The sequence below is a fragment of the Columba livia genome, unplaced genomic scaffold (genome assembly GCF_036013475.1).
Source record: "Columba livia isolate bColLiv1 breed racing homer unplaced genomic scaffold, bColLiv1.pat.W.v2 Scaffold_95, whole genome shotgun sequence".
Classification (NCBI taxonomy): domain Eukaryota; kingdom Metazoa; phylum Chordata; class Aves; order Columbiformes; family Columbidae; genus Columba; species Columba livia.
The window spans coordinates 148810-218925 of record NW_027043818.1 but is presented as its reverse complement, the minus strand read 5'-3'; the positions used below and the strand labels follow the sequence as shown (position 1 = coordinate 218925).

Genomic DNA, 70116 nt, shown 5'->3' with positions numbered 1-70116 from the left:
GTAAAAACATAAGCATAACCTCTCCCCCAGGTTATCAATTGGTGTGGCCTTTTCCATTGAACGTTAACTAGTGATTTGACCATAACTAATGCAGGTTCTTTCTGATTTAGCATGGTTTTGGGTCATAGTTACAAAGTGTTTCATAGACAAATCTGTAAGTCCAATCAAATGCAGTCATCCTGTAAAGTTGTCATAAATTCATCCCTCAAAGTTTCTAACTCCATTTTGGCTGTCATATTTATTGGATATTGTTTTCCCTTACCGGATCGAAGTCCTGTTTCAGATTTCTCAGTGTAGTATTTGCTTTATCAAAAACATTGGCTGTTAATACTAGTGGAAATACAGCATTCAAAAGTTCCTTGAAGATTTCTCACTTGCACAAGCAGATCTGCACCATCCAAGCACTTTCTTGTAGGATATGCAACTAAACAGAATTCTCAGAAAACGTTATTTGAGCTTACAATTTACTTAACAAATCCTGACCCAAGAGAGGTATAGGACTTTTGGGCAAATACAAGAATTCATGTATTAAAACTTTGTTCCAAATCTGGCATTCCGTTTGTCTCAAAAGACGGCCTTTCTTTCGTTGTCTCCCATGGTGAATTTACTAAGAAGTCTCGTACAATTAATTACCATAGGATAAGTCCATCAACAAATTTTTGGTTTAATTGTCCAGTTTAATTAAAACTATGGGTCTGCTCAGGATGCCTTTAAACTTCACCCTCGGACGGCTCCATTCTATTACATCGCTGCAGTGGGGGGAGAGAAAACCCCCCCTTTCACTGCTTTAAAAGCAGGCAGCCAGGTTTTTCCAGTTGTTTTTTCTTTCTGTGCAGTGTAGATATAACCAGGGTCACGCAGCTGGCACACTGGCTGGTACGAAGTAGGAAGCTCTGGGAAACTTCTCAGTTACAATGAGCTGCACATAGGCCTGGGATATTTTGCTCTTTTGTTTTCCCATTTCATTCCAGCGATAATACACTTTATATGCAATTTCAAGTAGCTCAGCAATAGTCACATTCCTTAGCTCCATTTACCTTTTACAATTTAGAGATGTCAAAAAACAGTATAAACCAGTATAATAAACATAAATCCATTATTCTATTGTCCTAGATCCAAATCAGTTCACATTCCAGCAACCTTTAAATACAACTTCATAACTTCATACAATACCCCAAGTTCACATCTATCATAGTATTTTAACAATTTAAATGCTTTTCTAACAATATAAGCGATTACTTTAATGTGTAAGGATGCATCCTAAGGGGGAGCAAGGTGGAATTTTAGCAGTGGAACCGGTTCCCATTGTAATTATCTCCCCAAACAAGATTCTTTTGGTACCGAATATGAATATGCAAGCTAAAATACTGAGCTCAGATACGAAAACCATATACCAAGTTCAAATAAGCAGATGGATCACACTTACACCAATTTAAGACAATATTTCAATTTTTTGCATTGCACCTTGAACCGCTTACTGCTCAGCCAGGTGGAGATACCTCTGGGTCTCCCTGACAAAATGGGTCAGTGCGCGCTGGAGCCCCATTTGGCATCCGCCCCCCCCCCGCAGCAAGCTGGACTGGGCAAGGCCTTTTTTTTTAATAGTGTCTCATCTGGTGGGCTACAACTGTTATTCTAAAACCAGGATTCTTTACTTGATGTGCATACAAAAAGGCCAAATTTAGCGCACCGAGATGAGAGACAGCCTGTCACAGAGTTGCGCAAGTCTGGATATTGGAATAAAGCTAGTACGCTAGAAAAAAAAAATATAACAGCTACTACACATAAAATCTTAACATCATGTTCATGCAGTAAGGAACTAAATTACTCATGATCTTTTATACTATCACAAAATGCACCTTTTGAGTCAACTGATTCTCATGATTTAACAGTCTGTGAACTTACTGTACCATATAACAAAGACCTACCAAAATTGCAACATGCTTAAACAGATACCCAAAAAGAAAACAGGCTAATAAGGAAAACATTGTGCAGACTTCGGCAAGTTTACTGTGACCTGCATGTTATCAGTTAACTCTCTCTCAGCTGTCTGAAATGATTTAATGATCTCTGGTAAGGATTTATTTTGTCTTACTCTTCTCGCCCTAAAAACAACATTAATTGCAATAAGGTGTTATACTTCAAGATTCTATTCCCCGGACACTTTTCCCAATCATTTAACTTATACAGCAGCCACCATTAATTACAATATTTTACAAGATCTTCTTTCCTCATATTTCCAAGTGCTTCCCTATGTTTTGAAACACCTCCCAATACCGATTTTTTATGAACACGACTGAAAACAGTAATTTCTGACCCCACGGAAAAGCACAGGGCTGCTTGCAGCGTGAGTGGGAAAAGTGGAGAGAAAGTTTTACGGTGCACTTATACCACAAAGAAACAATTCTAACAACAACCAGTAAAACAATTAACTCACATTCCTGACAAGCTGCTTGACTTTCAGAGAGGCAATAAACAGCAGCACATAATATGCACTGTAAAACTCGCAAATAACATGTTGATAGCAAACTTTAGCATTCTCTACTGCCATTTTCAACACCAGCACTTCCCCAACCTCTAAGTTTTATACCCTGAGTCCCCAGGAGCACCCCCTTTTCCCGTCACGATTATCATGACCACATTGCCGACTGTCAGATTCACTTGCTGTTAACTGATCTAATCTGTCACACAGTTCTGTTGTCCAGTTCTATTTTCAGTGACTTCTTCTGTTCTCTCGTGGAAGTTAGAGGGTTAAAATGCATCAGGCTGCAACGCTGCAAAAATTCCGGCAGCAGCAGACCGTTCAAGCTTCCATGTAGTTACTAATGATTTAGCTTCTGTATCTCCATTGCTGACTTTATCCCATAATTTCTGCTCTATACTGTCCCAAAGTTCAAGTTTTGAGTCACTAATGCTCGTAACAGTCTTTTCAGGTTTTAATTGCTTCACTGTAGTATTTATCAGTTTCCAGATGGTTACAAGGCCGAGAATATATCTTTCGCGGTGACTAATTGCCTTCCACAACACAGTTCCCATCTTTTTCCAAGTCTCTATTTGAAAAACTCCTGACAGGTCAGCAGGATACCTATTGCCTCTGCACCAAGTTAATAGTCTTTTAAGGTTCTTCGCTGATAACGCAGATATGCCCGTTTCCATCGGCGGAGCGGAAGGCTCCATTTTGCCGAGTTTCTGTGAAGCTACCGCGGCTAAATTCTTTTTCACTTTATGACGCTTAATATTATTAATTACTTCCCTCCACGGTTTCATCAGTTTCTTAGCTGTTTTATCCTCGTCTATGACCATATCCCACAACACGTCCCCCAATTTACTCCACTCTCCTTCATCAAACAATAAATCAGGATCCTGAAAACACCCCTTAGTTTTCCCCGTTGCTACTAGACCAGCTAGCTGTTTAACGCAACTATAATCAACCCCCCGCTTTTCTAAAAAGCTTTGTAATAAATCTAGGGCTACTTCTAAATCCATTTCTCTGTTATTCATCATTTTAACCCGTTTCTCCGTTATTCATCACTTTTAATCCGTTTCTCCGTTATTTATCATTTTTAATCCGTTTCTCTGTTATCTATATCTCTTTTAACCCGTTTCTCTGTTATCTATCACTTTTAATCCGTTTCTCTATTATCTATCACTTTTAATCCGTTTCTCTGTTATCTATCTCTTCGTTATTCATCATTTTTAATCTATTTCCCCGTTATTCATCATTATAGTACGGTACCTCTTGCTAAATTAAGAGACCTCTTGCAGCCCTTGTTTCCTGTAGCCCAGCACTGGCGAACTTCAGTCGGTTCAGGCTTCGGAGTCGACACACCGCAGCACAGTGTTCGGTCGCTCTTACCCGCCGGTCGCTGCTCTCCCGGCGCCTTTTGCTTCTATCCGCCGCTTCGGATCGCCGGTTCGGGCGCCAATTGCAGAGAAAAGTCCCATCAGAGTTCCAGACCCGAGCGGACGGAGGAAGAAATGCGGCCGACCCAATATGAGTGATAAAGCATACTTCAACTTTATTGCCCGAGATAGCGTGCATTTATACCAAATACCATAATTATGCATACTTGTCTCTATCTAATAGGCTAAGCACATTTACTTACTCCACCTACTTGGGTTTAGCTAGCTATGCGCATCCCACATTCTTCTGACTCTTATCTCTTCAAAAATATCCTAACCCTGCCTTAGTTAGTACTTTTCCGTTCCCCCCTTTCCCACGGCCTAATAGACAAGCTAACTAAGGCCTACTTATGTCAACTAAAATGGGCTCTGCTCGTACAGTTGCTTGGTGGACTCATGTCTGTGCTCCTTGAGCCAATCCCCGACAAGTTTTGTTTAAAACGCATCTTGAGATGGCTGGATGAAGTGTCCTTTAGCTGAACGTTGGTCACTAAATGCTGAAATGATTATGTAACCAATATGCAAATGTGTGACCAATTAGGTCTGCAGGACTCCCTGAGGATGGTAACATTTTGTACATAGTGGCTGCTACTTTTCTTCCTGGTGTGCTGGCTTTATTCCAGACCCAGACCTGCACGACTCTGTGACAAATAACATCTCATCTCTGTGTGCTACAATTGGGCAAATTGTGAACTGGGCAGCAAACCTTGTTTTGGAGACAACAGTTGCCCTTGACCCCCAGGCCCCACAGCCCTTGGGCAGGGGGCGTTTCTGGCTGCTCGGCCTCCACACAGGTCTGCCCTGCAGAACCCGCTTTGTCACACAGCTGTAGAGGGTTTGTGTGTCTGGAGCGTGAGGGGAGGCCGTGGGAGCCGGGATTGTCCCCATACGAACGGCAGGGAATGAAGAGGCAGCCAGACTCTCACCGGTAGCGCCGACTGGCAGTGCAGGATGTCGTGGGCACAAATTAAAACATATGGAATTCCATCTCAAAGGCAGCAAACACTTTCTTACCCGGAGGCATGTGGGTGTCGTACAGTGGAGCAGATTGCCCAGAGAGGTTGTGCATCTCCAGCCTTGGAGATGCTCAAAACCCAAGTAGACTGTGTCCTACACAACCGGCTCAAGGTGACCCTGCTGGAGCAGTTGGCTTGGACTAAAGGATGTCAGCAGGTCCCTTGCAACCCCAGTGATTCTGAGATTCTGAGAACAGAGAAGACCAATGCCTCCCATTCAAAAAAAATAAAAAACCTTATTTGAAATGTGTTCTGTGACAGAAAGTGTCTTACGTGTATTCTCTTTCTCGTTTCCGTGGCTGGTTGAGCCTCACTGATGGCGAGGTGAACAGCATTGACTGCTCTTCTCTGCTCCACCACGCCGGTCACCTCACTGCAGACGGCTACCAGCGCTTCAGCATGACTGCAGCTTTATGTTTTACTACTCCAACCACCTTCCTGTGCTGCCTGTGTTTGGAAAGTCCTTGCAGGATGTTTCAGTGTCTCTCTTCCCAGGGGCTGAGGAGAGGCTGACAGTCCTGTGAGTTCCCTGGATCTTCCTTTTCCATTCCTCTTGCTCGTGCGGAGGTGAGTCCTGAGCCACCTGCAAGGTCTTTTCCGGCAACTCTCGTCTTAAAACAAAGGCTCACTGGGGGCACACATCAGGCTGCTCACGCTCAGGAACTCTGACCACTGCCAGGTGCCCGATGAGGATGGGATTCGAACCCACGCGTGCAGAGCACAATGGATTAGCAGTCCATCGCCTTCACCACTCGGCCACCTCACCAGCACACTGCTGCTGCTCCTGAGGCTGCTGGCACTGCCGCTGCTCCTGATCTCGCGCTGCCTGCTCCTGCTGCTCTGGCTCCGGCTCCAGCTGCAGCTCCAGCTGCTCCGGCGGTGGCGGCTCCTGATGCCTGCACCTTCTTATCCTGCTGGACATGGGAGGGGAGGAAACAGCCTCCAGCTTTTGCCTTTTGGGGCCTGGCCCACTCCCACAGTAGCTGGGCTGCCCTCTGAGGACCTTTGGGAAACAGGTCTCAGCATTCACATCAGGAAATGACTGAACAGCACAGCCCCACACACCTTCCCAGGAAGGAACACAGGAGAGTGACCCTGGGGCAGTTCAGTGCCTCCAAGGGAATTTACAGCCTCTCCAGGGAGGTGCCAGAGTCCCCATGACTTCGGCTTTTCAATATGCGATTGGACAGGCGCTAGATAATCTCATCTAGGCTCCCTTCCCCACAAAGCCTTGGAACAGATCATCCTCCAGGGAACCCTTCCACTCAGGGAGGTTCTGTGAGTTTTCAGACTTACATCATACTTTGTTTCGTGGCTTTTGAGCTGTGCCAAGTAGTAATGGGGCTCCTTCCCCAAGAGCTCTCACTCCACCTGGCCTTGCCTCCAGCGCTATGAGATGTCAGGGTCAAAAGATGAGGCTCTCTCAAGGCCAGGAACCATGGGTAAACCTGTCATTTACCAAGGAACTGTTTTGGGTTCTCATCTGGCTGGCACTGGAGAAGAGGGGAGGATGAAATAGGAGTGTCCTGCAGAGCTGATGCCAACTGTCTTTAATGAGAAAAACTGCTTAAGCAACGCAGTTTGGAGGCTGAGGAAAGCTCAGAGAAATGCTGCCGTCTGAAGGAAAACCTCCCTGACAGGCATGCTGCTTTTCCAGCTCCCCTGCAAGGCTCTGGCAATCACATATTACCCACTGGGAAGGGAGGAGGGAGGAAGGGAGGAAGGGAGGAAGGGAGGAAGGGAGGAAGGGAGGAAGGGAGGAAGGGAGGAAGGGAGGGAGGAAGGAAGGAAGGAAGGAAGGAAGGAAGGAAGGAAGGAAGGAAGGAAGGAAGGAAGGAAGGAAGGAAGGAAGGAAGGAAGGAAGGAAGGAAGGAGGGAAAGAAGGACAGGCAGCTGGCAGGCGTGGGCTGTAGCAGGACATGTCTTGCGGAGGGAGAGAACCCTGCAAAAGTGGGAGGGAGAATCCCCTGACTCATCGAGTCCAACCGTAACCTAATGCAACTCTCGCACTAAAGCATGTCCCTAAGAGCCTCGTCTAAACGGCTTTTAAACCCCTCCAGGGATGGTGACTCCACCACTGCCCTGGGCAGCCTGTTCCAGTGCCCGACAGCCCTTTCTGTGAAGAATTTTTTCCTAATATCCAATGCAAACTGAGGTCATTTCCTCTCGTCCTATCACTTGCTACTTGGGAGAACAGACCAACACCGTCCATGTTACAACCTCCTTTCAGGCAGTTGTAGACAGTGATAAGGTCTCCCCTCAGCTCCTGTTCTCCAGGCCGAACAGCCCCAGTTCCCTCAACCGCCCCTCGTCACACTTGTGCTCCAGACCCTTCACCAGCTTTGTCGCCTCCTCTGCGCTCTCTCTGGTGGTTCAATGTCCTTTGTACGACGAGGGGCCCAAAACTGGAAAGAAGATTCAAGGTTTGACCTCACCAGTGCCGAGTACAGCGGAACAATCACCTCTCTAGTCCTGCTGGCCACACTATTCCTGATAGAAGCCAGGATTCTGTTGGCCTTTTTGGCCACTTGGGCACACACTGGTTCATATTCAAGCAGCTGTCAGTCAGCACCCCCAGATCCTTCTCTGCCAGCCGACCCCATCAGCCCATCAGGGCCACCATGTCCTGGCCACCAGCCCCCTGCGGGCACCGGCGTCTGGGCCAGCACCACCGCTCCTGAGCCGGGAGCCCCAGGAGGTGACGGCGCCCCAGGGTTTGGCACTTGGGACTTTGAGGTGCGGGGAGAAACCTGGCAGCTCTGTTTTCAGTTTAAATAACCAAAGTGTCTCGTGATGTCCAGAGCCGGTCTGGTCCAAAGGACTGAAAAAGCCTCTGAAAAGAACTGCAGCACGTTCCCAGGAGACGCCATTAGATGCCCCATGATGGCTTCCTTGGCCAATTGCGCTGTGTGAGAAGGCCCATCAGCAAACCCCCAGTTTTCCAGTCAAGATGTATTTCAGTCACATCCTGCAGCTCCTCACGTGCAGAACCATTGAGGGCTGAGAGGGAAACGAAGCCCCATCCAGCAGGAAGCCGGTGTTGCCAAGCGCTGAGCAATGGTGCCTGCTCGGGGCCAGGACACACCTCACAAGCCATGCGGCCCCACCCGCTTTGTGTGCCGGGGCCAGGACCCGGGGCTGAGGCCACGCTCGCCCAGCCCGGCCGGATGCAGACGCTGTGTCCGCTCTGCGCGGTCAAGGGCGGCAGCAGCTGCTGGGAGGGAGCGACGCGCAGCCTCGGCGGCTGTTGGTGGCGGCGTGTGGTTGGCATGGCCGCAGCCGGGAGCCAGCAGGGCGTGGGCCGGGGGCCCGGGGTGCTCAGCCGCCCCTCGCCCCGCCGGGGCCTGATGCTGAAGGACGAGCGGCAGCGGCAGCTGGAGAGGGTGCGGGCTGAGCTGGAGGCCGAGCGACTCCGCGCCCGAGAGCCGCGCTGCCACTTCACCGCTGCAACGCGGGAGCTGAAGGAGGCGGCCGAGTGGGACCGGCGGCTCCTGGCCACATGGCTGCACTCCGCATGGGCGCAGCGGCAGGCGCGGGAGCTGCAGCGGCTGCGGGAGCTCATCCGGTGGCAGCGGGCGATGCAGATCCGCCAGCTGCTGCGCTCCAAGGAGGCCGAGCTGCGCCAGGTGCAGGGGACGCTGCAGCAGTAGCGCGGCAACGCCGTCCGTGAGGCACGGGACCTGCAGCGGCAGCTGGCCAAGGAGCTGGTGAGAGGAGCCGGGAGCAGCAGCCGGGCCTGCGCTGAGCTGCAGGACGTCCTCAGCAAGCTGCGCTGGGAGAGCCATGGCGAGCAGGCCGCCCGCATCCTCCGCCTGGAAGACCAACTGCTGCAGCAGAGGAGACTCTTCCTGAAGTACATCTCGGAGCGGTTCGAGGGCGAGCAGCCCGCTTCCTGCACCCAGGCCAGGGTCTGGCGCCGCCTGCACACCGGGGCCACCGGGCCCTGCTCTTTGGAGAGCCTCATGGCATCTTACTCCAGCCATGGAGAAGGGCAGCAGAAAACTGGCAAGACCTTCACAGAGGCTCGTCTGCGGGAGGAAGGGAACAGCGCGCAGGTTTGGCCAGAGACTGCGGGGCAAGACTCGGCGCTGCGCTGCTTGGAGTCCCCGCCGCAAGGAAGGAGCGGCCGCGGGCGCTCGGCGGCACAGGTGGCTGTTGCGGCCGTAGAGCAGCAGCAGGACGGGCTGCCTGGGAGCACTTACGTCAGGCTGCTGGAGCAGAACGCCCACCTCCAGAGCGCCCTGAAGGACCTCGAGCGGCGATGCAGTGTCCTTCAAGGGAACTGTCTGCTGGGGAAGGCAAGCTGTCCTCCAGTGCGGGAGGAAGCGGACCGGCTCAAGCACAAGGCTGCTAAGCTGGCTCTCATTAGCAAGCAGCTGGAAGAAAGAGCCAGGCAGCTTAGAGAAGCCATTGCACACCTGAGAACACCAGGTTGCAGACAGCCCTGACCGCCAGCGCGCCTCCGGAGCTCAGGGATTGCTGGCAGCAGGCAGGTGACCAAATGAGTTCTTGCAGCAGCACTGACAGCACACGCGCTTGACAAAGGACTCTGTGGCCGTGTGTTGGCTGACAGACTCAGGTCAGCCAGAAGTCTTGGCTCGATGCGTTCAAAACAACAAATAAAGGAACGATCTTTAGCCTCTTTACCTCTTCTTTGGGACAACGAGCCTCTTGGCTTTGGTATGATGCTCATGTCCTGAGACATGCGGGTTTTAATCCATTGCAGAGAGAAAGAGACCATAGCCCCAGAGGCCCCAGGAGAGTCCAGCAGGTCTTCTGGGGCGTTCGAGGTGACACTGATGTGCTGGCCAGGACCTCTGCTCACCACTGCTGTGTGTGTCCGAACCAGAGCTGTCAGCACCTTGATGCTGCGGACTACCTGGGTACAGCCTGCTGGTTTTTCTTCACCCCAGTGGGTGTCTCCAAGTCTTTCTGAGCCCGGGATCCAGTACAGAGGGCCAGACACAAGGGGTGGACATTGCCACGTGCAGAGGGAGGCGGCTGCAGGCTCAGCCCGTGTCCGGAAGGGCCATGTTTGTGGAAGGCCTTTGTTCGGCTGACAGGGACCAGGCTCTAAGTCCCTCGCCTGGCTGTGATGTGACTCGTGCCCGCAGCCGCCTGCCTCTTGCGCGGCCCAAGTCCCTGCTGCATTCTCAGCACCACAGTCACAAAGCCCACGCAAGTCAGTAAGAGCACAGGCGTTGCTGGACCCATCTCCATGGAAGGCCCAGTTCTTTCCCCTCAGAAGGCTGCTTCCCCTCCAAAAAGTGAGATGTCGTGGGTCAGTCTCCTCCTCACTCAGACACAGAAGAAGCAAAGACTAAAATCTGTCTCCTGGTCACGCCCAGGGCAGCCTGGTTCAACGGGCAGGCCCGAACTCCCGACTTCTCTGAGTGGCTCAGAATCATAGAGTCATTTTGGTTGGAAGAGACTCTCAAGATCGAGTCCAATAATTAACCCCAAACTGGCACTAAACCATGTCCCTAAGGACATAATCTGCACATCTTTTAAACACCTCAAGAGACTCCACCACTGCCCGTGCGGCCTGTTTCAGTGCCTGACAACCCTTTCTGGGAATACATTTTTCCTGATATCCAATCTGACCCTTTTGACCCTCAATGTCTTTTTCAGCGTGAGGGGCCCAAAACTGACCCAAGGTTTCGAGTGCCCAGGTCCCAGCACAGGGACAGTCGCTGCCCTGGGCCTGCTGGCCACACCAGTGCTGGTACCAGCCAGGATCCTGTGGCCTCTTGGCCACCTGGGCACACGCTGGCTCATGTTCAGCCGCTGGCACCAACACCCCAGGTCCTTTTGTGCCGGGCACTTTCCAGCCGCTCTTCTCCCCAGCCTGTAACGTCCATGGGGTTGTTGTGACCCAAGGGCCGGAGCCGGCACTTGATCTTGTTGTATCTCAGACAACTGGCCTCAGCCCATCGATCCAGCCTGCAGAGCCTTCCCACCCTCCAGCAGATCAACACGCCACCCAACTGGGTGTCATGTCTGAACTTACTGAGGGTGCCCTCGACCCCTCGCCCAGGTAATTGATAAGGATGTTAAACAGAACTGGCCCCAATGAGGCGCGGAAAGGACCTTACAACCCTTGATGTTGTGAGGAAGGTATGTATTTACAACTTCCGACACACAGGGAATAGATTCAACCAAGATGTGTGTGTTTTACAGTAGCTGTGAACTTGGGTAAATACAGTAAAGTGTTACATATTCATGAAAGTTTTAGGAACGCCTGTACATATTCATAACCTGTCCCCGAGAAGGCGCTTCTTATTACAATGAGTTCAGGAGACCCTTTCCAGAGTCTCCACCTCCGGCTGCTCCTGGTTGCAGCTGCACAGTGATCGTGAACCCGGGTCCTCTTCTCTGTACACGGTCACCTTTGCTCCGGTGTGATGAGTTGGTGAGGTCTCCGACTGCTGAGTTGGTTAAAACTGGTGTATCTCCTGTGCAGGATTTGGGGGTTCAGGGTTTGGGGGTGTAGGGTTTGGGGGTCAGGATTTGGGGGTACAAAATTTAGGGGGCAGGGTTTTGGGGTGCAGAGTCTTGGTGTGTATGAGTTGTGGGTGTGGGATTTGAAGGAAAATGATTTGGGGGTGCAAGGGTTTGGGGTGCAGGATTTGGGTGTGTAGGAATCAGGGTTGCAGAATTTGGTATTACAAGTTTTCAGGGTTCGTGGCTTGGGAGGAAGGATTTGGGGCTGCAGAATTTAGGGGAGCACGGTTTCAGGGTGCAGAGATTAGGGGGGAAGAATTGGGGATGCAGGTTTTTGGGGGCATTATCTGGGGTGGTCAGGATTTGGGGTGCAGGATTTTGGGGTGTAGGGTTTTAGGGTACAGGACTTGGTGGTGCAGGATTTGGGGGCACAGGGATCAGGTGTTCAGGAGCTGGGGCTGCAGAAAGTCAGGGTGCATTGTGTGGGAGGACAGGACTTGGGGTGCAGGATATGATAGTGGAGAGGTTTTGGGCTGCAGGATTTGGGGGTGCAGGTTTTCGGGTGGGAAATTTGAGGGTGCAGGGTGTTGAGGAATGATCTGGGGGTGCAATATTTGGGCTTTAAGGGTTTAGGGGTGCAGGATCTGCCAGTGCAGAGTTTGGGGACAGGAGCTGGGGATGCAGCATTTGGGGTTACTGGTTTTGGGGGTGCAGGGTTGAGGGAATTATTTGAGGTGCAGGGTTAGGAGAGTGCAGGATTTCTGGGTACAGAGTTTGGGGTGCTGGGTATGGGGCAGCAGGATCTGGGGGTGCAGGTTTTGGGGGTGCATTCGTTTGGGGGGAGGATCTGGGGGTACAGGGTTTGGAGGTGTAGAGTTTTGGGGAACGGGGTTTTGGGGGAGCAAGGTGTAGGTTGTGGAGTGCAGGAACTGGGGGTGCCTGATTGGGGGGTTCAGGGTTTGTGGGTGCAGGGTTTTTAAGTGCAGGGTTTGGAGGGGGGAGGCTTTGGGGTGCAAGATTTGGTGGTGCGTGATTTGGGGGTGCAGGCTGGGGGGGCAGGATTTTGGGGGGCCTGGTTTGGGGCTACAGTTTTAGGGTGCGGGTTCTGGGGGTTCAGGGTTTGGGGGTTCAGGGTTTAGGGCCGTAGGATCTTTGGGAGCAGGATTTGGGGTTGCAGGGTTTGGGGGCCAGGATTTGGGGTGCAGTGTTTTGTGGTGCAGTGTTTTGGGGTGCAGGGGTTGGGGAAGGAGGATATGGGGGTGCAGGGTTTAGGGCAGAAGGATCTTGGGCTGCAGGGGTTTGAGGTGGAGGGCTTGGTAGGGCAGGATTTGGGGGTGGAAAGTTTAGGGGGTAGGGGTTGGGGTTCAGGATTTGGGGGTGAATGGGTTTGAGGGTGCAGGGTTCTGGGGTGCAGGGTTTAGGGCAGCAGGATCTGGAGGTGCAGAGTTTTGGGGTGCAGGGTGTTGGGTGCAGGATCTGGGATTCCAGGATTTATGGGTGCAGGGTGTTGGGGGTTTAGGGTAGGAGGATGTTGGGGTGCAAGGCTGAAGGGTTTGGTAGGGCAGAATTTGGGGGTGCAGGCCTTTAGATGAGGCTTTGGGGGTGCAGGTTTCATGTCTTTAGGAACTGGGGGGGCAGGGTTTTGTGGCGCAGTGTCGAGAGTTTAGATTGCGGGGTGACAATAAAACCCTGGCAGATGTATTGCTAACCTCCTCTACTCCCTCACTTCCCCCTTTTGTCCCTCCCTCTCCCCCTTCCCACTCAGCACAGGTGATCGGGAGGGAAAGAAGGACAGAGAGAAGAGAGTTGGAAAATTAACAATGTTTTACTAATGCTGCTAATAAGAATAGAGAAAATAATACAAAATATACAAAACCAACCCCAGCAGCTGCAGAACTGGCACCCAAAGTCCTGGACTGGACTCTGCAGCCAACCGGAGCTGGATTCAGTCCGTCACTGGCCTCAGTTCGCAGGGACGACTAGCAAGGTCCTCTCCTAATTTCAGCCATAAGGAAAAGGGATGAAAAAGGAAAAGGGATGAAAAAGGGAAAGGGACAAGATCCTCGTGATCTCCCACTTTTAGATGAAGTATTCATGTGAATGGGATGTTACACTCCGTTGGTCAGTTTCTTGGTCACCTCTTTCTCGTTGCCCCTCTCACGAGATGTCCATCCGTGCTTATCAATAACTTCACATTCCATTGCTGTGTTTACCAAAACATGGATCTGGTTCTCCAGGAAAATGCAGCTGATATGAAGCTTTAGCTGACAGGCAAATTCACTGAAAGAGAAACTTGTTTTTTAACAAAACCAGGACATTCCACCCCTTATAATATGACTTAAACCTTATCTATGCAATCTATCAATACAATCTAATTAATCACTACTACTATATATATATATATATATACATATGTACATATTTACACAGGAGTAATTCATCTTAATCAGTGGATCATCCTTTGACAAAGTTCATTAAGTTCATTTTGTCACAACACTCTCCCAGGGCAGGAAAAATGGTACAAGTGCATCTCATGACCACTGTTTGTGGGTTAAAGACATCGACTTGGAAGGAGCTGTCAGGCGCCACTCGAAGAAGCGAGCGCTAGTTTCATCATCACTGTCTTGATCTGAAAGACACTTATTAAACACTGTTAGTGCGGCAATTCACATCCTGCAGTTCAGTATTGAATATTTTCACCTAGAATCAAATCCCCTTGAGGCACACACCGAACTTCTCCATCCTTAAGCATCACCCACCAGGTGCTGCCAGGTCCCTGGGCAAAACCAATCCCCTGAAATGGGCTTGCTTTGCCTGAGGCAGGAGGAACCCAGACTGCCTTTCCTGACATGTTTGTCATGTGTACTACAGGGACTTTATCTCCTTCCACAGTACGAAGAATTCCCGACTGAGCAGGCCCGGCTCGACTGGTTGATCCCCCAAGTGACCAACCAAGTGGCTTTTGCTAAATGTGAATCCCAGTGTTTAAAGGTTCCATCACCAAGTTTCTTTAGTGTAGTATTTAACAAACCATTGTACCTTTCAGTTTTCCCAGAGGCTGGTGCATGACATGGAATATGATATACCCACTCAATACCGTGTTCTTTGCCCCAATTGTCTATAATACTGTTTTTGAAATGAGTACCATTGTCTGATTCAATTCTTTCTGGCGTACCCTGTCACCAAAGGACTTGCTTTTCAAGGCCCAAGGTGGTATTTCGGGCTGTAGCATGAGGTACGGCATATGTTTCCAACCATCCAGTGGTTGCTTCCACCATTGTAAGTACATAACGCTTACCTTGACGTGTTTGTGGAAGTGTAATATAATCAATCTGCCAAGATTCTCCATACTTATACTTCAACCATCGCCCCCCATACCATACAGGCTTTAACCGTCTAGATTGTTTGATTTTGGCGCAAGTTTCACATTCATGAATAACCTGTGAAATAGTGTCCATAGTTAAATCCACCCCTCGATCACGAGCCCATTTATATGTTGCATCTCTACCTTGATGCCCTGAAGCATCACGGGCCCACCGAGCTAGGAACAGTTCACCTTTATGTTGCCAGTCCAAGTGCACCTCAGCTACTTTAATCTTAGCAGCTTGATCTGCTAGTTGGTTGTTTAGATGTTCCTCGGTGGCTCGACCTTTAGGCACATGAGCATCTACGTGCCGAACTTTCACAGGCAGGCTCTCTAGCCGAGCAGCAATGTCTTGCCACAGTGTGGCAGCCCAAATGGGTTTACCTCTGCGCTGCCAGTTGCTTTTCTTCCATTGCTGTAGCCACCCCCACAAGGCATTTGCTACCATCCATGAGTCAGTTTAGAGATAAAGTATTGGCCGCTTCTCTCGTTCAGCAATGTCCAAAGCCAGCTGGATGGCTTTCACTTCTGCAAATTGACTAGATTCACCTTGTCCTTCAGTGGCTTCTGAAACTTGTTGTGTGGGACTCCACACAGCAGCTTTCCACCTTCAGCGTTTTCCTACAAGACGACAGGATCCATCTGTGAACAGTGCATACTGCTTATCAGTCTCTGAAAGGGTATTATACGGTGGTGCTTCTTCAGCACGTGTTACCCCCTCCTCATCTGGAGACATCCCAAAGTCTTTGCTTTCTGGCCAGTCTGTAATCACTTCTAAGATCCCTGGGCGATTGGAATTTCCAGTTCGAGCTCGTTGTGTGATCAGTGCAATCCATTTACTCCACGTAACTTCGGTTGCATGATGTGGAGAGGGAACCGTCCCTTTGAACATCCAGCTCAGCACCGGCAGTCGAGGTGCCAGGAGGAGCTGTGCTTCAGTACCGATCACTGCTGAAGCAGCTCGAACTCCTTCGTATGCTGCTAGTATCTCTTTTTCAGTTGGAGTACAGTTGGCCTCAGATCCTTTGTATCCTCGACTCCAAAAACCTAACGGTCGACCTCGGGTTTCTCCTGGTGCTTTCTGAGGCTCCAGGTAAGTCCATTATCTCCGGCTGCGGTGTAGAGCACATTTTTAACACCTAGTCCAGTCCGAACTGGTCCAAGGGCCACCGCATGAGTTACCTCACGTTTCATTTGTTCAAAGGCTTGTCGTTGTTCAGGGCCCCACTCAGACTGGCTCTATTTACGAGTCACTCAATAGAGAGGGCTCACATTGTGGCTGTAGTCAGGAATATGCATTCTCCAAAAACCTACAATGCCCAAGAAAGTCTGTGTCTCCTTTTTATTAGTAGGTGGAGACACTGCTGCAGTTTTGTTGATCACATCCATTGGGATCTGACAACGGCCATCTTGCCATTTTATTCCTAAAACTGGATCTCTCATGCAGGTCCCTTGACCTTGCTTCGTTTTATGGCAAAACCAGCACCCAAAAGAATCTGAATTATTCTCTCACCTTTCTCAAAGACTTCTTTGGCTGTGTTGCCCCATACGATGATGTCATCAATATACTGCAAGTGTTCTGGAGCTTTACCTTGCTCCAGCGTGGTCTGGATCAGTCCATGGCAGATGGTAGGACTGTGTTTCCACCCCTGGGGCAAGCGATTCCACGTGTACTGGATGCCTCTCCAGGTGAAAGCAAACTGCGGCCTGCACTCTGCTGCTACAGGAATAGAGAAAAATGCATTAGCAATGTCAATTGTAGCATCACACTTCACTGCCTTTGACTCCAGTTCAAATTGCAGTTCTAGCATGTCAGGCAGAGCAGCACTCAGTGGTGGTGTAACTTCATTCAGGCCACGATAGTCCACAGTTAGTCTCCACTTGTCACTAGAATGATGCACTGGTCAAATTGGCCTGTTAAAAGGTGAGCGAGTCTTACTGATCACACCCTGGCTTTCCAATTGACAGATCAGCTTCTGGATAGGAATCAAAGAGTCTCGATTGGTGCGATATTGCCGGCGATGCACCCTCGTGGTAGAAATTGGCACCTGCTGATCGTCAGCCAGGGTCAGCCATTCAGAAGGGTCATCTGAGAGACCAGGCAAATCAGACAGCTGCTCAATGTCCTCAGTGTCCACAGCTGCTATACCAAACGCCCACCTGTACCCTTTTGAGTCCTTAAAATACCCTCTCCTAAGGCAGTCTATGCCCAGGATGCACGGAGCATCTGGACCAGTCACAATGGGATGCTTTTGCCAGTTCTTTCCAGTTAGGCTCATTTCAGCCTCTACAACAGTCAGTTCCTGGGATCCCCCAGTCACTCCAACAATATTGATGGATTGCGTTCCTTTATAATTAGAAGGAATTATCGTGCACTGAGCACCAGTGTCCACTAAAGCTTTGTACTCCTGGGGGTGTGTTGTACCAGGCCATCGCATTTGTACAGTCCAATAAACTCTGTTATCCCTTTCCTCCACCTGGTTGGGGGCAGGGCACCTCTAATTTCTGTTTTGCACAGTCTCTGGGTGTGAATTGGAGGTTCCTTCAAGAGCATCAGAATCTCTTCTGCTGCTTTTGTAAACTGGAGCAGCCACCTTCCTAGGAGTTTTTCCTTTTATCTCACGTACTCGTTCCTGAAGTTCTCAGTCTTCCATGCCACCTGTTCATGTTTTCTCCCTGCTCACGCAGGAAGAACCACAGTGAACCTCTTTGTGTGGGCTGCCTCTGTCCTCTCTCTGGAGATTGGAAACGCCTTCTCCTAACAGCTGAAACAGGGGTTCGTACAGGTCATGAATGGTACGTGTCTTTGAGTTCTTGGATTTCTTGCAACAGCTTTTCAAACCGGTCATCAGATTTTTCACACAGTTTCTCCACAGCAGAGACACAAGCCCGTAGAGAACCAGCAAGGCTGTCCTCAAAGTCCCAGAACTGCTCAGTCCCTTCAGTAATATTTTGTACACCTCCAGATGACCAGACCATTCCTGCCAATGACTTCGCATATGGAGGTGCTGCACTTTGTACACATCTGCACCACAGAGGTCGTGTACAATTGATTCTACCTGGGTCTGTCCCCTCTCGGCTGTTCGGTCCAAAACAGATGATCTCCCACACAGCTAAATCTCTCAGGAACTGGATACCTGTCTCCATAGTGTTCCATTTCCCTAACGTGCATATACAATCTTCCTTGTAGGGAAATCTCACCCTCATAGCTGCCAGGAGTCCGGTCCAGAGGGTGGTGGCGTTAGGCTCTCTTGAAATTGCTCTATCAATTCTGAGGGAGCTCTTATTCTTTTGCCTATGCTTCAGTTCTCCATATTCTTTGGCAACTCGGGTATTATCCAGCCCAGAGACCACTTATGAAAAGTAGGGCGCCTCCCCTGAACTAAGGAAACCCCCAAGAAGTCCAAAGAGTATCACATCGGGGTCACCAATTTGTTACATATTTCCAATCACTCACGGTTTAAGTGAACAAATCTTTTATTATATCCAATGGATTAACAGAAGCATAAGCAAAACAGTGCTGGGCGCACGGGGAGTCTGCGCTCTGCCAACAAGCACACCTGAGGTTTCTGATGAACCCCATTTATTGCCTCGGCCAGTCCTTCTTGAGCTCAGACCCCATGGCTGGTTGTCACCAGGGGTCTTCTCTCTTCCTCATTGGTGGTTGAAGAGTTCCTTCTTCCCCAGTGTCCCCCCTCACAACAGTTTGCCCAACGACCAACTGTAACAATCTTTCTAAATTAAACAGGTCCCATGCCTTATTTGGTGTCCTGGTTTTGTCAAAAAACAAGTTTCTCTTTCAGTGAATTTGCTTCATATCATCTGCATTTTCCCGGAGAACCAGATCCATGTTTTGGTAAACACAGCAATGGAATGCGAGGTTATTGATAAGCACGGATGGACATCTCGTGAGAGGGGCAATGAGAAAGAGGTGACCAAGAAACTGACCAACGGAGTATAACATCCCATTCACATTAATACTTCATATAAAAGTGGGAGATCACCAGGATCTCATCCCTTTTCCTTATGGCCGACATTAGGAGAGGACCTGGTGAGTCGTCCCTGCAGACTGTGGCCTAGTGACAGACTGAATCCAGCTCCGATTGGCTGCAGAGTCCAGTCCAGGACTTTGGGTGCCAGTTCTGCAGCTGCTGAGACTTTCAAGATTGGTTTTGTATATTTTGTATTATTTTCTCTATTCTTATTAGTAGCTTTAGTAAAACATTTTTAGTTTTCCAACTCTATTCTCTCTGTCCTTCTTTCCCTCCCGATCGCCTGCGCTGAGTGGGAAGGGGGAGAGGGAGGGGCAAAAGGGGAAGGAGGAGGGAAGAGGGAGGTTAACAATACATTTGCCAATGTTTTATTGTCACCCCGTAATCTAAACGCTCGACTTTTGGTCAATAAGGGTTGTTTCTGCAGCTTAACAGAATTTTCCACTTAACCATCTTCCTGGCACGAATCATTATCATATTTCTCACAGAATGGAGTTGAATCCAGTGGTTGGCTGGTCATGATGCTGTTCCACAGGGCCCAGTATTGGGGCCAGTTCTGTTTAACATCTTTATCAATTATGTGGATGAGGGGTCGAGGGCACCCTCAGTAAGTTTAGAGATGACACCCAGTTGGGTGGAGTGTTGATCTGCTGGAGGGTGGGAAGGCTCTGCAGGCTGGATCGATGGGCTGAGGCCAGTTGTCTGAGATCCAACAAGATCAAGTGCTGGCTCCCACCCTTGGGTCACAACAACCCCATGGACGTTACAGGCTCGGGAGAAGAGCGGCTGGAAAGTGCCCGGCACAAAAGGACCTGGGGTGTTGGTGCCAGCGGCTGAACATGAGCCAGCGTGTGCCCAGGTGGCCAAGAGGCCACAGGATCCTGGCTGGTACCAGCACTGGTGTGGCCAGCAGGCCCAGGGCAGCGACCGTCCCTGTGCTGGGACCTGGGCACTCGAATCCTTGGGTCAGTTTTGGGTACCTCACGCTGAAAAAGACATTGAGGGTCAAAAGGGTCAGATTGGATATCAGGAAAAATGTATTCCCAGAAAGGGTTGTCAGGCACTGAAACAGGCCGCCCGGGCAGTGGTGGAGTCTCTTGAGGTGTTTAAAAGATGTGCAGATTATGTCCTTAGGGACATGGTTTAGTGCCAGTTTGGGGTTAATTATTGGACTCGATCTTGAGAGTCTCTTCCAATCAAAATGACTCTATGATTCTGAGCCACTCAGAGAAGTCAGGAGTTCGGGTCTGCCCATTGAACCAGGCTGCCCTGGGCGTGACCAGGAGCTCTGCTGAGTTCCAGGAAAGCAGGAAGAAACAGGAAGGCCATGGCCAAAGAGGTTCAAGCCTGGCAGGATGTCCACTATGAAGAGAACACGGGTCCTGTGGTTGGGATGCTCTCTGTGCAGCACAGGGCACTTCTGCGATGTCACCTCTGAGTTGCTGTGGCTGCCGTGTCCTCACTGCAGCTCCCCACGGCAGAGCCCAACTTGCCGTAGGCAACTTCTTCACTCAGAAGGGAAAGCAGACCTGTGCACTCCTATGGGCAGGGCAGGATCTCCAGGCATGCACTTCTTGGGCCTGGACAGATTTTAGTCTTTGCTTCCTCTCTGTCTGAGTGAGGAGGAGACTGACCCACGACATCTCACTTTTTGGAGGGGAAGCAGCCTTCTGAGGGGAAAGAACTGGGCCTTCCATGGAGATGGGTCCAGCAACGCCTGTGCTCTTACTGACTTGCGTGGGCTTTGTGACTGTGGTGCTGAGAATGCAGCAGGGACTTGGGCCGCGCAAGAGGCAGGCGGCTGCGGGCACGAGTCACATCACAGCCAGGCGAGGGACTTAGAGCCTGGTCCCTGTCAGCCGAACAAAGGCCTTCCACAAACATGGCCCTTCCGGACACGGGCTGAGCCTGCAGCCGCCTCCCTCTGCACGTGGCAATGTCCACCCCTTGTGTCTGGCCCTCTGTACTGGATCCAGGGCTCAGAAAGACTTGGAGACACCCACTGGGGTGAAGAAAAACCAGCAGGCTGTACCCAGGTAGTCCGCAGCATCAAGGTGCTGACAGCTCTGGTTCGGACACACACAGCAGTGGTGAGCAGAGGTCCTGGCCAGCACATCAGTGTCACCACAAAGGCCCCAGAAGACCTGCTGGACTCTCCTGGGGCCTCTGGGGCTATGGTCCCTTTCTCTCTGCAATGGATTAAAACCTGCATGTCTCAGGACATGAGCATCATACCAAAGCCAAGAGGCTCGTTGTCCCAAAGAAGAGGTAAAGAGGCTAAAGATTGTGCCTTTATTTGTTGCTTTGAACACATCAAGCCAAGACTTCTGGCTGACCTGAGTCTGTCAGCCAACACACGGCCACAGAGTCCTTTGTCAAGCGCGTGTGCTGTCAGTGCTGCTGCAGGAACTCATTTGGTCACCTGCCTGCTGCCAGCAATCCCTGAGCTCCGGAGGCGCGCTGGCGGTCAGGGCTGTCTGCAACCTGGTGTTCTCAGGTGTGCAATGGCTCCTCTAAGCTGCCTGGCTCTTTCTTCCAGCTGCTTGCTAATGAGAGCCAGCTTAGCAGCCTTGTGCTTGAGCCGGTCCGCTTCCTCCCGCACTGGAGGACAGCTTGCCTTCCCCAGCAGACAGTTCCCTTGAAGGACACTGCATCGCCGCTCAGGTCCTTCAGGGCGCTCTGGAGGTGGGCGTTCTGCTCCAGCAGCCTGACGTAAGTGCTCCCAGGCAGCCCGTCCTGCTGCTGCTCTACGGCCGCAACAGCCACCTGTGCCGCCGAGCACCCGCGGCCGCTCCTTCCTTGCGGCGGGGACTCCAAGCAGCGCAGCGCAGCACCGAGTCTTGCCCCGCAGTCTCTGGCCAAACCTGCGCGCTGTTCCCTTCCTCCCGCAGACGAGCCTCTGTGAAGGTCTTGCCAGTTTTCCGCTGCCCTTCTCCATGGCCGGAGTAAGATGCCATGAGGCTCTCCAAAGAGCAGGGCCCGGTGGCCCCGGTGTGCAGGCGGCGCCAGGCCCTGGCCTGGGTGCAGGAAGCGGGCTGCTCGCCCTCGAACCGCTCCGAGATGTACTTCAGGAAGAGTCTCCTCTGCTGCAGCAGTTGGTCTTCCAGGCGGAGGATGCGGGCGGCCTGCTCGCCATGGCTCTCCCAGCGCAGCTTGCTGAGGACGTCCTGCAGCTCAGCGCGGGCCCGGCTGCTGCTCCCGGCTCCTCTCACCAGCTCCTTGGCCAGCTGCCGCTGCAGGTCCCGTGCCTCACGGACGGCGTTGCCGCGCTGATGCTGCAGCGTCCCCTGCGCCTGGCGCAGCTCGGCCTCCTTGGAGCGCAGCAGCTGGCGGATCTGCATCGCCCGCTGCCACCGGATGAGCTCCCGCAGCCGCTGCAGCTCCCGCGCCTGCCGCTGCGCCCATGCGGAGTGCAGCCGTGTGGCCAGGAGCCGCCGGTCCCGCTCGGCCGCCTCCTTCAGCTCCCGCGTTGCAGCGGTGAAGCGGCAGCGCGGCTCTCGGGCGCGGAGTCGCTCGGCCTCCAGCTCAGCCCGCACCCTCTCCAGCTGCCGCTGCCGCTCGTCCTTCAGCATCAGGCCCCGGCGGGGCGAGGGGCGGCTGAGCACCCCGGGCCCCCGGCCCACGCCCTGCTGGCTCCCGGCTGCGGCCATGCCAACCACACGCCGCCACCAACAGCCGCCGAGGCTGCACGTCGCTCCCTCCCAGCAGCTGCTGCCGCCCTTGACCGCGCAGAGCGGACACAGCGTCTGCAGCCGGCCGGGCTGGGCGAGCGTGGCCTCAGCCCCAGGTCCTGGCCCCGGCACACAAAGCGGGTGGGGCCGCATGGCTTGTGAGGTGTGTCCTGGCCCCGAGCAGGCACCATTGCTCAGCGCTTGGCAACACCGGCTTCCTGCTGGATGGGGCTTCGTTTCCCTCTCAGCCCTCAATGGTTCTGCACGTGAGGAGCTGCAGGATGTGACTGAAATACATCTTGACTGGAAAACTGGGGTTTGCTGATGGGCCTTATCACACAGCGCAATTGGCCAAGGAAGCCATCGTGGGGCATCTAATGGCGTCTCCTGGGAACGTGCTGCAGTTCTTTTCAGAGGCTTTTTCAGTCCTTTGGACCAGACCGGCTCTGGACATCATGAGACACTTTGGTTATTTATCTGAAAACAGAGCTGCCAGTTTTCCTCCCCGCACCTCAAAGTCCCAAGTGCCAAACCCTGGGGCCCCGTCACCTCCTGGGGCTCCCGGCTCAGGAGCGGTGGTGCTGGCCCAGACGCCGGTGCCCGCAGGGGGCTGGTGGCCAGGACATGGTGGCCCTGATGGGCTGATGGGGTCGGCTGGCAGAGAAGGATCTGGGGGTGCTGACTGACAGCTGCTTGAATATGAACCAGTGTGTGCCCAAGTGGCCAAAAAGGCCAACAGCATCCTGGCTTCTATCAGGAATAGTGTGGCCAGCAGGACTAGAGAGGTGATTGTTCCGCTGTACTCGGCACTGGTGAGGTCAAACCTTGAATCTTGTTTCCAGTTTTGGGCCCCTCGTCGTACGAAGGACATTGAAACACCAGAGAGAGCGCAGAGGAGGCGACAAAGCTGGTGAAGGGTCTGGAGCACAAGTGTGACGAGGGGCTGTTGAGGGAACTGGGGCTGTTCGGCCTGGAGAACAGGAGCTGAGGGGAGACCTTATCACTGTCTACAACTGCCTGAAAGGAGGTTGTAACATGGACGGTGTTGGTCTCTTCTCCCAAGTAGCAAGTGATAGGACGAGAGGAAATGACCTCAGTTTGCACCAGGGGAGGTCTAGATTGGATATTAGGAAAAAATTCTTCACAGAAAGGGCTGTCGGGCACTGGAACAGGCTGCCCAGGGCAGTGGTGGAGTCACCATCCCTGGAGGGGTTTAAAAGGCGTTTAGACGAGGCTCTTAGGGACATGCTTTAGTGCGAGAGTTGCGTTAGGTTACGGTTGGACTCGATGAGTCAGGGGGTCTGAAAGGGCCTGACAGCTGATGTCCTCTTCTCCCTCCCACTTTTGCAGGGTTGTCTCCCTCCACAAGACATGTCCTGCTACAGCCCACGCCTGCCAGCTGCCTGCGGCCCAGTCCCGCTTGCCAACAGCTGCAACGAGCTGTGCGACATCCAGTGCGCCGACTCCATCGCTGCCATCCAGCCCCCGCTGGTCCTGGTGATGTTGCCAGGCCCAATCCTCAGCTCCTTCCCTCAGGGCACAACTGTGGGATCCACCACATCGGCTGCTGTGGGGAGCTCCCTCAGCATTGCCATTGTGCATGTTGCTTCTGGGGGCTACCTGGGGATGGGTGTTTGGGTGGTCTGGGCCATGGGCTCTGCGGGCCTCTGGGACGCTGAAGCCAGTGGATTGCCTGCCCACGGTCAAGCACTGGGAGCCCGGAACAAACCCTGCAGCCAGCCCTGAGAGCACGGCCATGGTCTGCAGAGGAGTTGGGCTCCCACCGCTCCCCCTGCAGGAAGGGGCCTGCACGGGCCTTCTGCCTCTTCCCAAGGAAGCCTCTCTCTTTCCCCGTCTTGCTCTGCTTGACTTTATGCTTCCCATGAAATCCTCCCTTCCTCCCTTCCTTCCTTCATTCCTTCCTTCCTCCCTCCCTCCCTTCCCTCCTCCCTTCCCTCCTCCCTTCCCTCCTCCCTTCTCTCCTCCCTCCCTCCGCCCTTCCCAGTGGGTAATACGTGATTGCCAGAGCCTTGCAGGGGAGCTGGAAAAGCAGCATGCCTGTCAGGGAGGTTTTCCTTCAGACGGCAGCATTTCTCTGAGCTTTCCTCAGCCTCCAAACTGCGTTGCTTAAGCAGTTTTTCTCATTAAAGACAGTTGGCATCAGCTCTGCAGGACACTCCTATTTCATCCTCCCCTCTTCTCCAATGCCAGCCAGCTGAGAACCCAAAACAGTTCCTTGGTAAATGACAGGTTTACCCATGGTTCCTGGCCTTGAGAGAGCCTCATCTTTTGACCCTGACATCTCATAGCGCTGGAGGCAAGGCCAGGTGGAGTGAGAGCTCTTGTGGAAGGAGCCCCATTACTACTTGGCACAGCTCAAAAGCCACAAAACAAAGTATAAGTCTGAAAACTCACAGAACCTCCCTGAGTGGAAGGGTTCCCTGGAGGATGATCTGTTCCAAGGCTTTGTGGGGAAGGGAGCCTAGATGAGATTATCTAGCGCCTGTCCAATCGCATCTTGAAAAGCCGAAGTCATGGGGACTCTGGCACCTCCCTGGAGAGGCTGTAAATTCCCTTGGAGGCACTGAACCGCCCCAGGGTCACTCTCCTGTGTTCCTTCCTGGGAAGGTGTGTGGGGCTGTGCTGTTCAGTCATTTCCTGATGTGAATGCTGAGACCTGTTTCCCAAAGGTCCTCAGAGTGCAGCCCAGCTACTGTGGGAGTGGGCCAGGCCCCAAAAGGCAAAAGCTGGAGGCTGTTTCCTCCCCTCCCATGTCCAGCAGGATAAGAAGGTGCAGGCATCAGGAGCCGCCACCGCCGGAGCAGCTGGAGCTGCAGCTGGAGCCGGAGCCAGAGCAGCAGGAGCAGGCAGCGCGAGATCAGGAGCAGCGGCAGTGCCAGCAGCCTCAGGAGCAGCAGCAGTGTGCTGGTGAGGTGGCCGAGTGGTGAAGGCGATGGACTGCTAATCCATTGTGCTCTGCACGCGTGGGTTCGAATCCCATCCTCATCGGGCACCTGGCAGTGGTCAGAGTTCCTGAGCGTGAGCAGCCTGATGTGTGCCCCCAGTGAGCCTTTGTTTTAAGACGAGAGTTGCCTGAAAAGACCTTGCAGGTGGCTCAGGACTCACCTCCGCACGAGGAATAGGAATGGAAAAGGAAGATCCAATCCAGGGAACTCACAGGACTGTCAGCCTCTCCTCAGCCCCTGGGAAGAGAGACAGTGAAACATCCTGCAAGGACTTTCCAAACACAGGCAGCACAGGAAGGTGGTTGGAGTAGTAAAGCATAAAGCTGCAGTCATGCTGAACCGCTGGTAGCCGTCTGCAGTGAGGTGACCGGCGTGGTGGAGCAGAGAAGAGCAGTCAATGCTGTTCACCTCGCCATCAGTGAGGCTCAACCAGCCACGGAAACGAGAAAGAAAATACACGTAAGCCACTTTCTGTCACAGAACACATTTCAAATAAGGTTTTTTATTTTTTTTTAATGGGAGGCATTGGTCTTCTCTGTTCTCAGAATCTCAGAATCACTGGGGTTGCAAGGGACCTGCTGACATCCTTTAGTCCAAGCCAACTGCTCCAGCAGGGTCACCTTGAGCCGGTTGTGTAGGACACAGTCTACTTGGGTTTTGAGCATCTCCAAGGCTGGAGATGCACAACCTCTCTGGGCAATCTGCTCCACTGTACGACACCCACATGCCTCCCGGTAAGAAAGTGTTTGCTGCCTTTGAGATGGAACTCCATATGTTTTAATTTGTGCCCACGACATCCTGCACTGCCAGTCGGCGCTACCGGTGAGAGTCTGGCTGCCTCTTCATTCCCTGCCGTTCGTATGGGGACAATCCCGGCTCCCACGGCTTCCCCTCACGCTCCAGACACACAAACCCTCTACAGCTGTGTGACAAAGCGGGTTCTGCAGGGCAGACCTGTGTGGAGGCCGAGCAGCCAGAAACGCCCCCTGCCCAAGGGCTGTGGGGCCTGGGGGTCAAGGGCAACTGTTGTCTCCAAAACAAGGTTTGCTGCCCAGTTCACAATTTGCCCAATTGTAGCACACAGAGATGAGATGTTATTTGTCACAGAGTTGTGCAGGTCTGGGTCTGGAATAAAGCCAGCACACCAGAAAGAAAAGTAGCAGCCACTATGTACAAAATGTTACCGTCCCCAGGGAGTCCTGCAGACCTAATTGGTCACACATTTGCATATTGGTTACATAATCATTTCAGCATTTAGTGACCAACGTTCAGCTAAAGGACACTTCATCCAGCCATCTCAAGATGCGTTTTAAACAAAACTCAAGTAATTGTGCAGGCTTCAAACGTCTAAAGCTGCGAGGTCAGTGATCTCTGTAGTTTCTAATTACGTGTTTTGTTAGTCGCTCTTATCCTTGTTAGTAGAGCAGATTGACCAAAAGTGAAAGGATTTAGATACATTTCGGTTAGCGCTTTCCAAGAGGATTCATTCTTTTAAGTGGTAATGACTACAATTCCCTCTTTGGGACTTATTTGTGTACATCTACATATCAAATAAGTCCCACCTTTTCTAAACTGTCTTTGTGAGTGCAACAGAACGCTTCACCACACATTGCAGCATAACATACAAATACAACAACTGCTAATACGATCATTCCAATCCACCTCTTAATCCACGACTGTGAATCAGGAATCCAGGGCAAAAATCCTGTCCAAACCTCTTGAAATCCGTACGAGCTGTTGTCTTTCTGTGCCTCACGCAAGACGGCAACATGTTTCTGATCTCCTCTAACTCAGTCTTGATTCTTCCAGATTGATCAAAATTCAAACACGGTGTTTTCCCAAAAGTGTCCCAAGACATATAAACAGGAAGGGATATTCCTAATACAGGCACCCTTCATTTGAATTTTCAGGACCTGTGTGCATTCCCAGCAGCGGGTCTTGTCACCCGTCTGCATGGTCTGCTGGGTCAGCATGAAATGGACATTTTGGGCCCATGATTCTCCTGATTTAATCATCTGTGAACTCACCATGTAACCCCGTGAACCATCTAACAGGCAATGACCACCTGATTGTAGAAACAGATCTCTACAAAGAAACAGGTTAATGTAAAGTGCAATTAATACTAATAAAAATCCTTGTATGAGGTTCTATTGCAGTCCAAGTGCAGTTCATCACATTTCTGCAGTTTTAGGGATAAAGTAGTGATCTTGTCTATCATGTACTCCTGGGTAACTCAGACATTCCTGAGTGTCACCAGTAACAGGACTGGGTAGGGAATATCACATTTGTGATGGATCCATTCAGGTGGTCTCTGGGGTGCTGTCACCGTTATTGGCTTTCACGGCTTTTGTCCCAGACATTTCCAAAGCGTTTTGCATTTCCTTGTGGATAACATCTTGTTGGAATAGTTTATGTATTTTCTTGAGCACGCTAAGCCATTTTACCATTTATTTGGTGGATAACCATCTTTTGCCTAATTCTACTCAGGTAATATCCATTTACACTTCACGTGCCAATGCTGTCAGTTGTGTTAACTAGACCTGACTCATTCCAACAGACAAACTTCCGTAAATCAACTGCTTCACTTCACTGGCGTTGAACTTGGTTCCAAACAGCTTCATGTCATTGACTCTGCTCTCTTTGAAAGGTCACGGGAACGAAGGGAAGGTGCAAACTCTCCAAAATACGGACATTGCACCTACCCTAAAAATGGACGAGGAGGAAAATCTCAGGAACTACAGGCTGGTCGATGAAACTTTACATTTTGAGTTCCTGTTGTTATTGTCTTAATGGAAAACAAAGCTTACAGGAGAGAAAGAATTGCACAAGAGCAACACCTTTGACAGATGCTCACCAGAACTGTTAAACAATGCCATCTCCATTTTCTTTAGGAACCCCCCACCAACTTTATATTAAAAAAATCAGTTGGCAAAAATTTGCAGTTGATCATTTACTTAGTAATTATACTCAAACCTTTGCAATTTAGATTGTTTCGAGTGAAAACTAAAAGCATTGGTGTCCGCTTTCCACCTCCCACTGTCTCTTTGTGTGAGCAGAGTAATTGGTGCAGTGAAGAACGTCTTGGTTTGGTTTTCGTTTGCCTGTTTGTTTCAATGCAATTTCTTGTGGCCGAGTGCTTTGGCTCCTTGTGTTTCTACCTGGGGCTTATCCAGGAGAATCCATCAGAGTGCACCAGCCTCTCCAGAGGGAGAACAAACACGACAAGCAAACTGAGGAAACTAAACGGTGTCGGGTTTGTGGTGACAAATCCAATAGATCTGAGGGTGTCTCAGTTGTGAGTCGTCTTCTCTGGGTGATGCGTCCACACTCTGGTGCTTCAGCTGGTGACAGCGGGAGCTGCATTAGAACACAGAGTTACTGCTCTGCATGTTTTCCTGGTTTTCCTTCCAAAGGAAGCTGTGCTGCACATGGCATTGGTATTTATCCTCACATATGATTGACAGTGTATATATATGTATATGGTATTTCACTACGTCTGGAGACAGTTTTGTGACCAGATAGGTCCAACGACATTGAATATGGCATTGCATGCCTATCTAGAAAATAAAATCTGCATTCTCAGTACGTATGGCAGACACATCTACATAGGTGTCTGTTTCTGGGTTTCTTAAACACGGACCAGTTCTTGCATCTTTACTGTTTAAATGTGGAAACTGAAGGAGACTTTTTAAAAAAGAAAAAAAAAACCTTCTCCGAATGTCCCTTTTTATTCAAAATAAAACTACAGAATTCCCAAACGTTTCAGTAAATACAATTTCTGCTTAGTCTTTTCTTCCTAATGCATTTTAGCAGAAGAGCACTCATTCTGTACTAGGCATGACGTGTTTTCTGTCATGGTCTTTATTCCCCAGATCTCATGCCAGACTCTGTTTCTCCTACATGTAATTATACATAGAAATTAGCCTCTGGGGGTAATTATTGGAGATCATTGGAGATAACAACCTTCCTCTTCCCTTTCATTTCTTTGATTGGCAGACGACTTTATCAGCTCAGTGCTTATGGTATAAGGGAAGCTTTCCCCGCAAAGACAGCGAGTCCTTGGAAGGAAAACCTCTCAGGTGGGTCAGAGAAGATCCATCTGATCCACTGCTCGTTACTGCAGTTTAAAGGCCACACGCACGGCTGGAAATCCTGAACTGGTAAGTCAGTCTTCATGTTTTCTTACAGTAACAGATGAATAGATCAAGAAATCATAGATCAGTTACAGTGTAAATGATTGCGCTGAATCCTTCAACAAGCAATTCTTCTTGATTATGCCATCCAATACATTTTCATCATGTAAACTGCCAGATGTATAGTGAGGGAATACACTTGTAAGTCAAGAATAATGGCAAAACACATCCAGTTTTTCAGTTAAATTCTCTGTCCTGCTCGCCATTTCCTGGATTCTTCTGTTTCATGTTTAGAGACAGAAACTGCCAAAGCTTTGTTCCTGGATTGCAGTCAGATTTGTCAGCCCCTCACTAATAAAAAGACCACACATGTTCAGGGGAGGAAAGGAAATAGCTGAAGAGTATATTACTGTTCTGGATAGATTAATGCCTCTTTTGTACAACATGTTTTTCTCTCATGCATACACAAACATGCATATATTAATGAGCTGTAAAATCTAAGAGATTGGAAAGAAGCGTGTTTATGTGTTCATTATTTGCTCTCATTGCCCTTAAAAGCAGGAAGAAGAAACCTCACCTTCTCCACCTTAAATCATTTATGGTATGGACAACTACTTAAAGGTTAGTAAAGGATCACTAAAATGTCCATGAGGAGAAATTGGCATTTCTAGAGCACAAATAAGAGATGTGTTTTGCAAGGAGATAGATCCATATACAGTATTACAGTCTAGACTACAAATGCTCAGTCGATGTCTCAAGCAGATATCCACTGAGTATAAAAGGAATCTAGAGCAAAACAGTCAATGGGAACATGCAAGGTCTGCTCTAAGTTACTGGCTGGACAGCTGTCTAAATCAGAGCTGAGAGCAAACTGAAACAAGAAAGAACTCTTCTTCTCTGTCCAAGACAGGTGTTTAGTACAAGCCAGAGGAACCACCCACTGCAGGATCTGGTCTTTAGATTCAGTTCAAAGCTCTTGCTTAAACATAAATTCCTAAAATCTGTAACTAAGGGATTTGTAATCTCTGTAGCAGTCTCTCCTATGACCATCACTGCTGCCCCTGGAAACACAAAGGTGGATAATTTCCTATTAGGAAATGAAGAAAGTCTGACATTTTCAAAACTCCGTGTTCCATTAGCATTACACCTGTGTTTTTAGTAATTTTTATCCCTGTACCACCTGAACCTCTGTGGTGCTGCTCTCAGTAGCGGGAATGTCAGCAGCCAGTCTGTGTTCTTCACATTCCATCCTACATGAAAACAGTGTGCGCTACAGAGGGGTTTTGCTACATTTTGGGTTGATTTTCTAGTGTTGCTATTGATAGTACAGTAACAAACCACTGGAATAAAGACATGCGTCCCTCTCACTTTCTTTCCTGTAAGAAATGTTGTTCTACTTTGTAGAAAGTCCTTGGTCAAGGTGCCTTTAGTTTCACAACTCACGTCACGAACCACTTCTTTTGTGACATCTCTCCCGTCCTGAGCCTTTCCTGCACTGACACGTCCCTTGCAGAGACAGTGCACTTTGTGTGAGCCTTGGTGGTCCTGCTGATACCTCTCCTGATCATTGTTTTCTCCTACTGCTGTATCCTGTCAACTATCTTGTGTGTGCTTCAGTGCAGGGAAGGAGAAACGCCCTTTCCACTTGTACCTCCCATTTGGCTGTAGTCATGATCGTTTTCTCGGCCACTCTCTTCATGTACGCCAGGCCCAGGAGGATCCATCCGTCCAAACTCAACAAAACAGTGTCTGTCTTTTGTGCTGTGTTCACTCCAGCACTGAACCCTCTGATCTATTGTCTGAGGAACAAGGAGGTGAAAGAGAGTCTGAGAAAGACCACGGGCACAAGCTGCTTTGCACACCAGTAAGTTCTGAGGATAAGGATACGGAGGAACATGGAGAGGAGTGACAAGTGTCCTTCTTGAAATGTGGTTGAGTAAACCTCTACAGCTTGTTCATCACTGACTCCGTCATCACTGACTCATTGCACTGAAGCCCGGCAAGGAAGAAATGGTATGTGGAAATGTCTCCTTCCCATTCGTGAGCGCTGTGACGCTGAATATTCTGCTACAGTATCAATAAAATAAGCCATAATAGGACTTTGGCTGATGGATTATTTCCTTTTGAAAATCCTAAACCCTAGATTTATAGTTTTCAAAACCATGTAGGAATATTGGAAATTGAAATAAATAACTTTGGCTTTTTCTATGGATAAACAATGTTTAATCCAATTCCTTAGCTGTATTCCTTAAACACGTGTTCATTAGAGCAAAAGCAAAACAGCGCAGGGTGCGCGGGGGATTCGCTCCGCCCAACACGCACACCTTTTAACAACAAGAGCTGTGCTTAAATACAGTGAGGTGTTCCATATTCACAATGACCCCAGGAACGCCTGTACATATTCATAACCTTTCCCGCTTCTCATTACAAGGAGTCTCGGAGAAGCATTTCCAGTCTCCTCTTTGAGCCGCCCTGTTCGCCTGCGCTGTGTCACTTGGTGGTTTTGAGGAGGGTCTTTGGGGTCTTTGGATGAGACTTCATAAACAAGTCTCATAACTTTTTACCTAGAACTTAACCACCTTTCCTTTTTCCAGCTTCAGAGCCCGAGCCTCATTTGGTTACACCTGTAAACACTGAACATCTCAGCACGAATCGCAGCTGCATTTCTCGCACTGTGAAGATATTTGGGTGCTGAACTCCGAGCTCAGCGCTGGCGGGGTGAAGTTCCTCCCTGAGGGGATGAGGGGAGGAGGGGGCGGGGCCAAGGGCCGGCGGCGCGCGGGGCTGAGGCGGCGAGCTGCGATTGGCCGGCCGGGACGCAGCGGCCGTTCCCGCCCGAGCCTTCGGGCGAGAGACAGAGCGGGAGTGCGGGGAGCGGCCGGGACGGGGCCGCCCCACAGAGAGCCCAGAGAGCGGGGTTCTGGGACTCTGCCCCGGGAACGAGCGACAGGAGGAGAGGGAACGGCCCCGATGGTACCAGGTGACGTTCTGACTGGAGACTGGAAAGTGTTCCTCCCAGCAAGGGCTGTCGGGCACTGAACAGGCTGCCCAGGGCAGTGCTGGAGTTGCCATCCCTGGAGGGGTTTCCACATGAGCTCCCGAGGGACATGGGGCAGTGCCGGGGGGGTTATGCTTGGACTCCAGCATCTTCAAGGTGTTTGACAACCAAAAGGGTTCTGTTGCACACTCAATTTTCACACTGTCATAGAGCCCGAAGGTCCCAGCGGGGTTTGGATCAGCGTGTTCTGGAACATTCTCAGTGGGTCAGGTCTGTGTCAAGAGTGTGGTGGAAACGAAAAGAGAGAAGGTGGAGAGAACAGTGGGGAGATGGAGGAGCAAGAGTGAAGGTGAATACCAGAGAGAGCAAGTGTGTGCAGGTCAGCAGTGATCACCCCAACCTGCCCCACAAACACGGCACCCAAAACTCCTGCACCCCAAAATACTCTTCCCAAACCCTGCACGCCCAGCTCCTTCCCCCCAAACCCTGCACCAAAAACCCTGCCCCGCAATCCGCACGCCCAAATCCTCCACCCCCAGATCCTGACTTCCCAAACCCTGCACCCCAAATCCTGCAGCACCAAACCCTGCACCCCAAACTCTGCACCCCTAAAGCCTACAATTGAAACCTTGAACCCCCTAATCCTGCCCTCCCAAATCCTGAACCCCGAAACCCTGCACCCCAAACCCTGCATTCCCAAATGCAGCACCCCCAGCTCCTGAACACCCAAACACTGCACCCCCAAATAAGACAGCCCCAAACCCTGCACCCCAAAATCCTCCACTCCCAAAGTCTGCACCCCAAAAACCTGGACCCCCACATGTGCATCCCCAAACCATGCCCTCCTGAAACACTGCACTTCAAACCCTGCACCCCCAAATCCTGCCACAAACACCCTGCCTCCCCAAACCCTACACCCCAAGATCCTTCCCCCACCTCCTGAAACCCCAAACCCTGCACCCCAAAGAATTCACTCCCAAACCTTGCACCTCCAAATCCTGCACCTCAAAGGCCTGAAAGCCCAAGCCCTTCGACCCCATCCCTGCACCACCAAATCCTGCACCCCAAAAGCCTGCACCCCAGAATCCTGCACCCCAAATTCTGCCCTACCAAACCTTTCACTGTAAACCCCTGTACCCCAAGGTTGTGCTACCCTAAACACTGAACCCCCAAATCCTGCACCCCCAGATCCTTGCCTCCCAAAACTCTGCACCCCAAATCTCTCACCCCCAAATCCTTCCCCCACCACCCTGCACCCTCAAATCCTTCACCCCCAACCCCTGCGCCCCAAAACTCCACACCTCCAAATCCTGAACCCTGAAACCCCACACCCCCAAATCCTGTGCCCCAGTCCTATACACCCCACACTCTGCAACCTTAAATTTCTCCCCAAACCCCTGCACCCCCAAACCCTGCACTCTTAGACCTGACTTCGAAACCCTGCACCCCCGAACGGTGTACCCCCAAATCCTGAAGCCCCAGATCCTTCCCTCCCATACTCTGCAGCCCCAAATCCTGAACCCCAGATCCTGAACTCCAGGATCTTGCACCCCCAGACCCTGCACCCCCAAATCAGACCCCCCCAAAGCCTGCACCCCCAAATCTTTCACCCCCAAAACCTCAACCCAGAACCCTACACCCCAAAACGCTACACCTCCAAATCCTGAACCCTTAAACCCTGCACCCCCAGATCCTCCCCCCAAACGAATGCACCCCCAAAACCTTCACCCCCAGATCCTGCTGCCCCATACCCAGCACCCCAAACTCTGCACCCAGAAATCCTGCACTCTCCTAACCCTGCACCTCAAATATTTCCCTCAACCCTGCACCCCCAAAACCTGTAACCCCAAACGCTGCCCCCCCAGCTCCTGTCCCCAAACTCTGCACTTCCAGATCCTGCACCCCTAAACCCTGAAAGCCCAAATATTGCACCCCCAGATCCTTCCTCAACACCATGCACCCCCAAATTCCCCACCCGAAAACCTGCACCACCAGATCCTGCACCCCCAAATCCTGCACCCTGGAACCCTGTGTCCCCAAATCCTCCACCCCCAAAACCAATGCACCACCAAACCCTGCACCCCAATGTGCTGAACACCTGAAACCTGCACCTCAAAACCCTGCACCCCGTATCCTGACCCCCCAGATAATGCCCCCAAAACTCCTACATCTCCAATTCTTCCCCCCTAAACTCTGCACCCACAAAACATGCACCCCTAAATTGTGCGCCCCCAAATTCTTCCTCCCAAGCCATGAACCCCCCCAAACCTGTAATACCAAACTCTGCATCCCTGAATCCTGCACCCCGAAATCCTTCACACACAAATCATTCACCCCAAAGTTCTGCACCCCCAAATCCTGCCTCATCAAGCCCTGTACCCTAAAGCTCTGCACCCCAAAGGCCTGCACCGTAGATCCTTCACCCCCAAACCCTGCATCCCAAATCCTGGCTCCTAAATCCTGCACCCCAAAGGCCTGCACCGTAGATCCTGCACCCCCAAACCCTGTGTCCCAAATCCTCGTCCCTAAATCCTGCACGCCCGGTTCTGAACACACAAACCTTGTACTCCCAAATCCTGCACCCTCAGATCCTCGTCCCCAAAGCCCTGAACCCCAAAACTTAAACACCCCAAAATCCTGCACCCCCATATCATGCCCCATAATGTGCACTCCCAATCCTGCTCCCCCATACCCTGCACCATTAGACCCTGCACCCCAGACTCCTGCATCTCCAAACCTTGAACCCCATAACCATACACTCCAAACCTTTGCACTCTCAAACCCTGAACCCCCAAATCCTGCAGCCTCAGTTCCTAAACACGTGAGTCGTGCACCCCCAAACCCTCACCCCAAAGCCCTGCACCCCAAAATCCTGCCCTCCCAAACCTTGCACTACAAACCCCTACACCCCAAAATCTTGCACGCTTAAACCCTGCCACCCCATATCCCCAACACCCTGCCCCCCAAATCCTTCCCCCAACCCTGCACCCTGAAACCCTTCAGCCCCAGATCATACACCCCCAAACCCTGCACCCCAAAAGCATTTGCTCCCTAACACCGCACCCCCAAATCTTGCACCCCTTTATTCTGCCCCCCCCCAAACCCCAGCACAACCAAACCCTTGACCCCCAAATCCTACAATCCTAAACCAGGCACCCCCAAACCCTTCCCCATCAAACCCTGCACCCCCATATCCTGCACCCCAAGACCCTGCGCTCCCAAATCCTTCATCCCCAAGGCCCCCAAGGCCATCACCCCTCAAACCCTGCACCCCTGAAATCCTGTTCCCTAAGACCCTTCACTCCCAGGTCCTGAAACCCAAACCCCTGCACCCCAAAATACTGCACCCCAAACCCTGCAGGCCAACCCCGGCACTGCAGAGCCCTTCAACGCAAAGTCCTGCACCCCCAGTTCCTGAACACGCAAAACCTGCCCCCCAAACCCTGCACCTTTAATCCTCCACCCCCTTGACATTGCACCCGCAAACCCTGAACCCCCAAATCAGGCACCCCCAGTTCCTGCACCCCATACCCTACACCCCAAATCCTACCGCCAAAACTTTGCAATCCTTAGTCCTGCCCCTCACACCTTGCACCCCCAAACTCTGCACCCCAAACCCTGCACCCCAGATCCTGCATCCCCAGATCCTTCCCTCCCAAACTCTGCACCTCCAAAACCTGCACCCCAAGATCCAGATACTGTAAACAGTGAACCATCAAATCCTGTACCCCAAATCCCTCACCCAAAGCCCCTGCACCCCTCAAACCCTGCGCCCCAAAATCCTGCTCCCCTAAATCTTGGACACCCAAACCTTGCACCCTCGATTCTTGTACCCCCAAACCCTGCACCCTGAAAGCATTCAGGCCCAAATCCTGCACCCTAAAATCCTGCACCCCCAAACCTTGAAACCCAAATCTTGCACCCTAGATTCTGCATCCCTATTAACCCTTCACCCCAAAACCCTGCAACACAATATCCCACAACCCCAATTTCGGCCCTACCAAACTCTGCACCCCTAAACCCTAAAGCCAAAATCTTGCACCCCCTAATCCTGCCCTCGCAAATCCTGAGCCCTGAAACCCTGCCCCCCCAAACCCTACACCCCAAGATCGTTCCCCCACCTCCTGAAACCCCACACCCTGCACCCCAAAGAATTCACTCCCAAACCTTGCACCTCCAAATCCTGCACCTCAAAGGCCTGAAAGCCCAAGCCCTTCGACCCCATCCCTGCAACACCAAATCCTGCACCCCAAAACCCAGCACCCCAAAATCCTGCACCCCAAATCCTGCCCTACCAAACCTTTCACTGCAAAGCCCTGCACCCCAAGATTGTGCTACCCTGAAAACTGAACCCCCAAATCCTGCAGCCCCAGATCCTTGCCTCCCAAAACTCTGCACCCCCAAATCCTGCACCCCAAATCTCTCACCCCCAAATCCTTCCCCCACCACCGTGCACCCTCAAATCCTTCAGCCCTGACCCCTGCACCCCAAAACTCCTACAGCCCCAAAACTCCACACCTCCAAATCCTGAACCCTGAAACCCTGCACCCCCAAATCCTGTGCCCCAGTCCTATGCACCCCACACTCTGCAACTTTAAATTTCCCCCCAAGCCCCTGCACCCCCAAACCCTGAACTCCCAAAGCCTGCACCCCAGAACCCTGCACCCCCAAATTCTTCCCCCAAACCCTGCACCCTTAATTCCTGCAACCCCAGTTCCTGAATGCATGAAACTTGCACCCCCAAATCCCTGCACCCCAAAACCCTGCTCCCTCAAATCCTGCACCTCTAAACCCTGCACTCCCACATTTTGCCACACCAAACATTGCACCCCCAAACCCTGCACCCCCAAGCTCTGCACTTCAGGTTCTGTACCCCAAAATCCTGCAGCTGCAAAACCTTCATGCCCATACCCTGCATCCCCAAGTTCTGACCCCCCAAAATCCTCCACCCCAGAACCCTGCAGCCCCACACCCTGCACCCCCAAATCCTGCACACACCAACCCTGCACCCCAATCCTGAACCCGAGTTCTTAAAACTGTGGAACCTGCACCCCCAAACCCTGCCCTAACAATCCCTGCCCCCCAAGATCCTCCCACTCTAAATGCGTAACACCCTGCAATGATGAATCCTGCACCCCCAAATCCTGATCTCCAAAGCCTGCACCCCCAGAACCTGCAACTTCAAAAGCAGCACCCCCAGATCCTGCCTCCTACAACCCCAAAACGCTGCACCCCCAAATCCTTCCCTGCCAAACAATGCACCCCCAATCCTTGACCCCCCAAATCCTGCAACCCAAATCTCTGCACCCCCCAATCATTTTCCTTCAAATCCTGCACCCTAAAACTGCAGACCCCAACATCTTGCACCCCCAAACCCTGCGCCCCGAAATCCTGCACCCAGAAACCCTACACCTCTAAACCCTGCACCCCCAAATGCTGCCACATCAAACAATGCAGCAGCAAACCCTGTGCCCCGAAACCCTGAGCCCCCAAGTCCTTCACCCACAGGTCCTGAACGCATGAAACCTGCACCCCCAAACCCTGCGTGCCCAAGTCCTGCACCCCCAGCTTCTAAACACCCAAATCCTGCAGCCCCAAATTCTGCACCCTCGAATCCTGCACCCCAAATTCTGCCCCCCAGCTCACCCCTCCAAACCCAGCACCCCCAAAGCCTGCACCCCCAAACCCTCACCCCAAATCTTGCACCCCCAAATCCTGCCCTACCAATCCCTTCGCCCCAAGATCCTGCTACCCTAAACCCTGAACCCCCAATTCTGGCACCCAAAATCCTGCAGCCCCAAATCCTGTACCCCCATAACCCTGCGCCCCCCAGTCCTGCCCCCTAAATCCTGCACCTCAAAACTCTGCACCCCCAAACCCTGCAACTTGAAAAGCTGCACCCGCAGATTATGCCTCCTACAACCCCAAATCCTGCACCTCAGAGCGCTGCACCCACAAACCCTACAGCCCCAAACCCTGTCCCCCCTAACCCTGCCCCCCCAAATGCTGCACCTTAAACCCCTGCATGCACAAGCCCTGCACCCCCAAATCTTGTCCCCCCAAACCCTGCAATTCAAAACCGAGCATCCCCCAAACCCTGCACGTTGAAAACCTACAACCCCAAAAGCTGCACCCCAAGATTCTGGCCCCAACCCTGCACCCCCAAATCCTGCACCCCAGATCCTGAATCCCAAACCCTTCACCCCCAAATTCTGCTTCCCTAAGTCTTACACTCCCAGCTTCTGCACCCCCAAAGCCTGCACCCCAAAGCCTGCACCCCAAAGCCTGCACACTAGGATCATCATTCCCAACCCCTGGTCCCCCAGTTCCTGAACACGCAAACCCCACACCCCAAATCCTGCCCTACCAAACCTTCACCCCAAAACCCTGCACCCCCAAACCCTGCACCCCCAAATCCTGCCACCCCACATCCTTCAGTAGAAAACTCGCACCCCAGAACCCTGCACCACCTGCCCCCCCAAACACTGCACCTCCAAATTCTTCCCCTCAACACCCTGCACCCCCAGATCCTGACCCTGAAACCCTGCACCCCAAAACCTGCACCCCCAGGTGGTGCCCTAGCAAACTCTTCTCCCCAAATCCCTGCATCCCAGGATCCTGCTGCCCTGAACCCTGCACCCCCATGTCCTGCACGACCAAACCCTACACCCCAAGATCCTTCCCTCCCAAACTCTGCATCCCCAGGTCCTGCACCCCCAAATCCTCCAGCCCGGTGTCCTGAACCCTCCAACCCTGCAGAGCCCAAATCCTGCATCACCAAATCCTGCATCCTCAAATCCTGCCATCCCAAACCCTGCACCCCCAGATCCTGCACCCCAAACCCTGCTCTCTCAAATCATGCAGCCCCAAAACATGTGCACCCTCAAACTGTGCACCCCCAAACCATTCACCCCCAAACACTGCACCCCCAAATCCTGACTCTCCAGATCCTGCACTTGCAAAACCTGCACCCCAAATCCTGCAATCCCAAACCCTGCACACAGAAACCCTGGACCCCCGAACCTCTGTACCCCATTGCACCTTGCAAACCTGCACCCTCAAATCCTGTCCTACCCAACCCTTCACCCCAAACCCCTTCACCCCAAGATCCTGCTGCCCTAAACCCTGCACCCCCACATCATCCCTCCCAACCCTGCCCCCCAAACCCTGTCCCCCTAAAGCCTGACCCCTAAACCCTGCTCCCCAAAATGCTGCTACCCCAAATCTTGTACCCCCAGATCCTTCCCCCAACACCCTACAGTGCCAAACCCGGCACCCCCAATTCTGGCTCCCCAATCCCTGCACCCCCAAACCCTGCACCACTGAACCTTTCACCCCGAAACCCTGCTTCCCCAATCCTCCCCCCCAAAATTCTGCACCCCAAAACCCTATACCCAAAACCGTGCACCCCACAAGTTGCACCCTAAAAACCTGCACCCCCAAAACCTGTACCCCCAGATCCTTCCCTCCCAAAAATTGCACTCTGAAATCCCTCACCCCAAATCCCTGCACCCCTAAATCCTCCAACCCCCACATCCTGCGCCCTCAGGTCCTAAACACCTGAACCCTGCACCCCCAAGCCCTCACCCCAAAGCCCTGCACCCCCAAATCCTGCCTCTAAACCCTGAACAACAAGGTTCTGCAGCCCAAACCCTTCTCCCCCATATCCTGCACCCCAAATCCTGCACCCCAGAACCCTGCACCCCCATATTGTGATCCCTACACCCTGCACCCCCAGACCCTTCCCTCCCAAAACCTGTACCCCCATAACCCTGCACCCTTCAACCGTCCACCCCCAACTTCTGCAGCCCCAACTTCTGCAGCCCCGGTTCCTTAACGTGTGAAACCTGCACCCCCAAGTCCTGCACCCCAAAACAGTTCACCCGAAATCCTGCCCCCAGAAACCCTGTACCCCCAAATCCTTCCCCCAGCACCCTGCACCCCCAAACCCTGAACCCCCTAACCCTGAACCCAAAACCCCTGCACCCCTCAAACCCTGCACCCCAATATCCTGCTTCCCTAAATCTTGAACACCCAGACCTTGCACCCTCAAATCTTGCACCCCCAAACCCTGCACCCCAAAAGCATTCATGCCCAAATCCTGCACCCTAAAACCCTGAACCTCCAAACCCTGAACCCCAAATCCTTCACCCCCAGACCCTGCACCCCCAGACTCTGTCCCCCAAATCCTTCCCCCAACACCCTGTCCCACCAAAACCTACATCCCCAAATCCTGCACCTCCAGGTCCTGAATACCCCAAATCTGCACCCCCAAATCCTGAACTCCCAAAACCTGCACCCCCAATTCTGCCTCCACAAGACCTGCACCCCCAAACCCTGCACCACTAAATCCTGCACCCCCAAACCCTGCACCCCCAAGCCCCTGTAGCCCAAATCCTGCCCCCCACAAGTGGCACCCTAAAAACCTGCACCCCAAAATCCTGTCCTACCCAACCCTTCACCCCAAACCCCTTCACCCCAAAATCCTGCTGCCCTAAACCCTGCACCCCCAAATCGTGCCTCCCGACCCTGCTTCCCAAACCCTGCCCCCTAAAGCCTGACCCCTAAACCCTGCTCCCAAAACGCTGCTACCCCAAATCTTGTACCCCCAGATCCTTCCCCCAACACCCTGCAATCCCAAACCCTGCACCCCCGAAACATTCACCCCCTAACACTGCACCCCCAAATCCTGGAACCCCAAACCTTGATTTCCCAAACCCTGCACCCCAAAACCCTGTGCTTCCAAACCCCGCACCCCCAAATCCTTCACCCCCAAACCGACACAGCCCACTCTCCGCAACGTTAAATTTCCCCCCAAACCCCTGCACCCCCAAACCCTGATCTCCCAAACTCTGCACCCCAGAACCCTGGTCCCCCAAATTCTGCCAACAAACCCCTGCCCCCCAAGCTCTGCAGCCCTAAATCGTGCACCTCCTCATCCAGCCGCCCAAACAATGCACCCCCAAACTGTCAACCCCCAGATCCTGCACCCCCAGGTCCTGAACATCTGAACCCTGCACCCCAAAACCTGCTCCCCCAAACTCTGCACCCGCAAATCCTGCTCTGGAAAAGCCTTCACCTGAAACACTGCACCCCAAAACCGTACACCCCCAAAACTCTGCACCCCCAGCTCCTAAACCTGAACCGTGCACCCCCAAATCCTGTGCCCCACAATCCTGACTCCCCACAGCCCATACTGCATGCCGTGCACTCCAAAACCTGCACCCCCAAATCCTTCCCCCAAAGCATTTGCCCCCGAATCTTGTTCGTCCAGACCCACCCCCCAAAACCCTGCACCCCTGAACTCTGCTCCCCCAAACCCCGCACTGCAAAACCTTGTCAACCAAATCCATCACCCCCAGATCCTGCTCCCCAAAACCCTGCACCCAAAATCCTGCCCCACAAACCCTGCACCCACAAATTCTGACCCCCAATCAATGCACTTACAAACCCTGCACCCGCAGATCCTTCCCCCCCAAACCTGGCACCCTGAAATCGCTCACCCCAAATCCCTGCACTCTCAAATCTTGCACCCCCACAAAATGTGCACCCCCAAATCCTTCCCCCAAACACCCTGCACCCCCAAAACCTGTACCCCCAAATCCTGCACCCCCAAATCCTGAAACTTCAAACCCTGCACCCTCAGATCCTTCCTTACCCACCCGTGCACCCCCAAATCCTCCAACCCCCACGTCCTGCACCCCCAAGGCCTGAACACCTGAACCCTGCACCCCCAAGCCCTCACCCCAAAGCCCTGCACCCCCAAATCCTGCCTCTAAACCCTGAACAACAAGGTTCTGCACTCCAAACCCTACTCACCCATATCCTGCACCCCAGATCCTGCACCCCAGAACCCTGCACCCCCATATTGTGATCCCTACACCCTGCACCCCCAGATCTTTCCCTCCCAAAACGCGTACCCCCACATCCTGCACCCTTCAAACCCTGCACCCCAAACCCTGCACCCCCAAATTCTGCAGCCCCAGTTCCTTAACGTGTGAAACCTGCACCCCCAACTCTGCACTCCCAAATCCTCCAGCCCCACGTCCCGAACTCCCAAACCCTGCACCCCAGAACCCTGCACCCCCCAAACCCATTCACCCCCAAATCCTGCACCCCAAACCCTACCGCCTAAACTTTCTACCCCCAAATCCTGCCCTACCAGGCCTTCCACCCCAAAGCCCTGCAGCGCAAGATCCTTCTGCCCTAAACCCTGCACCCCCATATCCTCCTTCCCCAAACCCTGCACCCCAAAACCTGGCACCCAAGAACCCTGCACCCCAAATCCTGCGCCCCCAAATCCTGGCCCCCAAACCCTGCACCCCAAACTCCTGCACCCAAAGATCCTACTGCCCTAAACCCGGAACCCCCAAATCCTGATCGCCCAGAACCTGCACCCCCAGACCCTGTAGCCTGAAATCAGGCCCCCAAAACCCTGCCCCCCCAGCCTTGCACCCCCATCCTTCATGGGGGACGAGACCCCCAAGAACCACGGTGCCTCACACCAGAGGCACAAAAAGCGCTTGAGCAAATGGCAAGAAAAATGGATAGATCAGAATTGCCGGTTCCTCTTCGTGTCTGTGACACCAATAAGGAGCTGGCAGGACTTTTGGGCCCGTGGAGCACGGAAGAAAAGAATCCCTTGTTAGGATTAGAATGGATACTTCTAACCAATCCAAACCAAACCCATCATTCAGAGGCGGGAAGCCATTGCCAGGTGGCAGTGAAAGGACTGAGCCGATATCTGACCTTGTCTGGGTCGTATGTTGGTGGAATTGTGATCCCCATTTCTCTCCATCTGTTTGAACAGATCCTTCTCAAACACGACGATCTGGCCTCAGCTCTCGCCTGGGTTCCGGTGCGGGTGGACAATCCTTATCCACCGCATCCCGTATTTAAACCAACCTCCCCTTGCAGCCCGTGTCAGTTGTCAGTGAGCGTCCCTTAGATGCCACAACCATCGTCACGGGTGCGAGTAGTCGCTCCCGCAAAGGAGGTTTTGTGTGGTTTGAGCAGGGTCAGTGGCATTCACAGGTTGTTGTAGCTGAAGGATCGGATCAAATTTTAGCGTTACAAAAGTGGCAGAACCGCCCAATTAATCTGGTAGCAGATTCTCTTCATGGTCTGGAGTTGTACGAAGAACACATAGAGCGCTTGTGCAGCGAGTTTCCAACTCCTTGTTGTTTGAGGCATTATTGGATTGGTGGAACGTGTTAGATTATAGGACAGCGGCGGTATTTGTAATGCATATAAAAAGCCACTCTGACCTACCAGGTGGTCTAGTTGAGGGAAACACCATCACAGACAAACTCGTGGCGGTGACAGATGTGTCTCCTTTTGAACAAGCCAGACAAGCTCACGCGTTCTTCCATCGATCCTCAGCATCGCTCCCAAAACATTTTGCACTTCCCGAGGAACAAGCTGGATCCATTACCGCAGTTGTCCTGCCTGTGCCCGCATAGCGCCTCTGCAACAAAAGGGAGCGAATCCTCGGGGCTCGCAGCCAGGTCAGTCGTGGCAAACTGATGTTACTGAATTTGCAGCGTTTGGCCGACAAGAGTACATTGGTGTGTCCATGGACACCTGTTCAGGACCGTTGTGGCTACAGCTTTGACCTCAGCAAACGCAAAAGCAGGAAGGCGTCCTTGATTACAAGCCTTTGCTGTCATGGGAGTTCCTACCCAGATCAAACAGATAATGGCCCCGCACACCATTCTGACACTCCTGCAACCTTCCTCGTCCAGTGGAAGGTGCAACCCCTGTTCGGAGTCCCTTAGAACTCTACTGGCCAGGCAGTTATGGGGCGTGCACACGCACCTTGAAAAGCCTTTTGCCCGTTCTGAACAAACAAGGGGAATTGGTGTGGGTGCAGAAGAGGTTTTGATGAAGGCATCGTATGTGCTGAACTGGCTTAATCCTAAAAGTGAGACTGAAACGGAACCTGTTGTTATGCACCATATCAACAATGTCAAAGGTCTTTCCGAAGAAGTACCTAAGGTCAGTGTGTTTGATCCGATAACACAGCAATGGGAAGGTCCTGTGTCACTGATCACCTGGGGAAGGGGATGTGCTTGTGTTTCCACAGGTAACCATAACAGCTGGTGGATTCAGCGCAGTGGGTGAGGCCTTGGCTGGCCAGCAAAGAAGAGACCGATTGCAGTGGTGATGACCCTGACCCTCAGACGTGTTGTCGCTTTCAGCAGCGGATGCAGCCGGTGTTGATCTTTGCAGAACAGAGCAGCGATTAGTGGTTTGTTATCGGCCATGGCCACGGTTGTGAAGTTTGATGGGATGTGTTGTTTGAACTTCAAAGACCATTCAGAATCTATACATAAAAAGATAACAGATTTGCAGAACATGAAAATAACAGAAGATGTTGGTTTTTTGGGTTGGATGCGTTGTTTGGTTAAAAGGAATATCGAAAACAGGTCTGTTCTTGTTAAGTGTAATTGAATTGGCTGTAATATTCTTACCCTGTATTTCACACAGTCTTCAAAGCACAATACGGCTTGTTGTGAACATTCTCTTAAATGAAAGAGGGGGAGATGCAGTGGCAGAGCCCCCCGGGGGGATGGGGTCGTCGCCAGCCCGGCCAGGAGGTGAAGCCGGAGACCAAAGAGACAAAAGGAATCCTGTAAGAGGGTACCAGCCAATGAGCAATCGCCGACACGCGCGTGCAGAGCGCGTGGACAGTGCGTGCAGCCAATCACGGTACTGGATAGCGCGTGCTGTAACCAATCACGTTGTTGCACGGCGTGTGGACAGGGCAGCTTTTGGCCCAAAGCCAGCGTGGTGGGGCGGTCAAGGTGAACTCTGTGAACATCACTTGGTGTGTCCGGTTCCGTCTCTCGCATGGCAGCGACATTGAACGGCCGCAGTTTCCTGTGTTTTGGTGACCCAAACTCTCCAGTGCACAGGACGGTGATCCTCTGTGCAGCAACAAGGCCTGTTAGCACAGTGCAAGTTGGGCTACGTTAAAGCAGTAGAGCAGCACTGGATAATGGGGGGAGGATCAATAAGTGTGTTAATGACCTGGATCACGGGAGGAACGTGTATTGCAGTCCAAGAGTACGTGGACTTCCTATTTTCTTTCATTCTTTGATGCTGTGTTTTTATAGAAGACCTACATGCTTGTAAATGGGATTTGCTAGATTATAGTAGCACACTGCAGAAATGAGTCATCTCTCTGCAGAATCTTTCTGGGGCTTCTGCCTGTGATCCTCTGAGACAGGCAGTTCTTCCCAAATTATTTACTTCTCCAAAGTATTTAATTCGTAGCCTTATGTTGCAGAACAGGGAAGCTCCATCCGGTGTGTCTGACCTGTGATGCACTGAGCATGCATCGTGCTTAATGCACCAGAAGTTATGTTCTGGATTCATTTTAATGAGAGTAGATGGTTGGATGGGTTCTTATCACACTAAACAAATGCATCTCACAACTTTGGAAACTCTCTCATCTCTTTTGATCAGCCATCTCTATTTGTTAATGCTGAAACAACAGGAACTCTTGTTTAACCTGTTTTCCCACTCTCCATTCTCTAAGCTGAGAGACTGCGCTGAGGCGCTGCTCACAGAGTTGTATTGAAACATCCATAAACACCAGGGAGTTCAGAGCTTCTCAGCTGTGGAACACGGGTGAATTGGGCTTCTACCGTTTGCTTCTTTGCAGAAGAACCCGCAGCACAAGCTGGAACACAAGCACAGTTCACTGCCAGGTCAGCCAAGTTGTTTAATACAGCTCAACCTCGGGAAAAACAAACAAACAAACAAACAACCCCAACCCAGCAATGGGTTAAACCCAATAATAATAAAGCGCTTTCAGCTCTCGCAGCTGCTGTAAGCGAGGAACAGCGTACGTGCAGCTGGCTGTGTATTACACTGAGCTCTTCGTTTGCGTACACTTGAGGTCTTGCCCGTGTCTGTGATCGTGTTGCTTGGCCACTGCAATCTTGCCCCCACTTTGTCAAACGTTTCTCAGCTGAGGTGAGACAGCGGAAGTGGTTTGTGTGCTCCTGTACCTCACAGACTGACAAAAACGCTGGATGGGAAGTGGATATTTTAATGAGTTCAGTAGGTTTTGTTGGGAATTCAGCATGGTCTAGTGTGGTCTTACTGGATCTCCATGTTCTGCTGGCTCCACTCAGAGCTGGAGTATTACAGTGAAAACGGGGAATATATTTAGGTGTCACTGGAGTGTTTCTCAGCATTTCAAATGGCTACTGAAGTACATTATTTCTATAGTTTTTCTTCTATCCCCATAGGAAAATGTGTGCACAGGAACGTTTTCTGTTTCAGATCTTACAATTTCATACTGACCATTTATTCTTCTTTTTCTTTTGATCAGAAATCCGCAGGTAGTCAGTTGGAATACTGGGATAATCAAGTCAAATAATCAAGAAAAAGCAGCAAAAATTGCAAAGAATCTCTCTGAATTCTTGAAGAACAGACAAAATCCCCCTCTGGTACATCCGCCTCTCCTTTCAACAAGTCTAGTTACTGGAATATGAAAGATACTGGAATACAACCTCAGAATCAGTTTTAATTCTATTCCCTCCAGCCCTCCAGAGAACACTCATGCAGAAATGTGTTCTCCCAGTAAGAAAATCCAAAGAAAGATCAAAAAAATGATGACAGGCATGCACGCAATGTTCCTTTTAGAGCATCATAGGGTCATTTTGGTTGGAAGAGACCCTCGTATCATCAAGTCCAACCGTAAACCCAACACTGTCATTACCCCGTGTCCTGAGAACCTCATGTCCGTCTGTCCAGCCCTCCAGGGATGGCGACTCCAGCACTGCCCTGGGCAGCCTGTTCCAATGCCCCACAGCCCTTTGGGGAAGAAATTGTTCCCAGATCCAACCTCAACCTCCCCTGGGCAACCTGAGGCCGTTTCCTCTGCTCCTGGCGCTTGTTCCTGGGGAGCAGAGCCCGACCCCCCTGGCTCCAAGCTCCTTTCAGGCAGTTCAGAGATCAGAAGGTCTCCCCTCAGCTCCTGTTCTCCAGCTGAACCCCCCAGGTCCCTCAGCCGCTCCATCACCCTTGTGCTCCAGCCCCTCACCAGCTCCCTTCCCTTCTCTCCACTTGCTCCAGCACCTCAAGGGTTTTCTTGGCGTGAGGGGCCCAGAACTGCCCCCAGGATTGGCGGTTTGGCCTCCCCAGGTCCCAGCACAGGGACGGTCGCTGCCCTGGGCCTGCTGGCCACACCAGTGCTGGTCCCAGCCAGGATCCTGTGGCCTCTTGGCCACCTGGGCACACGCTGGCTCATGTTCAGCCGCTGGCACCAACACCCCCGGCGCCTTTTCCAGCCGCTCCTCCCCAGCTGCAGCGTCCATGGGGTTGTTGTGACCCACGTGCAGGACCCGGCACTTGCCCTTGGTGACCCTCAGACACCCATCCAGGCCGTGAGCTGCAGCTTCTCCAGGAAAATGCTGGGGATACAGTGTCAAAGGCTTTGCTGAAGTCTAAGTGATTCTTTAATAAAGGTAGTCGAAAAATCCCTTGGAAAGCAAAGTGCAGGAAAGAGGTAAATCTTGAACCTGAACCTTTTCCTCTGTGATTAATGTGATGTAATTTATTTTCCGATAAATTAAGACATGTCAGTAAAACGGGAAAAGACAAAAGGTCTGTTTTGGGACGTCCTGTAGGAACTTTTTCTTCCCTTTGCCCATGCTGAACTGCCCCATCCCAGTTGAAGCACAACTTGCCAATTTTTAACTTTAATTTTCTTGTTAGGTATTTTTGGAGGTAAATTGAGTAATGAAGTATCAGAAATACAGGCCACAAAGATGATTAAGGGCCTGGAACATCTTTCCTATGAAGAGAGGCTGAGGGAGCTGGGACTGTTCAGCCTTGAGAAGAGAAAGCTCAGGGGGATCTTATCAACGTGTGTCAATATCTGATGTGCAGAATGAACAGGAGGGAGCTGGACTCTTGGGGTGCCATGATAGGGCAAGAACCAATGGGCATAAACTTAAAAACAATGCGAACGCAAGAAAAACACTTTTTAAATCTATTTTTTTTAATTGTGTGGGGCTGCTCAAAACCGGAGCAAGTTGCCCAGAGAGGCTGTGGAATCGCTGTCTGTGCAGATGTTGAACCCTGACGCAGCCAGGACGGGCTCTCAGGACAGGACAGGCTCGGCCTGAGCCCGGGCTTGGACCAGCCGAGCTCAGGAGGGTCCCTTCCCGCCGAGCAAGCCTGTGATCCGTGAAATCCTGGAAACCGTTGTCCTTATTTTCCAAACCTGACTTATTTTATGTTGGAATCTTGTGTAATGGATAAAAATTTCCACTTCAACACATTTTGTGAAACTCAAAAAAACCCTCAGCATTACTGGATTTAAAGAAATTGCAAACTAGACGAGAGCAGCCATGTGACCCCTGTTATTTTAACAGCCTCGAGATACTCCAGCTGGGCACCGAGCGCCTCCGTTCTCTCAGTGTAGCAGCCGTATCCACAGCATCAGTACCCACAGCATCAGTACCCACAGCATTGGTACCCACAGCAGTGGTACCTACAGCATCAGTACCCACACAATCAGTACCCACAGCAACGGTACCCACAGCAGCGGTTCCGCAGCGTCTGTACCCACAGCAGCGGTACCCACAGCAGCGGTACCCACAGCATGAATACCCACAGCATTGGTACCCACAGCATCTGTACGCACAGCAGCGGTACCCACACCATCAGTACCTGTGGAGGGGTTGCTGTTAGATGGAGATTTGTTATTGAACCAGCCAGGAATTTCAAGGCTGGGAACACAACCTGCCGTGGGAGAGAAGCAGCTCTGAAATAACCAGGCCCCAACGTGGTGTAAATCAATGGACCTATCAGCAGTGAGACTTCAGCGCGTGGACACCTCGTGAACATAGATGATATCCAATTAGCGAATGCCTGCTTGGAGTGTGGATGCGTAATCAGAGAATAGTTGCATATGTAAGGAGGCTTGTTTCTGTAATGGTTTTGCGTGATTCACATTGAATTGGAATGCTGAGTCCTTTATCGTTCCAACAAGTACCCACAGCATTGGTACCCACAGCATCGGTACCCACAGCATCGGTACCCACAGCATTGGTACCCACAGCATCGGTACCCACAGCATTGGTACCCACACCATCGGTACCCACAGCATTGGTACCCACAGCATTGGTACCCACACCATTGGTACCCACACCATTGGTACCCACACCATCGGTACCCACAGCATTGGTACCCACAGCATTGGTACCCACAGCATTGGTACCTGAACGCCCGGCAGAGCAGACAGGAGCAGTAACAGCAGCAGCCGCTCCCAGCCAGGATCTCCAGCCTCGTTTCTTACCATCTGGAACAAAGGCAGTGAAGAAAGTCCGTGTTCTACAGATGATCTTCTTGTTGATTCCAGAGATAAAGGTACTGTGTAACTCTAAAAGTTTAAGAGTGCTTAATTTAACCCGTTGCTACGTGCATGGCCATGTAGTAAAAGAGGGACTTTGTTTCCCACATCCATGGAGAAATGGTACAATGCTTTTTTCTTTGTAAGTGATCTTTTTTTTTCTGGATTGTTCCAAAGACTCCGTGTGCACACATCTGTGGTGCTCTGTAATTGGAGCTGCATAGATATGACTGAGGAATGTGCTTCCCAGACAAGTTTTTGGTTTTAAATAATAGATTCTTCAAGTACCGTGAACAAGTTGAAGAATCGAGAGTGCACAGCGACAGGTGGAACAGCAGAAATAGGCCAGTCCTGTTGCTTGCGTCAGGTATTGTTTTTATTTCAGGCAAAATGGGCAGCTTTCCAGCATTTCATGTATGCACCCATAAAAGTTTAACTGTCTTTTTCAAATCATGCTTTGTCACCAGAAATCTTCTGAGATACACTGGGAGAATTTCATGATTCCACGTAAGCTTTTTCTGTTTTTAAGAATATGATTTCTGTCTGTTTTCCTTGCCCAGGTGGTGATGGCACAGGAGCGCAGATTCAGGTTTGCGGTTACAAACAGGAAGTGGCCAGGAATGGACAGAGATTGCAGAGGAGCCTGGAAAATGCTATGAGGAGAAAAGGAAAGGAGGAAAGGGATTGAGATAAGAAAACCTGTTTGCAAATGAAACTTCAAGGTGACTGAAAACGTTCCTTAATTTTATAGCATTGGTAATGATGTGGGTTTCAATTTGGGGGACATGTAAAGATAGCTATTGTGTTTTTTAATAGTGTGGCACACTGGAGGAATGAGATGCTCTCTTCCTGCAGAGAATGGGAATAATTCTCCCTTGCCAAAATATGCTGCCTCACCAAAACCCAACAACAGCTACAAGTTCAAGCGTGAGCCGCCAGAGGGCTGTGAAAAGGTGAAAGTCTTTGAGGAAAGCTTGTGAGTTGATCTTTTCTACAGAATAAATAACATTCAGAGTTACTCATTGGTTTATTGATTTTTGTCTCGGATCAGAATTATTAGTCCAGTTGCTAAAATCATGCTGACACCCTGATCCCTGTCTTGTGTGCCTGTGTGCTGGTAGATGCTTTAGGCATCTGAGATGCAGGGCAGCAGCCTCAGACTCCTCCAAGGAAGCTGCCTGGGATGGTTTTTGTTATTTGTAGGAATCTCTCTCCTGCAGGATCCACCAAAGTCTCCACCCAGGCATCTCCTGGATTCTCAAGAGCTCCTCTGACAGTGCCCCAAGATCCTGGTACCAGCCCCAGACTCTTCCACAGAAGCTACCGGAGAAGACTTTTTTCTTCTGCAGGAAGCTTTGACCTCTAGAACGCACCGAGACTCTTCCCAGACTCTGCTGCAGCTGTTTGAGCTCTGCTTTCACTGTCTGAGATCCCAGCTGGCTGCCCCAGACTCCTCCAAGGCAGCTACCCAAGATGACTTTTCTCATGCTAGAAGCTCGCTTCTCTGGGAAGAACCCAAACCTCCTCCCAGGAACCTGCTGGAGTATTTTGACCTCTGCTTTAGGGACAGAAGATGCTGGGTGGCAGCCTCAGACTCTTCCAATGAATCTCCCCGAGGTGATTTTTCTTTCTGAGTGGAAACTCTGTCCTGCAGGATCCACCCAAGACTCCTCCCAGGTACTCGCACAGTCACCTCACTTCCTATAGGAAGCTGAGGCCCCAGGTGGAAGCCCCAGACTCCTCCAGTGAAGCCACCTGACATGATTTTTCCCTTTTGGAGAAAACTGCTGCATCTTGGATCTACCAGAGACTCCTCCTGCTCTGGTCCTGTCTGGTCCCTGCCCCACAGTGTGTCCCCAGCACATGTCCCTGTGCCACCGCAGCCCTGGGCCAGGCACCGTGCCCTGCGGTGAGGTCACAACGTCTGGGTTCTATCTCCTCCTCCTGGGGCTGCTGTTGCCTTGGTTTCTTGTGGAGTTTGAGGGAGGAGAACCTGTTAAGAGGAGAGCGTTGATCTGGCAGATCTGCAGCCACGAGGAGGATGAGGGCGCTTCGAGGTGAGGGGCTGGCGGGAGGCCGAGGCAGCGTCTGTCCCTCCAGGTGCTGGGGGCCGTGTCCCCGTCACCTCCCCTCCCGTCCTGCTGCCAGGCACCTCCCTGAGGGCTCCGTCCTGTCTCTGCCCTCCATCGAGCAGCCTGGGATGGCTCCGAGACAGCCTGGCCCAGCAGCTCTTGTGGTGCTGTGCAGCCCCAGCCCTCCCGGCCCCCTGGCAGAGCCCCGTGTCCATCCCTGCCCAGCTCAGCCCCACGCTGGGCTCCCTCCAGCATGTCGCTGCTGTCCTGGCACTGGGGACCCCCGACTGGGCCCAGTCCCCCAGGGGGTCTGCCCAGTGCTGCAGCGAGGGGCACACTCCCTCCTCTCATCCCACCGACTGCTCCTGCCAGCCCAGCCCAGCACAGGCTGGTGGTGCTGGGGAGGCTGAGAGACCTTCACCCCCCTGCTGGAAGCTCTGCGGCCAGCAATACCAGTTCCTTCTTTCCTTCCAGCTCTCTGTCCATGTGTGTGTCCCCCGTCCAGAGCCTCCAGTCCTGAGGGCAGAGACGGGGTGACGGGGACTGTCCCTGAGGCTGTCGACACCTTTGTGGCCATTGGGACATCTGGGCTGAAACAGCTGCAAGACCATGAGGTGAGGCGGGGGGTGAGGGCTCCCCTCCATGCCCCGGGCTTCCCTGGGGCCATGGCAGAGAGGGATCTTGTCTGATGGCATCTCTGCCCTGCAAGCTGTGTCCCCAAGCACTGATCCTGCTGCTCAGATGGGACTAATGTCGCTGCTGCCTCCCTCCTGTCCCCAGGAGCTCTTGGCTTTCTCCTGGGCAGGGCATGGCCTCTGCCATCAGCCCCAGCTTCTCCCCAGTGCCTTTCCCCAGGTACCCAAGGCCCCTCCTGAGCTTTGGTTTGGAGCTGTCCCAGCAGCCCAGGGCTCCTGCCTGTGCGAGGAGCGACACCGGGTGCAGGGTGCTCATGGCTTCTCCCCCTCAGTGCAGGGACTGGTCCCCACGCCTTCGCCTTGCCCACCTGGCACCTTCCCTCTGACTGCCACCTTCCCCGTCCTCAGGAGTGACCCCCACGGCCTCTTCCCCTGGTGGGGTCCGTGTCCCCCTCTGGCTTGTCTGCTTGTCTCAGAGCTGCCGCGGAAGATCTTGCCGTTGCCCGTGGCTCTCCTGACGCGATGCCTGCAGCTTGTACCTCATGCCCGTGTCCCACAGATGGTTTGGAGGACAGTGGGTCTCTCTGGTGGCTCTCTGGGAACAAGGGTAAAGCGAGTCCCATCACTGCCCTTTGTGGTCTGTCCCCAGGGCAACCGGGTGGACACATACCGGGAGCTGGAGCATGCCTTGCAGGGAGAGGATGGCTGCTTGCCCGGTGGTGTTGTGAACCGCCTCATAGCAGAGGCCTCAGGTGACCTGCGAGCAGCCCAGGTGAGCTTGTTCTCCGACAGGGCCAGCAAAGCAGCGTGCCTCCATCCCTGGGTTCTGGGGAGATACAGAGATGTTCCTCGGTTATTCAGACCCAAGAAGGTCCTCAGAGAGAAGCTCTGGGGACTCTTCATGACAGAATTTGAAGAGGGGACACAGAGCTGTGCAGAGAAGTGGACTTGGGCTTGTTTCTAACTGAGCAAGAGCTGGCGTCAGGCTCAACGTTACTTCTTGAATACTGTGTTATACCTCGAATCCTGGGATCAGTTTTGGGCCCATCACTACAGGACATCCCTTGAGGTGCTGGAGCGAGTGGAGAGAAGGGAAGGGAGCTGGTGAGGGGCTGGAGCACAAGTGTGATGGGAGCAGCTGAGGGACCTGGGAGGTTCAGCTGGAGAACAGGAGCTGAGGGGAGACCTTCTGATCTCTGAACTGCCTGAAAGGAGCTTGGAGCCAGGGGGGTCGGGCTCTGCTCCCCAGGAACAAGCGCCAGGAGCAGAGGAAACGGCCTCAGGTTGCCCAGGGGAGGTTGAGGTTGGATCTGGGGAACAATTTCTTCCCCAAAGGGCTGTGGGGCATTGGAACAAGCTGCCCAGGGCAGTGCTGGAGTCACCATCCCTGGAGGGCTGGACAGAGAGACACGAGGTTCTCAGGACATGGGTTAGTGCCACGGTCGGGTTAACAGTTGGACTACGATGATCTTGAGGGGCTTTTCCAACCAAAATGATTCTGTAATTCCATGTGGCGCTTTTTCAGGGTGTGATGGATGATGTGAAGATGGCCGCCAGTGACTTCTTGGTGGCTCTGGCCCGCACCCACTTTTACTTCGTCATGGCTGAGCTGCAGAGCCACCTGAAGGTGGTGGGGAAGGTCCCTGATGAGGCTGTGCTCGTCACCTTGGGCAAGATGGCTGGCAGCTATGGTACGGCACATGCAGCCTCCTGGTTTTGGCAGGGGTCTGTGATAACAGGTGGAAGGGATCCCCCCTCCCTAAATGCCCTGTCTTGAACTGGGGGGGACTCTGGAGTTTCCGCGCCTCCTCGCTTGGTGCCAGGACCGGCCAGCAGCTCTGCCTCACCAGCCCAGTCCTGGTGCTCGGACAGTAGGAACCCACTGGAGACAAACCCGCAGGGTCTCTGTCCCCCACTGTTCCCCCTATTGCCCCACAGGGCTTCCCCGTGTGCCCCTCGGGAAGGCCACCCTCCCCACGCCCTCTGGTGTGTCCTACACGGCCCAGCAGCTCCAGCCTTGCGAGAGATGGACCCTGGTGTCCCCTGTGTGTCTCTGACCCTCTGGGTCCCTCTGTCCCTCCTCTGCAGCCCTGCGCTGTGTCCCCTTCGCGGGAGCGACGCTGCTGGCCCTGCGCAGGACGCTGAGCCGGGCAGGGAGCGGCCGGACCCTGCGCATAATCTGCGGGGGTGAGTGTCAGCTCGGCCAGGGCCCGCGCAGGGGCTGGGGTGGCCTTTGGTGGCTCCATGTGATCCTAGAGGAGAGGTGGTGGGTGTCAGCCCGCCCCGGGACCCCGAACTGCTGAGTGTGCGGAGGAGAGGGGGAAGCCTGGGAGTTTTCTGGGGCAGGACACGTCAGGAACTTCGGGGTCCCTTCCCATGGCTTCTGTTCCTTACAAAGAGGAGCTACGAAGATGCTGAGGGGTCTGGAGCATCTTTCTTCTGAGGAAAGGCTGAGAGAGCTGGGGCTATTCAGCCTGGAGGAGGCTGAGAGGGGACCTTATTTATTCTGGTAAATATCTGAAGGGTGGGTGTCAGAGGATGGACCAGACTCTGTTCAGTGGTGCCCAACGCCAGGGTGAGGGGCAACGGGCACAGACTGAAACACAGGAGGGTCCATCTGAATGTGAGGAGAAACTTGTTTGCTGGGAGGTGCCAGAGCCTGGCCCAGGCTGCCCAGAGCGGGTGTGGAGTCTCCTGCTCTGAGACATTCAAACCTGCCTGGACCCACCTGTGTGATCTGCTCCATGACCCTGCACGAGCAGGTGGGGCTGGGGATCTACAGAGGTCCTGAAACCCAGCTAGTCTGTGGTTTTGTGATTCCTCTTCTCTCCCCTGAGGTTTGAAGTCCCTGCACTGAAAGCGCAGTATGCAAGAAGGGAAGGGGCTGTGGTGGCAAATGCTGGAGGCAAAGGGACCACTGAGGAGGAAGAGGTGCAGTGGGGAGGAGAGAATCAGTGGGGTCTTAGAATCCAGACATCTCCAGAGCACAGCTTGTCCTCGTATCCAGATCTGGTCCTCGACTGGGCCCTGCTGAGCCTGGGGCTGTATGTAAAGCAGGCTTGGACAAGGGTACAAGGACCTTTCCCTGCTACAGACTCCCATGTGCTCCCTTGTCTTTTCTCTTTCCTGGTGCAGTTCTGGAGCGATGGTCCAAGGGCATCACCATGTACTTGTGCAGCCAGAAACGACACCCCTTTCCTCAGAGCAGGGCAGCACAGCTCTGTGGAGACCTTTACCCGCTCTTCCATCACGCAGTGGTAAATTGGCTGGGCTGCAAGGAGGAACAGGTGAGAAGTGCTGCTTGCCACAGCTGGGGCCACAGCGGGGGTGTCCATGTCAGTGGGTCCGTCTGTGCCCCTTGGGGTCAAGCAGAGGGAAGCGGGGAAGGGAAGGGGTCTGGGGGGAAAGCCCCCGAGCGGGGAGCCTGCTGGCACTGTGCCTGGGGCTGGGGCCTCCCTGGAGAGAAGCAGCCGAGTCCTGTGGCCTTTCTGCAGGAGGGGCTGGGCTACCAGCCTGGGGAAACGCTGGCTCTGTTCTGGAGTCCCTCTCCCATGGGGCAGAAGGGAAAGGGAACCCCTCCCAGTGGGAAGGGCAGACTGGTGTCCAGGGCGTGCTGAGCACCAGGCAGAGCTTCAGCCGCCCAAGCGGAGCCTCTCCCTTCCCTCCCCAGGATAATCGGGCGGTCCTGGGTGCGGTGGCTGCCATGGTTGGTGTCCTTGTGTGTGAGGAGCGGCACTGCCAGCGTGCCCGGGAGCAGCTCCTCCGGCTCCTGCGCCAGCACCAGCGGCTCCAGGACACCTCCCTGGTCACCAAGGTGAGGACTCGTGCAGGGACGATGCTGGGGAGCTGTGGGGTGCCAGGGGAACTGGGAAGCTCTTAGAGAAGGAGCAGGGAGAGCAGAGGAGGCCTGAGGCTTCCTGGGCTCTTTAGGCAAGAAAAGAGCAATGGGGGGAACCAAGAGTCCCTGGCGTTCATCTTCTTGGGAAGCAGGGCACTGGCACCTCCCTGAGGCCCTGTGCATGGGCAGAGCTTTGCCGTAACGTCCAGTGCCATCCAGTGAGGGACAAGGTCCAAGTGGGACGTGCCAGGAGGAGACATTTCTTCCTGGAAAGGGCTGTGGGGCATTGGAACAGGCTTCCTAGGGCAGTGGTGGAGTCACCATCCCTGGAGGGGTTGAACAGATGGAGATGAGGTTCTCAGGGACATGGGGTAGTGCCAGGGATGGGGTAACATTGGACTCAGTGATCCTGAGGGTCTTTTCCAACCAAAATGATTCTATGATTCTACAAATTGGAGTTGTCAGCAGTGTCCCTGTGCAGAGGGCAGAGACCCTCTGGTGCTGCTCTGAGGGGGCAAACAAGGACCCCGGGTGGGAGGGTTTGGGGATGTCCCTGGGAGCTGACATCAGGGGCTCCCCTCATCCCAGCCCTGCTAGGCTTCTCCTTTCCCCAGGGCATTGCGGTGGCTTTAACCTCCTCTTCCTCCCCTCCCCGTTCTCTTGTAGAACCTCGGCCACGTACTGCAGATGCTGGGGGGAGGTCAGACCCCAACCCCACGGGGCTCAGCTCTCGCCCCCCACACCGCTGGGCACCAGCAGGTAAGGGGAGCCTGTGGGGCAGGGCAGGGTGTCCCTCCGCCAGGACCACCTGCAGACCAGCACGCCAGGGTGTGAGCCAGGTGCCACGGAGGTGCCTTAAGGCTGCAGGAAGAGCAATGCTGGGATCCCAGGGAATGGCAGAAGATGTGCTGGGGAGGGTCAGTTGGACATGAGGAAAAGGTTCTTGACCCAGAGGTGCTGGACACTGGAAGAGGCTCCCCAAGGAGGTGTCACGGCCCCAACCTGACAGTGTTCAAGAAGAGACTGGACAACGTCCTCAGACCCACGGTGTGAACTGTGGGGTGTCCTGTGCAGGGACAGGAATTGGACTCAAGATCCTTGTGGGTTCTTTCCAGCTCGGGACATTCTGTAGTTCTGTGCTTGGAAGGGGCTGGGGGGCAGCCTGGTTCCCACAGCGATTTCCCTCTCGGCCAAGCTTCAGGAAGAGCAAGGGAGGGGAGGAAGGCAGAGAGCACCAAATCTTTTCAGTCCCTCTCAAGGCCGATGCACATTTCTCTCAAACGACCCTTGTTCCCACAGGTCCCTGATGTGACTGAGGAGCCTGGGCCAGCCCACAAGGCGAAGCCATCCCGCCCCATGACGCTGCAGGGTAAGGAGAGGGGACGGGGCGATGTCACTGTGCCGTGGCAGCTCTGTGCCTGTCCTCGGCAGCCAGGGGCAGCCGCCTGCTAATGCAGAATGCGATTTCTTCCCTGCAGCCCGAACCTGCCCCGCAGCTGTTCTGCGGTCCCAGCTGAGGCACGGGAGCGAGGCCCAGCGTGTGGCAACCCTGAGCCTGCTGGGAGAGCTGGCCCGCTCTGACGGTCAGTGCCAGGGCTGGGGACACACGGCAGGGGCTGGAGCTGCTGGGCTGAATGCTGGAATGGGCTGGAAGTGGTGCAGCTGCACCCGAGAGGAGCTGCAAAGAGCGGGTCCCCCAGGCGAGCTGACACCCTGTGATGATGCTCAAGCTGTTCCCAGCAGTTAGAAATGGGGGCACAGCAGGGACGATGCTCCAGGCTCAGTGACACGAGTGGATGGTTTGCAGAGGAGATGCTCCTACCAGTGCCATTTCTCTCATTCTCTGCGTTACCGGAGCTTTCGGTGCCTATAAAACAGCCATGCCTCTAGAAACAGAGTCACTCTGTGCACACCCCTGCCTGCTCTGAATTCAGAGTCAGGCCCTGCTTCTCTGTCCCACCAGTGTATGTGAAGCTTGGAAGCTTCAAGGGATCCTTCTGCCATCAGGGCTCTGCCTCAGCACACCTCTCTGTGTCTCTTCCAGCTCCTGTAGCAAGGAAGAAGCTGCCCCAGGTGGTGGCAGCTGTGCAGCTGGTGTGCAACGACCCCAGCGCCCAGGTGAGCTGGTTTGGGAAGAGACAGTGCTGCCAGGGAGGGCAGAGAAACCCTTTCCCTCAGGACAGCCTGACCAGGCCATGGCAGCAGCAGAAGCTTCTGCCGTGCCCTCGTCATCTCCCCGTGAGCCACAAAGGCTTCCCCAAGCGCAGGCGGCTTCCCTGTGGTTTGGAACAGGGGTTGATAACCACGCTCTCCCCGGCAGGTGCGGAGGGCAGTTCTGGAGTTCATCTGGGAATTGCTCAGCTCCGGCTCCCAGAGCTGCTGGCCATGGGATGTGGTGGGGCACATCTTCAGCGAGTACAGCCGGAGCTCGGGCAGACTGGTAAGGACAGGGCAGGACACCGGGGCTTCGGCTGGTGCCGGGGCCGTGCTGAGAGCTCCTGCAGGCGCCCTTGCCCATGGAGAGCTCCACGCGGCAGGGCCATTGGCGCCAGCTCGGCCATCGCAGCGGCCTCCACAGGGCTGTGCCATGGTGGTGGAGATGTCGGGGTGACGTGGGTTTGCACCTGGACACGCCACCCAGGGCTGCCTGCACGCCCCTCGTGCTGAGCTGTGCCCACACACACCTCCAGCAAAGCTGCCTTGTGAAGGGAGGGACAGACTTGTGGGGACACGACACCATCCGTCCCGAAATGCTGATGGGCCATCAGCCCAGCTCAGCCCGTGCACACAGGTGGGCCTGGCTAGAGGAGCTTTCTGTGGTGTTTTCGTGCCCTGGCTCTCCAAAGCATGCCCTGCCCATCCCATAGCAGCCTGGGGCCCACATCCCTTCTGGCAAGGGGACAGGCTGTGTGGCAGCCCCTTGGGTGAGTGTTTCCAGCCGGGCACCCAGGAGATGAAGGCCAGGGATGGCCCAGCCTCCTGCTGGCTTGCCAAGGATCTTCCCTCTCTGGCTGGAGCATCTGGCTGGCTGGGAGATGTGTGTGTGCCACTCTCCTCCAGGGCTCCAGGAGGCTGTTTTGGGAGCAGGGCAAAGGAAAGGCCTTCTGGATTCTCCTTCGGGAGGTGGCTGCTCCCGGGATGCTGGCACAGCAGCGGTGGTGGGGCCGTGCCTGAGCCTGGTCGGTCGGGAGCTGAGAGGAACCGGGGTTTTGCCAACTCTGTCTTACAGGCGGCAGGAGGCCTTTTTGCCTGGGAGCCCCAGGAGGACAGAGCTCTTCAGTCCCTGTGCGTGGACATCCTGGGCTCGCTGGATGTCACTCGGAGAGGGATGTCCCAAGTAAGTTGCCATCTGGCCTGCTGCTGTGGCCACTTCTTGCCTGCAGAGTGTTTTTAATTGCTCTTCCTCATGGCCTGAACCTCTCCCCTCACGTGTGCTGAAGCACACGAGGCTCAGGGAAATGCAGACCATCCTTTACATCTTGGAACTGAGTGGAAATGCTGATGTGCTGAATTGCCCGGTTCTTCTCTGCAGCTCCTGTGGCCCAGGCTGCTGCAGTACGTGGTGCCAGCCCAGTACAGCGGCGTGCTGATCCCGCTGTCCCGCGGCCTGCGAGCCCTGCTGGAGAGACGGGAGAGAGCGGGATGTGAGGAAGAGGAGGAGCCCGATGCTGTGGACTCGCAGGAGCAAGGTAGGAGCCCCAGGGAGTGCTGCTGGGTTTGGAAGGGGCTCAGGCCAGTCTGTGTCTCCCTGTGCCCCATGAACCCTGAGCAGGAGCCCAGGAAAAGCAAAGGGCAGAGTCAGGCTCTGGCTCCTGGGGAGCCGGGGGCTCCTTCCTGGCCGTGCTGGATCTGCCTTCACCCCATGCGGGGCAGCCTGGGGAGCCCCCGGGCCAGCACAGTGGCCGTGCAGTTGCTCTCAGCCCTGTGTGGGCCACAGGAGGTACGAGGGTCAGGCCACGGCGGGGCCTCTTCATCTCACCAGCCTTTCCCCCTCCCCGCAGCCCGGCTGCCGGCTCCCCAGGCGCTGCTGGCTCGAACGCTGGTGAGTAGCGGAGCCCTGGGGAAAGAAAGAGCTTTTCTGGCAGCACTCCCGAGCCTGCCCGAGCCCCGCGGGGATCCCAGTCCTGTCTCGGGGCTGGCGGGGGTGGCTCTGGTGGCAGGGGTGACCCGTCTCTGCTGCCCTCGCCCAGGTGCTGGCGGCGGCTCCTCACACCAGCAGCGGCCGCGCAGTCGCTGCCTTGCAGCTGCTGCAGGCCCTGCAGGGCTGGATCTGCGGGGCCTTGGGGACAGCGTGGGCCACCGAGATCCCCCTCCTGCTGCAGCACCTGGCAGGTAAAGTGTGGGTGGGAGGAGAGGCTGGAGAGGAGGGAGGGGCAGCTTCCCTGCAGTCACACAGTGGGGATCAGCCACGGTCAGTGCGACCTTCCCCATCATGAATGCAGTGGCTCTGACAAACACCCCTGGGCTCCCTCCTGTGTCTGTGGCCTTGCAAGGGCTTTGGCACAGGCGCTTGTGGGCCCTTTCCAGCCTGATGGCCTGGGATTTCTGGGAGGTCTGACCGCAGAGGAGACCACCGGGCTCTTCTTTGGTGTGAGCTTGAGCAGCAGCAGAGCTTTTGCTTCCTCTTGCTTTCTAGGAAGAGCCGAGAGCTCCCTGGACTCTGCAGAGTGGGAGCAGCATGTGCTTAAGGTACAGCATCCTCGGGGTGTCACAAACGGACGGGGAGAAGAGGGAGCAGACAGAGTTGTGGAGAGCTGGTGAAAAGAGGGCTGGGCTTGGCAGGGGAGACACTGCCATTCCAGCAGCTCTCCCCAGCAGCATCCCAGGACACAGGGGTGTGGGAAGGACCCTGGCCAAGGGCAGGGGGACACCCGCTTCCTCTCCTCTTCCCCCCAGTTCTTGCGAGCATCCCTGAAGCTCATTGAGGATGAGACCTGGAGCGTGGGCCTGAGCCAGCAGCTGAGCCAGCAGCTGGGCAGCTCTGCCCCCGGCTCCTGGCAGAAGGTTTGTCTCCTGCCCCACACCGGGACTCTGCCCACGCAGGCAGTTTTCACTGCTTCACCCCCAAACGGCGCTTCCCCCCGTGCTGCCCCGGCCTGGCACTGCGGGCAGTCCCGCCTGCTCCTGGGGGAGTCGGGTCAGTCTGGGGCCAGCCCTCTCCTGACAGGTCGGGCTGTGACCGCATCTCGGGCTCAGCCTCTTCTCGTTCAGCTTTTCCTCTACAAGGCTCTCGGGACAGCGCTGGCAGGTTGTCGGGACCTCAGCCACGTCCAAGGGCAGGTGCTGAGGTTCCTCCAGGACACAGACTCTGCGGAGCTCTCTGAGACCCAGGTGAGGTGATGCTCATGTCCTGAGCATCCTCTGCCTGTTGCTGGGGCAGAGGGAGAGCTGCTCCTGGCCCTGCTCCAGACCTCCCTGATGTGCCCATCGCTGCTCTTTCCCCCTTATTGCAGCGTCCTGCCTGGCCGTTGTCACTGGCCGTGGCTGAGTGCTCGGGCTGGAGCCCACTCCCCATTTCCCTGTGGTTGCAGGGGATGATTTCTGTGGTGTCCCATGCTGCTGAGACCCACTTCAACCTGGTCTTGGACACAGTGACCGCTTTTACCAGAGACAGGTTTTATGAGACTTCCACGGGCTGGAAGGTAAAGGATCCAGGGTTTCACTCTTTGGCTTTCCTTTTTTTGACCTTATTTCCACTTCTACACCTTCTGTAGCCAAACTGTGGCAGCTGTGTTTATATCAGCCCTCTTGTAAGAGCTGCCCAAGGCCTGTGTTTCAGAGGGGATGTCCCGGCATTGGGGCCCCTGAGCTGTGTTGGGAAGGACAGCGGTAAATCCGCCAGCAGTGTGTGCGATGCTGGCTGCTCCCTGCTCCCCATCCCGTGCCAGAGCCCCGGCTGCAGGACGGGAAGAGCTCCCGGCCCCGGAGCTCGCAGCTCGAGGAGCTGCCGGGAGGTGCCCAGGGAAGGAAGGAGCTGGTGAGGGTGCGGGGCAGGACCGGGGCTGACGTCTGGGGGCATCTCTGTTGTCACAGGCACAGCTGCCGCAGGGCACAGAGAGACCTCAGGCCACTCGTGCTGCTCTGATGTGCGTGTACAGCGGCATCGCTCTGCGTGCCCCCAGGGAGCAGCTGCTCGCCCGTGTGGATAGGGAGATCATGGGCACCATCCTGCAGCTCTCCAGAGTCACACAGAGGGTAGGAGCACGAGCCGTGCAGGGACAGGGACACCTGGGTGCCCTCATTCCAGCCCCTTGGGGCCGGGGTGTACCAAGATGGACAAACTCTTTCTAAAGATCCCTCAAGGAAGGGTTTGTCCTCAACATCCAGATGCAAACCCCTGTGTGTCACCCTGCTGATACTCTTCTTCCACCTCTCAGCCCTGCAGAGAGTTCAAGGGGTGCTTTGCTCTCTTTGCCCTCAGGAGATGCAGCTCAAGCTCGCCCTGGTGCAGAGTGTCACTGAGGTCAGCTCTGCCATCCAGACTGTGGGTGATGCTGGCAGCTTTGAGCTGTCCTCGAAGCAGGAGGTGACACAGACCCTGCTGGTGAGTGCCTGCAGCAGGGACAGTCACACGGGGGAGCTTTGGGCTGCACTTTCCCCAGATGGGCGATGGTCTCTGGGCTTCTCGCGAGCTCCTGGAGCTGTGTCCTGAGCTGCGGGGCCCTGGGGTGCAGGGTGGCTGTGGAGCAAGGTCCCTCCCTCGGTGCCTTTGGGGACCCGTGGGGTGACGGGGCAGTGTCTGCCCAGGCCTGGCAGCAGAGCCGGTCCCGGGGGAGGCAGGAGGGCCGTCCCGTGTCCATGTCTGCTGACAACTCTGCGCCTGTGTCTCTGTGACTTGCAGGACTGGATCAAGGAGGAGCCTGCGGACTCCCTGGTGTACGGAGTGTTTCAGGCCCTGGAGGAGTTGAGGTGAGGGCTGTTCCCGACTCTGGGGACTCCCCGTGTGCCCCATCCCAGCTGGCCAGGGCAGCCCCAGTGGTGTTGAGCTGCTGGGGCTGTGGAGTGGGAGGCTGCTCCCCACTTTGGGTGTCTCCTGAGCCCCAGGGGTTCCTTACCCTGGGCTGGGGGTTTGCTGCTGCCCGGGGGGAGGCAGGAGCTGCTGGAGCTGAGGGCAGCGCTTGCTGGCAGGGGCTGGGGCTGGTGGGTTTGGGGCCCTCGATTAGGAGGAACCCAGGCATGGTTTGAGCCACTCTGGAGAGGGCTGGTAAATCCCCTTTCTCTTTTCTCTTCCTTTTTCCCCTGGCCAGCAAGCTGAGGCCAGCGCTGAGCAGGGAGGAGAACCGCAGCCTGCTGGCAGTGTGCTGCCAGGCTGTCCTGTCCTCTCCTTCCTTCCTCTTAAATGGGGAAAACATCTGTGAAGCTCCTGCTAGAACAGCTGCAGAGTGGTGAAGAATGAATGTGGGACAAATCACGTTTGGATGCTTCACTCCTGCCACTTTCAGTCAATAAAGGAGCCAAATAACATGCTTGTGATTTATAAACATTATTTTAATGTTCATGGCTTTTACATGTTACACATCCCAGGGTCTCAACTGCTGCAGTTCATATAACGTACGGTGAACAGGGAGGCGCTGAGTGTCCCAAAGCACGCCTCAAATCTGTAGGATACTCTTACCTGGAAACCTCATTGGACATTTACTCTTTGGTTTCTGAGTGTGTTCAACTAGGTAGTAGTTTATTTTTAATGCATCGTATTAAATTGATTTTAAACCACTTTTTTCTAATCTGTAAAATATGCAATGTGACTCAATATGTTTGAATTGAAATGATTTGTCAGGTGACACGTAGTGGAAATAATCTTTATTATGACAGTGATGTTTTTCTCAAGTATTTTGCCAAGAAAAGTGAATTTCTCAGATTAAATGGGTAGAAGTCAGCCAATACCTTTTTCAAAGAATGTGAGTTTGTCTCCACCTCTGTGACTAGTTGGAAGTATTTGAGTATACATAATGTATACATTAAAAACAATTAAAGGCATCGCTGATGTTATACTTGTTGTGTGTGGATATTTTTTCCTGTTGCTTCATAGTGGTCCAGGCAAACTCAACAAAACACACCAGCAGAGTGTGAGTCAGTGCACCTGAAGCTGGATCATGTAGCCTTGATCTTTATCACAAGAGACGTGTGATTCAATCAAACTCAACGAATATTGCTGAACTGATATATGTCCACCTGTAAAATAATCACTGCATGCTCAGGTTCAGTCTGTATAGTTATGACAACATCGTTTAGATAGCAGCAACTTTTAACCTGTTTTTTTCCCTGCTAAATAATTTGTGAAGATAGAATGAAAGGAAAAGATGAGCATATTCCATTCAAAAGAAAGAAGTCTTTGAACACTGTCGAGTTGTGCTCCTCTCCCGCACCAGGTGCTGATCGTGGGGCTCAGGGTGAGGGGGGCAGGGAGGGCGGGGGGGTCCGTGGGCTTCAATAAGTTTTGTTTGGGGTTTTTCAATCGCCTCTGTTGAGACATTGTATAAAAACTGATTGCTGCAGTGCTAATGAATGAACAGGAGGATGCGCAACAGACTGCAGAAACTGATTGGGCTTTGGTTTATTGAAAAATTGTTATTTAACTCAAAAGCAATAAGATCTTGCAGTGGTCTTCTAATACCTAGTGACAGCTTTTTAATGTACTGGTTTGGAACTTCGAGATGATTTTTGGTATGAAGGGGCTGTTCCATTGTGGAATAGTGCAGGAGTAAACTCTTGCATTTCAGCATTCCTGGCAGATCTGCAGCTTGATAAAGACCTCAGGCTGTTTGGTTTAATCAGACTTTTGTAGATCCCACCTTCACTGCTCAAAGCACCGGCTGCCAATGTGTTTTCTGGTGTTGTCACTGCTTTCTGAGCAAAGACGGCAGAGGCAGCAGCTCTGCTGGTGGTGTCTGTTTGATTGAAACATGGGTATCTACAGGAACTTTAACCTGAAAGCTCAGAAAGCTGTGGTCGGTGGTATATCTGTGTAATGTTTGTACATTCTTCTGCAGTTATTCTTATGCCAACGAGCACGGAACGTTTGTGAGTGTGACCTGCTGTGCGGTTAGAAGGAAGAAAGCTGTGTGAGCTGCAGCAGCAGGAAGGCTGCAGCCGTGTAAGCCGGGGTGCAAACGGCACGAAACGGGCTGCAGCGGCGGAGCCCTCGGTCCCGGGCCGTCCCGGGCGGGCGCAGCCCGAGCGCTCCCGGCCCCGCTGCCGCTGACCCGCCGGGGCCGGGGCCGCGCTGCGGGCGGACAGCGCCGCTCTGCGGCCGCCGGCGGCTCCGGGCCGGGAGGGGGGGCGGGGCCCGGTGGCGGGCGCGGACGGGATTGGCTCCTGCGCGGGATGGGCGGGGCCACGCTGCAGAAGCGCGCGGGCCGAGGAGCTTGCCTGAAAAAGACTGTGGCGACTGGAACAGAGACCTTACCCTGAACCGTGGCTGTTCAGGTCACCGGCTGTGGGGAGTGCCAGAGCCTGCTGCTGTGGGGGAGGGAGGCCAGAATTTGACCTGTGTGGGGTGTGAGCAGGTGCAAGATCTGCTCAGCATGGTTGCAAAACTCAAGGAGGAGGTCGAGACACTAAGGACCATCAGGGAGTGTGAAAGGAGATAAACTGGTGGAGTAACTCCCTGGTGTGCCACTCAGAAAGGCCCCAGGGGGATACCCCCCAAAAGGTGACGGACCCCCTATCTGTCGGGCAGAGGCGGAAGACCCAAGACAGCCCCTGCCCTGTCGCTGTCGCGCAGAGGTAAGTGACCTAAAAGATGAGGAGGATTGGAAGCGAGTTCCCGTTGGGTGTCACGGGAAACCCCCCCTCCCTACCTGCTTTACGTCCCCAGGTGCTCCTCTGTAACAAGTTTGAATCCCTGGAGCTTGAAGAGCAGGTGGGTGAGGACACGGTGCAAGATCCGCCTACAGGGACACGTAGGAAGAGGCAGTTAACTCCACACCTCAAGACTGCCTCTGACAAGAAAGAAAGAAGGGTGACTGTAATAGGCGATTCCTTCAGAGAGGGACGGAGGGCCCAATATGCAGAGCTGGCCCTCGTCATAGGGAAGTTTGTAGCCTACCCGGGGCCCGGGTCAGGGATATCACCAGGGCACTCCCTGACTTGGTGCACCCGACAGACTACTACCCACTGCTGATCTTCCAGACAGGTGGGGAGGAGGCTGCACCCCACAGTATGAGGGGAATAAAGAAAGACTTCAAGGCTCTGGGATGGATGGTGAAAGAGTCTGGAGCTCAAGTGATTTTCTCGTCACTCCTTCCATTTTTGGGTGACAACGTGGGATGGAATAGAAGAATTCAATCCGTAAACGATTGGCTTTGAGACTGGTGCTACAGGCAGGGCTTCGGATTCTTCGATAATGGCTGGATTTGTAGGACACCAGTCCACACAGTGATGCGTGGGAATTGTTTATCCTGCAGGGGCAAAAGGATGCTGGGTCAGGAATTAGCAGGGCTCATTTGGAGAGCTTTAAACTAGACTTGAAGGGGGATGGGGTTGCATCAGTGGGGCAGCATTCTAGAACTGATGGGGACTGGGAGGCCTCCCATCCCCCTAGGGTGGAATCAGAATGCTCAGCTTGCTCCCTGAAATGCTGATGAGGCCTCTACAGGCAGCTGAGAGCAGCCTCACAGTCACAGGCCCTGGTTGTCATGGGGGATTTGAACTTCCCTGATGTCTGCTGGAAGGACCATTCAGCCAGCCGGGTGCAGTCCAGGAGGTTCCTCCAGTGCATTGAAGATAACTTTCCGATGCAAATAGTGGAGGAGCCGACCAGGAGAGGTGCACTGCTGGACCTCATCCTCACTAACAAGGAGGGTCTGGTCGAGCAGTAAAGGTTGAGGGCTGCCTGGGCTGCAGCGACCATGAAATGGTGGAGTTCAGCATCTTGTGCGGCAGGAACAGAGCAGCAAGCAGAATTGCAACCCTGGACTTCAGCAGGGCAATCTTTGGCCTTTTCAAGCAATTGCTAGAGAAAATCCCATGGGCAAGGCTGTTTGAAGGTAAAGGGGCCCGAGACAGTTGGTTAATATTCAGGGATTTCTTCTACCAGGCACAAGATCAGAGCATCCCAACACGCAGGAAGTCAAGGAAGGGAGCCAGGAGGCCTGTGTGGCTGAACAGGGAACTGCTGGGTTAGCTCAGGTGGAAGAGGAGAGTTTACAGATCATGGAAGGAGGGGCTGGCCACTTGGGGAGAATATCAGGCTGTTGTCAGGGGATGTAGGGAGGCAACTAGGAAAGCTAAGGCCTCGTTAGAATTAAAACTGGCACGAGGGGTCAAGGACAACAGAAAGAGCTTTTCCAAATACGTGGCAGATAAAACTAACAGCAGAGGCAATGTAGGCCCACGGATGAATGAGGTGGGTGACCTGGTGACAGAAGATACAGGGGAGGCAGAGTTACTGACTGCCTTTTCTGTTTCTGTCTACTCTGCCGGAGGCTGTCCTGAGGAGCCCCGTACCCCCGAGGCCCCAGAGGAAGTCAGGACGGTGCAAGAATTTGCCTTGGTTGATGAGGACTGGGTTAAGGAACAATTAGGCAATCTGGACATCCACAAATCCATGGGTCCAGATGGGATGCACCCACGGGTGCTGAGGGAGCTGGCTGAGGTCATTGTTGGACCGCTCTCCATCATCTTTGCCACGTCTTGTGAGACGGGAGAGGTGCCTGAGTACTGGAGGAGAGCAAATGTCACTTCAGTCTTCAAAGAGGGCAAGAAGGAAGGCCCGGGTAATTATAGACCGGTCAGCCTCACCTCCATCCCTGGGAAAGTGATGGAACGGCTTATGCCTTGAGATGGCACCAAGGATATCAATGAGAAGAGGGTCATTAGGGGCAGTCAGCATGGCTTCACCAAGGGGAAGTTGTGCTTGACCAACCTCATAGCCTTTTATAAAGATATAACGAGGTGGATAGATGATGGCAGGGCGGTGGACATGATCTACCTTGACTTGAGTAAAGCATTTGACACAGTCTCCCACAGCATTCTCATAGCTAAAGTGAGGGAGTGTGGTCTGGATGACCAGGTAGTGAGGTGACTGCAAACTGGCTGAAGGAAAGAAGCCACAGAGTCCTGGTCAATGGAGCAGAGTCCAGTTGAGGCCTGGATCTAGTGCAGTGCCTCAAGGGTCAGTGCTGGGCCCTGTACTGTTCAGTATATTCATCAATGACTTGGATGAGGGACTAGAGTGACTATCAGCAAGTTTGCTGGTGACACCAAGCTGGGAGGAGTGGCTGACACTGGAACCTGTGCTGCCATCAGAGACCTGGACAGGCTGGAGAGCTGGGTGGGGAAAAATGTAATGAAATATAACAAGGACAAGTGTAGAGTCTTGAATCTGGGCAGGAACAACCCCAGGTTCCAGTATAAGTTGAGGAATGATCCATTAGCGTAGGGGAGAGGGACCTGGGAATCCTGGTGGACAGCAGGGTGACCATGAGCCAGCACTGTGTCCTTGTGGCCAAGAGGGCCAATGGCATCCTGGGGTGGGTTACAAGCGGGGTGGTTAGTGGGTCGAGAGAGGTTCTCCTTCCTCTCTACTCTGCCCTGGTGAGACCCCACCTGGAACATTGTGTCCAGTTGTGGCCCCTCAGTTCCAGCAGGACAGGGAACTGCTGCAGAGAGTCCAGCGCAGCCACCAAGATGCTGCAGGGAGTGGAGCATCTCCCGTGTGAGGAAAGGCTGAGGGAGCTGGGGCTCTGGAGCTGGAGGCGACTGAGGGGTGACCTTATTAATGTTTACAAATATACAGAGGGTGAGTGTCACGAGGATGGAGCCAGGCTCTTCTCAGTGACAACCAGCAATAGGACAAGGGGTAATGGGTTTAAGCTGGAACATAAGAGGTTCCACTTAAACTTGAGAAGAAACTTCTTCTCAGTGAGGGTAACAGAGCACTGGAACAGGCTGCCCAGGGAGGTTGTGGAGTCTCCTACTCTGGAGACATTCAAAACTCGCCTGGAAACGTTCCTGTGTAGCCTCATCTAGATGTTCCTGCTCCAGCAGGGGGATTGGACTAGATGATGTTTCGAGGTCCCTTCCAATCCCTAGCATTCGATGATTCTATGAAGTTCCTGCGCCACGACACAGATCACATTTATTACTCTTGGCTTTAGAGACCTGGAGAACCAAACCCAAACCGTTCCCATCGTGCCTTGAAGCAGCCTCTGCTCATGCGCAGTAGAGCAGATAAGTAGATAAATATTTGCAAGCAGCTTTATCTCCAGTCGCTGCCTGTTCATATAATTCTCATTCAACATTGCGCCATGCCTCCAACTGAAATGTACCAGCTGTAGGAAAGTCTAGCACATGATTAGCAATCCATTCTGAAAAAATTAACGAGTCAGACCCCGATACATCCTGAATTTGCATTTGTAGCAAATGTTGAAGGACATCCAGGGTTTGTCTCTGTTCAAGGGATAACTTCCCTCCCACGTTCCCAGTCGCTCACCTTTCCTTGGTGGTGGGTGCGCCCTGTCCTGGTTCTCGGTCCTTTTTCCTGGTTCGATTGGGCTTCGCTGCCAGAACGGCTGCTGCCTTTGCAGCCGCACTGGAAGTCCCTGTTCCAGGGCGCCATTTGTAGCGAATGAGGTACAGACTCTTTTAAGGTGCAATGAGAGACGTTTATTACAAATTCAGGCTTGCATTTATACTCGCTATGATGCTTGCTAGCACTTTTCTCTATTCCTGTAGCAGCAGAGTGCAGGCCGCAGTTTGCTTTCACCT

The 70116-nt window shown here is 53.3% G+C and overlaps 1 protein-coding gene, 1 long non-coding RNA gene and 2 other non-coding genes across 4 annotated transcripts; 3 read left to right on the top strand and 1 right to left on the bottom strand.

Moving 5' to 3' along the window:
* Positions 1 to 5603: 5603 nt before the first annotated feature.
* TRNAS-GCU (transfer RNA serine (anticodon GCU)) lies at positions 5604 to 5685 on the bottom strand. The gene has a single exon. It is a non-coding gene; the product is annotated as a tRNA-Ser (tRNA).
* A 19632-nt stretch (positions 5686 to 25317) lies between these two features.
* TRNAS-GCU (transfer RNA serine (anticodon GCU)) lies at positions 25318 to 25399 on the top strand. The gene has a single exon. It is a non-coding gene; the product is annotated as a tRNA-Ser (tRNA).
* Positions 25400 to 31753: 6354 nt separating this feature from the next.
* Positions 31754 to 48967, top strand: LOC135578187 (uncharacterized). Its single transcript, XR_010469516.1, has 5 exons — positions 31754 to 32469; positions 32698 to 32866; positions 43838 to 44484; positions 44573 to 46202; positions 46832 to 48967. It is a non-coding gene; the product is annotated as an uncharacterized LOC135578187 (long non-coding RNA).
* A 12360-nt stretch (positions 48968 to 61327) lies between these two features.
* Positions 61328 to 64734, top strand: LOC135578186 (maestro heat-like repeat-containing protein family member 2B). The gene is made up of 6 exons (XM_065048541.1): positions 61328 to 61737; positions 61938 to 62048; positions 62440 to 62601; positions 62828 to 62950; positions 63248 to 63315; positions 63654 to 64734. The coding sequence occupies exons 2-6, from the start codon at positions 61941 to 61943 to the stop codon at positions 63793 to 63795; spliced, it is 603 nt and encodes a 200-aa protein (XP_064904613.1). The 5' UTR covers positions 61328 to 61737; positions 61938 to 61940; the 3' UTR covers positions 63796 to 64734.
* Positions 64735 to 70116: the final 5382 nt, after the last annotated feature.

What these genes read in the sequence shown, in the direction of transcription:
- LOC135578186 (XM_065048541.1), top strand. Translation starts at nt 61,941, where the DNA reads ATGATTTCTGTGGTGTCCCATGCTGCTGAGACCCACTTCAACCTGGTC. An exon ending in TCTCCAGAGTCACACAGAGG is followed by an intron (nt 62,602 to 62,827) that starts GTAGGAGCACGA and finishes CTTTGCCCTCAG; the next exon opens with GAGATGCAGCTCAAGCTCGC. An exon ending in CAGGCCCTGGAGGAGTTGAG is followed by an intron (nt 63,316 to 63,653) that starts GTGAGGGCTGTT and finishes TCCCCTGGCCAG; the next exon opens with CAAGCTGAGGCCAGCGCTGA.